This window comes from Zea mays, chromosome 8 (genome assembly GCF_902167145.1).
Source record: "Zea mays cultivar B73 chromosome 8, Zm-B73-REFERENCE-NAM-5.0, whole genome shotgun sequence".
Taxonomy (NCBI): domain Eukaryota; kingdom Viridiplantae; phylum Streptophyta; class Magnoliopsida; order Poales; family Poaceae; genus Zea; species Zea mays.
In genome coordinates this window covers 175,530,466-175,601,442 of record NC_050103.1, presented here as the reverse complement: position 1 = coordinate 175,601,442, position 70,977 = coordinate 175,530,466, and the positions used below count along the sequence as shown (strand labels likewise).

General features: G+C 45.2%; 5 protein-coding genes across 8 annotated transcripts; 3 read left to right on the top strand and 2 right to left on the bottom strand.

The window, feature by feature from the left end:
• Window positions 1-16,389: 16,389 nt before the first annotated feature.
• LOC100191158 (uncharacterized) lies at window positions 16,390-20,266 on the top strand. The gene is made up of 4 exons (NM_001136594.1): window positions 16,390-16,483; window positions 18,429-18,573; window positions 18,669-18,995; window positions 19,275-20,266. The coding sequence occupies exons 2-4, from the start codon at window positions 18,430-18,432 to the stop codon at window positions 19,914-19,916; spliced, it is 1,113 nt and encodes a 370-aa protein (NP_001130066.1). The 5' UTR covers window positions 16,390-16,483; window position 18,429; the 3' UTR covers window positions 19,917-20,266.
• A 15,902-nt stretch (window positions 20,267-36,168) lies between these two features.
• Window positions 36,169-37,198, top strand: LOC103637538 (zinc finger protein ZAT8). Its single transcript, XM_008659704.4, has one exon. The coding sequence runs from the start codon at window positions 36,377-36,379 to the stop codon at window positions 36,929-36,931; it is 555 nt and encodes a 184-aa protein (XP_008657926.1). The 5' UTR covers window positions 36,169-36,376; the 3' UTR covers window positions 36,932-37,198.
• Window positions 37,199-40,142: 2,944 nt separating this feature from the next.
• On the bottom strand, window positions 40,143-43,401 carry LOC103636515 (protein UPSTREAM OF FLC). 3 transcript variants are annotated; one of them, XM_020542859.3, is made up of 4 exons: window positions 43,057-43,401; window positions 42,875-42,944; window positions 41,998-42,747; window positions 40,143-40,796 (listed from the first exon to the last, which is right to left on the bottom strand). In XM_020542859.3, exons 1-4 carry the CDS (start codon window positions 43,283-43,285, stop codon window positions 40,703-40,705), a joined length of 1,143 nt encoding a protein of 380 aa, XP_020398448.1. In that variant the 5' UTR covers window positions 43,286-43,401; the 3' UTR covers window positions 40,143-40,702. The 3 variants fall into 3 exon arrangements, with proteins under 3 accessions (XP_020398448.1, XP_020398449.1, XP_020398447.1); XM_020542860.3 differs by having other exon boundaries at window positions 40,143-40,793; XM_020542858.3 differs by having other exon boundaries at window positions 40,143-40,698.
• A 2,485-nt stretch (window positions 43,402-45,886) lies between these two features.
• On the top strand, window positions 45,887-49,581 carry LOC100284384 (50S ribosomal protein L17-like). 2 transcript variants are annotated; one of them, XM_008656837.2, is made up of 6 exons: window positions 45,887-46,028; window positions 46,169-46,223; window positions 46,354-46,404; window positions 48,186-48,277; window positions 48,593-48,670; window positions 49,126-49,580. In XM_008656837.2, exons 2-6 carry the CDS (start codon window positions 46,173-46,175, stop codon window positions 49,277-49,279), a joined length of 426 nt encoding a protein of 141 aa, XP_008655059.1. In that variant the 5' UTR covers window positions 45,887-46,028; window positions 46,169-46,172; the 3' UTR covers window positions 49,280-49,580. The 2 variants fall into 2 exon arrangements, with proteins under 2 accessions (XP_008655059.1, NP_001361308.1); NM_001374379.1 differs by having other exon boundaries at window positions 45,952-46,080; window positions 49,126-49,581.
• A 3,648-nt stretch (window positions 49,582-53,229) lies between these two features.
• LOC100273745 (Histone H2B) lies at window positions 53,230-53,841 on the bottom strand. The gene has a single exon (NM_001148154.1). It carries the CDS (start codon window positions 53,765-53,767, stop codon window positions 53,354-53,356), a length of 414 nt encoding a protein of 137 aa, NP_001141626.1. The 5' UTR covers window positions 53,768-53,841; the 3' UTR covers window positions 53,230-53,353.
• Between the last annotated feature and the right edge of the window lie 17,136 nt (window positions 53,842-70,977).

Sequence of the window (70,977 nt, the reverse complement as noted above, 5' to 3'; positions counted from 1 at the left end):
GCGGCCGTCGGAACATCTTCTTCATCTACATCATCACAATCAACAACTTGCTCTCTTGGAGAGCCATTAGTCTCATCAAATACAACGTCGCTAGAGACTTCAACCAAACCCGATGATTTGTTGAAGACTCTATACGCCTTTGTATTTGAGTCATAACCTAACAAAAACCCTTCTACAGCTTTGGGAGCAAACTTAGAATTTCTACCTTTCTTCACTAGAATGTAGCACTTGCTCCCAAATACACGAAAGTAAGATACATTGGGTTTGTTACCGGTTAGAAGCTCATACGACGTCTTCTTGAGGAGGCGATGAAGGTAGACCCTGTTGATGGCATGGCAAGCAGTGTTCACGGCTTCCGTCCAAAAGCACTCGGGGGTCTTGAATTCTCCTAGCATCGTCCTCGCCATGTCAATGAGCGTCCTGTTCTTCCTCTCTACCACACCATTTTGCTGTGGTGTGTAGGGAGCGGAGAACTCGTGCTTGATCCCTTCTTCTTCAAGGAACTCCTCCACTTGAAGGTTCTTGAATTCGGACCCGTTGTCGCTCCTTATCTTCTTCACTTTGAGCTCAAACTCATTTTGAGCCCTCCTGAGGAAGCGCTTGAGGGTCCCTTGGGTTTCAGACTTATCCTGCAAAAAGAACACCCAAGTGAAGCGGGAAAAGTCATCAACAATAACTAGACCATACTTACTTCCCCCTATGCTTAGATAGGCGACGGGTCCGAAGAGGTCCATATGCAGCAGCTCCAGGGGTCTTGAAGTGGTCATCACGTTCTTGCTGTGATGTGCTCCTCCCACTTGTTTACCTGCTTGACAAGCTGCACAAGGTCTATCTTTTTCGAAATGCACGTTAGTCAAACCTATCACGTGTTCTCCCTTTAGAAGCTTGTGAAGGTTCTTCATCCCCACATGTGCTAAGCGGCGATGCCACAGCCAGCCCATGCTAGTCTTAGCTATTAAGCATGCATCTAGACCGGCCTCTTCTTTTGCAAAATCAACTAAATAAAGTTTGCCGTCTAATACACCCTTAAAAGCTAATGAACCATCGCTTCTTCTAAAGACAGACACATCTATATTTGTAAATAGACAATTATATCCCATATGACATAATTGACTCATAGATAGCAGATTGTATCCAAGACTCTCTACTAAAAATACATTAGAGATAGAATGCTCATTAGAAATCGCAATTTTACCTAAACCTTTTACCTTGCCTTGATTCCCATCACCGAATACAATTGAATCTTGGGAATCTTTATTCTTGACGTAGGAGGTGAACATCTTCTTCTCCCCCGTCATATGGTTTGTGCATCCGCTGTCGATAATCCAGCTTGAACCCCCGGATGCATAAACCTGCAAGGCAAATTTAGGCTTGGGACTTAGGTACCCAACTCTTGTTGGGTCCTACAAGGTTAGTCACAATTTCCTTAGGGACCCAAATGCAAGTTTTATCACCTTTGCATTTTGCCCCTAACTTCCTAGCAATTACTTTTCTATCCTTTCTACAAATTGCAAATGAAGCATTCAAAGCACAATAAATTGTAGAGGGTTCATTCACTACTTTTCTATGAACATTTGCAACATTTCTTTTAGAAACAACATTTCTCCTAGTAACATTTCTATTATACACATAAGACGAACTAGGAGCACACATGGCATGAGAATCATAAACATATGAATCAAAAGCATCATAACTTCTATTTCTAGTTTGTCTTTTATCATGATACAAACAGGCATGGTTCCTTTTAGCACTAGTAGCCATAGGGGCCTTCCCTTTCTCCTTGGCGGGAATGGAAGCCTTATGACTTGTTAAGTTCTTGGCTTCCCTCTTGAAGCCAAGTCCATCCTTAATTGAGGGGTGTCTACCAACCGTGTAGGCATCCCTAGCAAATTTTAGTTTTTCAAAATCACTTTTGCTAGTCTTAAGTCGAGCATTAAGACTAGCTACTTCATCACTCAATTTTGAAATGGAAACTAAGTGTTCACTACAGGCATTAATATCAACATCCTTACACCTAGTGCAAATTTCAACATGTTCAACACAAGAGTTGGATTTATTTGCTACTTCTAATTTAGCATTTAAATCATTGTTGACACCTTTCAAAGTAGAAATGGTTTCATGACAAGTAGATAGTTCAAAAGAAAGCATTTCATTTCTTTTAACCTCTAAAGCATAGGATTTTTGTGCCTCAACAAATTTATCATGCTCTTCATACAACAAATCCTCTTGCTTTTCTAAAAGTATATTCTTTTCATTCAAGGCATCAATTAATTCATTAATTTTGTCTATCTTAGATCTATCTAAGCCCTTGAACAAACATGAATAATCTACTTCATCCTCATCACTAGATTCGTCCTCACTTGAAGAGGCATAGGTAGAGTTGCGAGTACATACCTTCTTCTCCCTTGCCATAAGGCATGTGTGACGCTCGTTGGGGAAGAGGGTTGATTTGTTAAAGGCGGTGGCGGCGAGTCCTTCATTGTCGGAGTCGGACGAGGAGCAATCCGAGTCCCACTCCTTGCCTAGATGCGCCTCGCCCTTTGCCTTCTTGTAATGCTTCTTCTTTTCCCTCTTGTTTCCCTTTTCCTGGTCACTATCATTATCGGGACAGTTAGCAATAAAATGACCAAGCTTACCGCATTTGAAGCATGATCGCTTCCCCTTGGTCTTAGTCTTGCTCGGCTGTCCATTGCGACCCTTTAGCACCGTCTTGAATCTCTTGATAATGAGGGCCATTTCTTCTTCATTAAGACCGGCCGCCTCAATTTGCGCCACCTTGCTGGGTAGCGCCTCCTTGTTCCCTGTGGCTTTGAGAGCAAAAGGTTGCGGCTCGTTGATCGGTCCATTCAAGGCGTCGTCCACATACCTTGCCTCCTTGATCATCATTCGCCCGCTGACGAATTTTCCTAGGACTTCTTCGGGCGACATTTTGGTGTACCTGGGATTCTCACGAATATTATTCACCAAATGAGGATCAAGAACGGTAAAGGACCTGAGCATTAGTCGGACGACGTCGTGGTCCGTCCATCGCGTGCTTCCGTAGCTCCTTATTTTGTTGATAAGGGTCTTGAGCCGGTTGTATGTCTGAGTTGGCTCCTCGCCCCTTATCATCGCGAACCGTCCAAGCTCGCCCTCCACCAACTCCATTTTGGTGAGCAAGGTAGCGTCATTTCCCTCATGAGAGATCTTGAGGGTATCCCAGATTTGCTTGGCGTTATCCAAGCCACTCACTTTATTATATTCATCCCTGCACAATGAGGCTAGAAGAACAGTAGTAGCTTGTGCATTCTTATGGATTTGCTCATTAATGAATATAGGACTATCCGAACTATTAAAGTGCATTCCACTATCTACAATCTCCCATATGCTAGGATGGAGAGAGAATAGGTGACTACGCATTTTGTGGCTCCAAAATCCGTAGTCCTCCCCATCAAAGTGTGGGGGCTTGCCGAGTGGAATAGAAAGCAAATGTGAATTTGAACTTTGCGGAATACGAGAGTAGTCAAAAGAAAAGTTAGAATTAACCGGTTTCCTTTGTCTGTCGTGGTCGTCGTCCTTTTGGGAAGAAGAGGACTCATCGCTGTCGTAGTAGACGATCTCCTTGATGCGTCTTGTCTTCTTCTTCTTCCCATCTCTTCGCTTGTGGCCCGAGCCCGAGTCATTGGACTTGTCATCCCTTGGCTCGTTGACGAAGGACTCCTTCTCCTTGTCGTTTATCACAATTCCCTTCCCCTTAGGATCCATCTCTTCGGGCGGTTAGTCCCTTTCTTGAAGAGAACGGCTCTGATACCAATTGAGAGCACCTAGAGGGGGGGTGAATAGGTGATCCTGTAAAACTTCAATACTTAAGCCACAAAAAACTTGTTAAGTGTTAGCACAAGTATGGCCAAGTGGCTAGAGAGGAGTCAAAACACAATAACCACAAGAAAGCAATCACAGAGTTGACACGGTGGTTATCCCGTGGTTCGGCCAAGTACAAAACTTGCCTACTCCACGTTGTGGCGTCCCAACGGACGAGAGTTGCACTCAACTCCTCTCAAGTGATCCAATGATCAACTTGAATACCACGGTGTTTTCCTTTCCTTTGATCTTTTCCCGTTTGCGAGGAACCTCCACAACTTGGAGTCTCTCGCCCTTACAATTGAGTTCACAAAGAAGTACAGAGTAAGGTGGGAATGAGCAACGCACACAAGACTCGAAAATCAGAGCAACAACACGCACACAAGTCGCAACAAGAGCTCGCAACGCAACACAAAGAGTTCACAACTCCACAAGAGCTCTATATGCTATCACAATGAAACGAATGCGTGAGATTGATGTCTTGGTGCTTAGAAGAGTTGTAGGAATGCTTGGTATACTCCTCCATGCGCCAAGGGGTCCCTTTTATAGCCCCAAGGCAGCTAGGAGCCGTTGGGAACAAATCTGGAAGGCCATCTTTGCCTTCTGTCTCGTGGCGCACCGGACAGTCCGGTGCACACCGGACACTGTCCGGTGCCCGATTTGTTTCCATAGAAAGCGAAGCCGACCGTTGCCGACCGTTGCAGATCTGGCGCACCGGACAGTCCGGTGCACACCGGACAGTCCGGTGCTCCCTTCCGACCGTTGGCTCGGCCACGTGTCGCGCGCCGATCGCGCGGCCGACCGTTGGCCCGGCCGACCGTTGGCTCACCGGACAGTCCGGTGCACACCGGACAGTCCGGTGAATTTTAGCCGAAGTCGCCGGAGAAAAACCCGAGAGCGGCTGGTTTGCGCTGCGCTGATCTGGCGCACCGGACACTGTCCGGTGCACACCGGACAGTCCGGTGCCCCAGCCCGAAGCAGCCTTTGGCTGTACACAGCCACTCTCCACTTCTTTTCTTTTCTTCTTTCTCCTGTTTCTAACACTTAGACAAGATGTTAGTACACAAAACTAATGTACTAAGGCTTAGAAACATACCTTTACTTGTGATTTACACTTTGTTCATCCATGAGTATATTTTCACATTTAGGCCCTTGTGTTTGCACTCAATCACCAAAATACTTAGAAATGGCCCAAGGGCACATTTCCCTTTCAGGAGCGTTCCGAGATAAGCTCGGAGTAAGCATGGTCCCTGAGGGGCAATCGTATCGGAAACCTTATGACAGCCGATTTGATCACCACCCATACCCACAGGGAACCAGGATACCCGAATTCGCAAAATTTTCGGGTGATCAAGGAAAGAACACGCGCGAACACATAGGCCAGTTTTTAGCACAATTAGGATAATTGGCCGACACAGAGGCATTTCGCGTACGTTTATTTTCATTATCTCTAACGGGAACTGCGTTTGCATGGTACGCCACTTTACCTTCTAATTCCATTTCATCATGGGGGGATCTAGAACAAAAAATTCATGATCATTTTTTCTCCGGTAACTATGAGTTGGATTTGGTAGATTTAGTGTCATTGCGACAAGCAAAAGATGAATCGATTAATGATTACATCCGGAGATTCCGAGATACAAGAAACCGATGCTTCCAAATTCATTTAGCAAAAAAACAGCTAGCGGGATTAGCCTTTAATGGTCTACGATATTATTTAAAAGAAAGATTAAAAGGCATCCAATTTTTTACACTAGCACAATTACACCAGAGAGCTTTGGCTTGTGAAAGCCGAAGCAAAGAAACTGCTAAAGCAATTCGTCACAACGTACATATAGTAGAGTGCGATCAAAGTAGCTCAGAGGATGAGTCAACAGAAATATATGCTGCTGAAATGGTTTGGCCAAAGCAGGTCAAATCTTCGGCTTGTGCTTCCTTACAGCCGATTCAAAAGAAACGGCAGGAGGAGGTAAAGTTTACATTTAATGTTGGTAAATGTGATAAAATATTTGATGAGTTACTTAAAAATGGCAATATTAAAATAAATCACATTGTTCCATCCGTCGACGAGCTAAAGCGTCGTGCATACTGCAAGTGGCATAACTCATTTTCTCATGCCACTAATGATTGTAATGTATTTCGTCGACAGATTCAATCGGCCATTAACGAAGGACGATTGAAATTTCAGGAAATGCAGGTGGACACGGAGCCCTTTCCGATGAACATGATCGACTTTGAGGGCAAGAAAGTCCTGACTCGGCCAAACACAGCCGATGAAGGCAAAGGCAAAAAGATAGTCATCGGCAATGCAGGAGAGGCCGGTGGGAATATTAAAATTTCTTGCAGGAAAGTGGTGGCCGAGAAGACTCCTGATGGAGGGGAGACTCTGAAGGTGACCATCACAGCCTCCGAGACTGGGGGGCAAACACAGACAGGGAGACAGGCGCAAGAACCCGTTCTGCACATCGCGGACGGTCCGCCATCCAGACGCGGACGGTCCGAAACTTCTCCGGACAGTCCGGAGGACACCAGCGGACGGTCCGGCCATGCTCAGGACTCACAACGGCCACGTACCTTCAAACCACGACGACCAGAGATAGGTACGTGGAAAACAAATACATTTAAAGCAGCTGGTCGGCTGGTCAAGTCCGGCCCAACTTTCGATCAATTGTTGTCTAAATACGTGAAAAAGAAGGCCAGCCCCAGGGACCGGCCAGCAAAGCGACCCCGCTCACCCATTCATGAGCAGCGTCAGGTCAGGCCGATTGGACCACCCCACCAATCGGAAGAAATGAAAGGTCATACTGTACAATTGAGACCTAACATACCTGCATGGACACCTCCACCTCCTTATCCGCATATGCCATATCCATACACATATTTACCTCCACCATATGTCCCAAATCAAATGTGGGGCATGCCACCATATCCATTTGGGATGCCACGGTACCCCGCCTGGGGGGCACCCCAAACATCTATTTTTGACAGGTTGACGCCACCAGTACAAGACCGATTGAGCACCGCTTAATCCGGTCATCAGGCACAGACCCAACAGGATTGCCGGACTACTCGGCCTCCAAGGCCGACCAATCCGGCAGGGGGCATGTACCTGCAGCAACCAAAAGGACAACAAAGAAGGACGTCATCAAAATAGGTACTGCAGACGTTATCATACAGGAAGATAATAAAGGGCCGATGATTTTTGGTGAATCGGCCAACATAACCAAAAAAGAAGATCCGGCTACCATCAAAACAGCCGATCCAAAATACTCCATGCCTCGATGGTGCCCAGCGGGATTGACACGGTCCCAAAAGCGGAAATTACAGCGCCTAAGAGCGAAGGAGAGCCATGAAAAGGAGGCGGAAAAGATATTCAATCACACACACCGACAGTACCCGCCATCGCAAAAGAAATGGAGACCAAAGACCGTTGAGGAAAATCAAATGGCCACAAAAATAGAAAATGAAACAACACCTGTACAGCACCCTACAGGTATGGCAGGGAGCCTGGCCAGCAAGACTGGGCAATCTGCACCAGGCGCGGACCGTCCGCCCCCGGAGTCCGGACCGTCCGCACCGCACCAGGAAGCCTCCAACAACACGCCAACATCAATGGAAAAAGACGACCTGCTGGGAGAAGACTTGGTCGACTACGAGGCTTCTCCAGAACGCCTAGGTATGGATGTAAATGTTATTACATTTTCTGTCGATTGTACTATTATCGACGACGATGAACCTGTTGTTGCCCAGTTCGATTTTGGTCCTAAAGAAGCCACCTTTACTAAACCAAAGGAATCGGTAAATCATTTAAAGCCGCTCTTCGTGCGCGGTCACATTGATGGAATACCGATTGCTAAGATGTTGGTAGATGGAGGGGCGGCTGTAAATATAATGCCTTATTCATTATACAGAAAATTAGGAAAACAAGATGACGAACTTGTCAAGACCAACATGACCCTCAGCGGTGTTGGGGATAGTTCGATTAAAGCCAGAGGAGTCACGTCCGTTGAATTAACCATCGGGACTAAGACCCTTGCTGCTGCATTCTTCGTCGCTGATGTAGAAGGAAATTACAGTTTAATTCTAGGCAGAGATTGGATTCATGCCAATCAAAGTATACCTTCTACGTTACATCAAATGTTAATACAATGGATAGGCGATGATATAGAACAAGTACATGCTGATGTATCGGCCTGCATCGCTGTGGCCAATGCCCCTGTACTCTGGACTTATGAGACTGCTACATGTCTCACAGGAGTAGATTTTTCTGATTATCAGTTCATAAGTATAGATAAGAAAGGTTCCATTCCGGTAATGCTAGAGCCGATGGAGAATCGGCTAAATCCTAAATAAAGTTTAAATGATGAATACACACAAAGTTCATGAGTCTTTGATCACAGACAGTTCGGCTCTCAAAGCCGGATGGTCTGGTCTGTCACAAAACAGTTCGGACTTTAAGACCAAACATCTAACGCAGCAAAAAGACAGTATTACGGATGATCCAGTCACCGAGACCGGAAAGTCCGCCATCAGACAAATATCATCTAATTCCTCTGTGGGGACATGATAGAGGAATTCAGAGATCTTGATAAACTAGGACAGGGGTTTACATCGGCCGATCCTTTGGAGGAGATTGACATAGGAGATGATAAAACTCCAAGGCCGACTTTTGTAAACAAGACCCTGGAGACCGATCCTAGAGATGAGATGATCGGTCTATTGAAGGAATATTCAGATTGCTTTGCTTGGAATTACACTGAGATGCCTGGATTAAGCCGAGAGATCGTAGAGCATCGGCTGCCTATTAAATCTGGTTTCAGACCTTTCAAGCAGAGAGCTAGAACATTTCGTCCAGATCTTCTCCCACGCATTAAGGACGAAATCCACCGGCTCCTAGAAGCTGATTTTATCAGACCGTGTAGATACGCAGAGTGGGTCTCCAATATTGTGCCGGTGGAGAAGAAAGAGTCAGGTAAGCTTAGAGTATGCATTGATTTTCGCAATTTAAATAAAGCAACTCCTAAAGACGAATATCCCATGCCCATAGCCGACACATTAATCAATAATGCATCAGGAAATAGAATTATTAGCTTCCTTGATGGTAATGCCGGATATAATCAGATTTTCATGGCTGAAGAAGATGCGTCTAAAACGGCCTTTATATGTCCAGGCTTCATTGGTTTATTTGAGTGGGTTGTCATGACATTTGGTCTAAAAAATGCTGATGCTACTTATCAGAGGGCTATGAATTTGATCTTCCATGAATTGTTAGGAAACACTGTGGAAGTTTACATTGATGATATTGTAGTCAAATCGGCTGAGTTTACTTCTCATATAGCTGATTTGCGCAAAGCCTTTGATAAAATGCGTCGGTATGGTTTGAAAATGAACCCACGTAAATGTGTTTTTGGAGTGCCGGCTGGTAAGTTTTTAGGATTTGTCATCCATGAACATGGTATAGAGATAGACCCTGACCGAATCAAGTCTATTCGGAATGTGGGACCTCCGACCTGTAAGGTCGAGGTACAGAAGTTTCTCGGTAAGGTGAATTATTTACGAAGGTTTATTTCTAACCTAGCCGGGAAGATTGATGCGTTCACCCCTATTCTTCGGCTTAAGAATGATGCCGAATTCGCTTGGGGGCAGAACAGCAAGAAGCATTTGATCTCATCAAAAAATATTTATCTTCGGCTCCCGTATTAAAAGCACCACGAGCAGGAGTACCATTCCGATTATACATTGCAGCTGAAGATAAGGTCATTGGGGCTGTTCTGACACAAGAAACTGAGGGGAAGGAGCATGTGGTGACATATCTAAGCCGAAGGTTGGTGGATGCTGAAACAAGGTACACTTTTATTGAGAGGTTATGCTTATGCTTGTTTTATGCATGCACCAAATGTAGATGTTATTTACTGTCTAGTCATTGCACTGTTTCCGGTCAAGCCGATGTGATCAAATACATGTTGCATAACCCAATTATGAGTGGTAGAATTGGTAAGTGGGCTTATGCACTCATAGAATATGACTTGGCCTATGAACCATTGAAATCTATGAAAGGCCAAGTCATAGCGGATTTCATTGTAGAACATCGGATTAATGATATTCATAAACTAGACATGTCATACCTCACTATTACTCCTTGGGCTTTATATTTTGATGGATCAGTTTGCAATGAAGGGCAAGGAATTGGCATTGTGCTTGTTTCACCAAGTAATGTCTCCTTTGACTTCTCTAGCCGATTGAAAACTTATTGCACTAATAATCAAGCTGAATATGAGGCCCTCCTATTCGGCTTAAAACTTTTAAATGGTATGGGAGTAAAACATGTGAAGGTATTTGGTGATTCTCAGCTAGTTGTCCAACAAGTGTTAGAAGAATATCAATGTTTTGATGGTACTCTAAATAGTTACCTTGAGAAATGTTGGAGCATAATCCATTCTTTTGACGAATTCAATATTCGACATATCTCTAGAGTTGAGAATCATAGAGCTAACGATTTGGCACAAGATGCATCAGGTTATCAGATAAAGAGAGGGAAATTTCACAAAACTGAAAATTTGATAACCAGTGCAGAGCCAAATTCCCAGGTCGCGGGCCGTCCGCGTGATGACGCCGGACCGTCCGGGGTTACCAGAAATGTTCTCTTAACCGATTCGGCTGACAATGAAGCCGATGCAAGTGATTGGAGGACACCTATAATTAATTATTTACGAAATCCCAATATCAGGACAGATAAGAACATTCGGCGAACAACTTTCAAGTATGTTTTGATGAGTGAAGAACTTTACCGCCGAACAGTCAATGACGTCCTGCTTAAGTGCTTGGGCCTAGACGATGCTATATTAGCCATGGCCGAAGTACATGAAGGAATTTGTGGTACTCATCAATCAGCTACAAAGATGAAGTGGTTGTTGTGAAGGTCTGATTTTTATTGGCCTAGTATGATAGCTAATTGTTTCAAGTACTACAAGGGTTGCCAAGTGTGTCAAAAATTCGGCGACCTACAGTTGGTCCCTGCAGCCGAATTACATCCTATCATCAAGCCTTGGCCGTTCAGAGGATGGGGATTAGACTTTATTGGAGAAATTCATCCTTCATCATCAAAGGGGCACCGGTTTGTGTTAGTTGCCACTGACTATTTCACCAAATGGACTGAAGCCGTTGCTCTAAAGAACATGACGCACAAGGAGGTAATTGAGTTCATAAATGAGCATATTATTCATAGATTCGGCATTCCCCAGACCTTGACTATAGATCAAGGTACTTCTTTTATGTCAAATGAGGTACGTGAATTTGCTGAATTATACAGAATTAAGCTGTTTAATTCATCTCCATATTATGCTCAGGCCAATGGACAGGCCGAGTCTAGTAACAGGACATTGATTAATTTGATAAAAAAAGAAGATATCTGATAATTCTAAACATTGGCATAAGATTTTGTCTGAATCTTTATGGGCTCATAGAATATCTAAACATAGGACTACTAAAGTATCTCCTTTTGAGCTTGTCTATGGGCAGGAAGCAGTGTTGCCTGTAGAAATAAGTTTGAATGCTGTCAGGTTCGCCAGACAAAATGATCTAACTGCTACTGATTATTATAATTCAATGATGGATAATATTGATGAGGTGACCGACAAGAGGATGATAGCTTTGGGAGCAATAGAAAAGGACAAGATCATGGTAGCCAGGGCCTACAACAAGAAGGTCAAAGCAAAATCATTTCAAGTAGGGGACCTGGTGTGGAAGACCATTCTGCCTCTAAGGAATAAAGACCGGAAGTTCGGGAAATGGTCGCCAAGCTGGGAGGGTCCTTATAAAGTAAAACAGGTGATGTCTGGCAACGCCTATTTGCTACAAACATTACAAGGCAAGGATTTGCCTAAGGCTTTGAATGGGCGTTTCCTCAAACAGTACCATCCTAGTGTGTGGCAAGATGCCTAAGAGAACCAATGTGATCACATTGAGTTAGTTGCTTTTGGTTTGCTCAGCTCCACCAAAAGGCATGGGGGCATATGTTGAGCACCGTTTTGAGTCTGGCGGACGGTCCGGCCCTGAGGCCGGACGGTCCGCGGTCCGGACAGTCCGCGCCTGTGGGCCGGACGGTCCGCGCATGCGCAGAGCAGTTTAGGGTTCCGAGTTTTGTGCTATGTTTGTTGGCTAGATTTGCGGAATTAGCTCGGAATCCAGTCGTGTAAAGGGTCCAGCCCCCCTCCTCTATAAAAAGAAAGGTCCACGGCCGATTTGTAATCAACAATTGAATCAATACAACTTCTATTTCGTATTTTATCCTAGGAGTAGTTCTAGTTTAGTTTAGGTTTAGCCCTTCGATCTCCAAATTCTCTGCCTCTCCTCGACTCTATGTCGATTAGAGGAGTCTAGGTCGGCCTGCCGAGCCTAGACATCACCTAGGATCTCTCCTCCCCGACGGGGTCCCTCCCGGGAGCGAGATTGAGGCCGCCGACGACGACTCCCGCCGCCTCCGCATACGCGCGGACCGTCCGGCCCCAGGGCGCGGACCGTCCGGCCGTCAGGCAGAGAAGCCCTAGCCTCGCACCAGGTCGCGGACCGTCCGGTCCCTGCACGTGGACCGTCCGCGCCTGTGCAGAGAGCACCGCCGCCTCGCACCATGTCGCGGACTGTCCGGCCCCTGCACGCTGACCGTCCGCCCCTGTGCAGAAGGCACCGCCACTGTTCTTGTTGAGTGTTTGGCGCTACGAAAAGGCGTCAACGCATAGCTGTTTGGATTTGAAAGGCTCTCGAAACCAAAGAAGAAAAAAAAAAACGCATGATTCAGGCAGTGTCATGTCGTTGGTCAGCACAAGCGAGCTATGTACTATCACGTCTTGAAATCCGGTGCCCCACCCAAAAGCTGGACTTCGTTCGCGCGCACTGCAGTCTGCAGATAGAAGTATAGAACGACGGAACCACCTTACTACCCGCCGTCGGCTGCAAGACTCATGCATGCATGCTGCGGCGGGTCCTAGCTAGTACGTCGTAGTTGCAATGTTGCATTGCATTGTGCCACCAACCACACTATTCCTGCCTAGTCTTCCGCACGAATAGTCTTCCTGCGGTGGATCTCCAAGGCGGGAGCAGCTAGCAGCACGTATATACTTTGCCGTTTGCTTTTGCTCTAGAGACACACGACGATCCACGGGATCCAAAGATGCATAGAGCTGTACTGGTGCTGGCAGTAGCAGTTAGTAAAATGAGACGTACACGTGTACATGCTGCAGACAGCGACCGCTGTTGTTCCGGCCGGCCGATCCATGGAAGTCAAGAGCTAGCTAGCGCAGGTGGAATGGAAAGCACATCCATCCATCCGGTGATTTGGACTAGGGGGGAAGCGATCGATGTGGAACGTGCGCAACACCCCTGAAGCTAGCTAGCTCACAGAAGCGGTTTCACACGGGTCAATGCATGCATGCCGTCTCTCGGCTCGATGGCTACGACGGGAACATTCACGGCCTCACTTTGCCTTTTATATACATGGAAACACGTCTCATGCAAACTAACCCCACTGTACAACTACGCAAACTTTTAATATGACTCACATAATGTTGATCTAAGGAGGCGCGAGGGAAGAATGAGAGGAGATATTTGCAAAAGTATAATTAGGAGCAGGTGGTTAAGTCCAAAATTATTCACTCTCACACGCTCTCTTGTATCAATATCATGTGGTTTAGATTATAAGTTTGCACGGTTACATGGAATGGTTGGTTTTTGTTAGATATATGTTTCCTTTATATATTACACATTTACACACTACTCTAGCTAGCCGTTTTCGTGGTGATCGACAGCGAGTTACCGAGACAGTCAACAGCATGTGTGTACGTATGTGCCTGCCGATGATCGACGATGACTCCTGATCCCTGATGGCGGAATGTTAACTTGACGAGAGAGACCTGAGAGCGCTTCTACCGCTACGTGCATGCACCTGTCGGCTGTCGTCGAGAGAGAGAGACCTGAGAGTTTCGTCAGAGTTTAGCTTCACTCCTTTTCACATTCATTCACCTTGCTCCCCACGTCGCTACTGTTTATTAGTGGAGAACGATAAGCATCCTTTTTCCATGATTGCCAGCTGTTCTCGCACGCGGCGTAACCCGTTGCAGCGGAAGCGTTTTCATCCCGGCCGGTGTTGCGAGCCGCGCAATTATCGCACTAATATCTTGACGGTAAGATCAAGCCCCGCCACTCGAGACGACCACCACTGTCATTAAGTAAGTCAAGAAGACGGAGGTTGTACGTACTAAATCCAGAGTATGCGACATGGGTCATACAAGACCATCATCAAGCGTTGGCTTACCTACTGAATTCCCTATCAAAGGAAGTCTTGGCAAATAATGCGACTAAGGAAACATCTGCCAAAGCCTACAAAGCCTCGTGGTACTGTTTATCTCTCTCTCTCTCTCTCTCTCTCTCTCTCTCTCTCTCTCTCTCTTCAGACCCCTAGAATTTTCGAGGCAGGGTGGCCACAAATTCTAAGGTGAGAGCGTGCATGCGCGCGATGGTCGTGTTGAACGACCATTGAGGTTGCTTTGAGCCGCTCTAGATTTTTTTGTGGACAGTGGGCCAAAATTCTGAGGTGTAGGTTAAAACACGCCCCCGCAACTAGTTTTACACTATATTGACGTTTAAACATCTAATGTGATACTGACTAAAGTTTAGTTACGAGAACACCTCTTTACTTGTGTATCTAGAGGTACTAATGGACCAGGATCCAAATATTTCTTCACGATTTATTTAAGCCTTTAATAAATTTTAGTTCAAGATTTAATTGAAATAGAGTCCAATCTCAGTTCGATCTGATCTTTAGATTTTTATAGTGTAAAGTTTAGAGCCCATTCCCACACCTATGTACATATATGTATCAAGTATAAACACATGTGTTTATGTCGCATTTATCTTGTCGTAGTTGTATAAAAAAATAGTGGAACAATGGTCAAATTATGGGAAAATAAAATGATGGATTTTTATCTTTTTTTACTTCTCCTGGTATTGAATCAAGTAGAACTTAAAATTCAACATAACGGTGGTGTAAAATTTATAACTTGTAATAATTTAATTGTACCATAATTACATGAGAAACCTAATTGTACAATGACTTTTGTCTAAATTGTATGGCCTTTCGTGTCGTGTTCAGGGTTTACAAAACCGTTTCCTATGCAAAAAACGCTGCCCACCGGTAATGGCTTACCAACGGTAAACCGGTAAAAACCAACCGGTTTGACCAATTCAAATCATTTTGAATTCGAACCGGTTTACCGGCGAAAAACCGCTCTAAACCGTTGGTTAATCGCGAAACGAACCGGTTTTTGCTGTTTTTTACAGAAAAAATGAAAATTTTTGACAAGATTTATTTGTAGTTTGCTCAATTCACATTGCACAGTAAATATTAATTGATCCACACGACATGTGTTCACCAAAATAACATATAACATACATATACAACCACAAACTTCAATTCTCATGCAACAAACAACCATTGAACTTCGCAATACTCAAATACAAGTTTTTTTACAACTCTCCAACAAGGCAACGACACATAGGTCGACTTATTTCACAATACTCACATGTTTTATCTCGAGTCATAGTGATAGTACTCAAGCATGTTGGAAGGATCGTGATATTGTTCCAATCTGTTATAGTGATTGTGATCTATACAAAATATATGAGATACATTAGCGAGAATACAAAAAGGACAAATAAATATCTATCCACAAAGCAAAAAAATATAGGTATATGTGTTCGTTGTTTGTGTATTGCATGTGCACCTCACCAAGTGTTGATTTTCTCATGATCAGCAAATCTTAGGGAGACATATAGAAGAACTAGAGCTAAGGGTTCTAGATTGAGTCTTGTCTAGATGGATAGTTATTAGAAGAACCGAAGCTACTTGATCTACGGATTCCATCTTGGTCAGGAAATGAAACCGAAATTGACCACTAAATGCATAAACTGGACTTGAGCTACGGATTTATCTTCACATATAATATATAACATCTTCACATATAACATATAACAGTAAACAAGACTAATATGTCTAAACTGACCACAAAATACTCAGTTTTGGCATTAAGATTTTTCGGCAAAAATTAGTGGTTTACCGGTCTCAAATAACGATTTACCGGTTACAGAAAACGGTTTACCAACGGTTTTCAGTTTTTTTTTATTTTTTTGAATTTATAATGAATTTTGAAAAAAAAAATCGGTGGTTTATCGAAACTATACCCTGACGGTTTCGGTAAACCGACCGGTTTACCGACGGTTTTTACTAGTTTTGTAAACCGACTCAGTGTCGTCCAGTGCGCAAAGCAAGCTCGAATCTGAGTTGGTGCTGGGTAGGCAGGTCCAATGGCCTTTTTTTTTTGTTGCCAATTACAAGCCCGGCCCGGCAGCGAGACGCTTTCATGGAATAGTCGTGGACTCGTGGTAGGTTAGGTGTGACGGCGGCGTGGACGCGTCACCGTCACGTCGCGTGGCGCAGAGCGAGAGCGGTATATGCGTATGCCGGCCGCACGACGCCCGAATGCTGACCACACGACACAACAAGTACCCAACCACTCCTTGATTCCCCTTTCCTCCCTCTCGCATTCGTCTCCACCAGCCGGTCGGACTTCTTGCGCTCCAAGAACTCGGCGAGGTAACTGCTCTCCACACGCCCTCCCTCTTCCCTTTTTTCCTGATCTTTTCTCTCGCCTTAGCTCCTCTCGTCGCTGTGAATTAGACCCTCCCCCCCCCCCCCCCCCCCCCCCCCCCCCCCCAACATCCACGATGCTCCTCGTGGCGGTTTCCCTGATTGATTGATCCGTGGGGATCCAGAAGGCCTGAATTGATATGATCTGGGATCGATTGGCGTATTTGGCAAGCGGGCTCCGATTGTCTCGATTTCGCACGGGGCAGATCTAGTTGTTTTTTCGTACCGAATTTATTGGGGGAATTGCTGGTTCGCGAGATGCTAAGCAATTGAGAGATCTGCTTGACTCCGGGGTGGGACTTGGAGCATGTGGAATGGGGTTAGCTATGCGATTGCGTTTTTTTCCCGATCAATATTGGACAAGGGCACGGGCACGCCTTGTTATCCTTACACGAGTCTGAAGGTAACCTGTTGCGCGTGGTTTGTCATGTTTAGCTTCGGGGTTCTAGCTCCTGATTTGTCAGGATGGCATGCTGACACTGCGGAGAATGCTCATACAAGACATCTCTTGCTGCAAAATTGACGAGGATCAACAGATTAGGGATAAGGCGCCAAAGAGAAGGATTAGAAGGGAGATAGAATACATTGGCTTGAAGCATCACAATGATACAGCAAATGTATCAGCATAATCTGTATCAAACTCCTGTGTAGGACTGCGTGCATTTTGCACTGTCTAAATAAGACCATCCATGCAGGAACTGAAATAGCAAATAAATCCATGGTTACACTTTTGTGGCTCATCATGCCTAAAGCATACATCAATTCTGTCATATTATATGGTAACACTAGGTGCTTCACAAACTGTTACGGACTTAGGGCCCATTTAGCATAGCTCTAGCTCTGAGATCTATGCTGGGTTTGTCGTTTATAGACTAAATTGAAGTGATTTAAATTTATTTATTTTAATCTATAATATACATGAAATTAGTATGAGTCAAGATTCACTTAGCATGTCTACATCTCTAGATCTAGGATTTCTTAGAGCTATAAGTGACCAGCTCTAGGAAATCCTCTTAGCACGAACATGGACTTATTCCCTTTACTACCAAGTGGCAGCATGTATTCACTTCGCAGTAACAGCTCCAGGGCTTTCGTTGGTGCTGATTTATTTGTTTGTAGATAATAGTAGCGTGCCTGTTCATGAAATTGCATTGAAGTGTTTAAATCACAATGCCATAATGTGTTTGCAAAATAGCATTGCATTGTTTAAAATTACACTATGATAGGCTGTCTTTATATCCTATCAGATTTATTTATATGCATAAAAAGGTTTATGTGTCGTCTGTCCATCTAGATAATGACCTTAAGTTCCAGGAAGTTATTAATGCATATCGTGCAGATCTGTGTGTATTCATCTAGCATGCCTCTGACTGAGTGTTCCTAGGACATTTCACGTTATATGGCCAGTACCACAAAATGTGGTTACAACCAGTTCTATCGTGATGTTTCTCGTGTTCTTGACAAAATTGTTATATAGTTAATATAAAATACTTAAGAATCAAAGTTAATGATAAAACAAGGGTGTTTTCTTTTTTTTCTTGAACATCTCTGTATTTCCTTTTCTACTATCTAGAGTAAAACTAATGTATGCTACTTGCATGCACACCTACAAACCTTTATTAAATACTAATTAATTTTCCAGTTCTTCGTATTTCATTTGTTTGTGTGTTGCGAAGCGGTTGGAGTTCTTTCAATTATCAGGTGACAAAATGGTTATGTTTAATCATGCATGTTATCTTCCTGGCCCTCTATGTTTCTTTGAGGCATTCAACTACTTGTAGTATCAGGGCATCACAGATATGTATATATGTGTTGATGTTCGTCATTCAAGATCAAATACATCCTGCTAGGTCATTACTTGCTAATGTGCATCTGATTTTGCTGTTGCCAGGATGGAAATGTTTTTTGGCAGCTTTCTCAGTGAATCAGTATCACCGCAGAACCTTTTCGGACACCCGGATGTTGAGAAATGCCCATTCCTGAGGAATATCAATGGAGCTACAACCTTTTCCCTCGCTTCTGCTTTGCCAGTAGCTGTAAGATCTGCTTCCTATGACCTTTTGTTCTAGGCGTCTAGCAGCGACTAATGTCATCAGTTCATTGTTCCTTGACAATACGTGCTTTTGTGCAGGCTCAAGGAGGCAAGGGTCCAATTTTTGAGGAAGGGTCAGGCTTTGAGTCTGCATTCAAGCTTTTCCATGGCCGAGATGGAATAGTTCCCCTTTCAGAAAGATCATATGTATCTGATGAAAACCACAATGAGAGCATTGATGTCAGGACTGAACCTGCTCTGCCGTTTAATCCATTGGCTGCTAGAGCAGCCACAATAAGTCTATCAGCATTTGGACCATTTGGTTTTGGCTTTTTCAACGGCAAGGGCAAAAGGCAGAACAAGAAACCCAACAATCTAGATCAGTCCCACCAGAAGCCCAAGACACCAGATCAGTCTTCCATGAAAGTGTGTCCCGACACTGCTTTTCTTCATTATATGTCTCATTCCATTTGCATCTGCCGATACTTTATGACCATGTTATTTGATTCTTGCCATCCTATTATCAACCCAAGTTTCAATGTGTAATGTTAATTATTTTACATTCCATCCAACTCAGAACATTGCTAGCTATCCATTACATTGCTATATCCAAAGGCGAGTGTTGTTGATCAGAAAACCATAGCTATCTCATTCTGCTTGCTTTAACTTATTGACTCAGTGTTCTCTTCCATGGTTTTTTCCCAGCAAAAAGGAGTCAACCCACCATCACATGAGGCATTCAGCGATGAGTGGTTGGAAAATGGCCAGTGCCCACTTGCGCGGTCTTACCGGGCAATGAGTGGTGTTTTGCCCCTCGTTGCCAAGGCCTTACAGCCACCAGCTGGTATGAAGCTGAAGTGCCCACCTGCTGTGGTTGCTGTCCGAGCTGCCCTTGCGCGAACTGCGCTTGTGAAATCCCTCCGACCACAGCCCCTGCCCTCAAAGATGGTAGCCATTGCACTACTGGGGATGGCAGCAAACATCCCTCTTGGGGTGTGGCGGGAGCACACCAAGAAGTTCTCTCCTCAGTGGTTTGCAGCTGTCCATGCCGCTGTTCCGTTCATTGCAATGCTGAGGAAGTCTGTTGTGATGCCCAGGACTGCGATGGCATTCACCATAGCAGCCTCCATTGTTGGCCAGACAATTGGGTCAAGGGCTGAGCGCATCCGTCTAAGGAATCAGGCGGCAAATGGTACTGGTGATTCTTCAACGCACACTGCTATGTATCCAAACAAGAATGGGCATTGCAGCGACACTGAAGGCAAGGCATGGGACCCTCTTGCGACGAAGATAACAGGCTCAACTGCTAGGGGTTCTCCTGCACCAACCCCAAGCGTGTGCTTCTGATTGTGTTAAGCATGTGATTCACGCACACCTGTGAAGAGATTATACATGAACCAGTTTATCTTATAGTGCCATGTAATTGCCTTGTGTGTCCCAGAAAACTGAGCTGCCCGTGTGCGATAAGTAGAATAAGAGGTGCTACCCCACTGTTTGCTGTGTTGCTATGGTCGAGATTGATGTATTGATGCTGCTGCATTTCTTTCTTTTTGTTAATGTGTGGTGGCGTTTCTCGCTTCTGTAAAGCAGCTGAAGCTGTCACATCATTTGATCAGTTGAAGCTGTATGTTACCATGTGTGTGCCATTTAATGTTTGGAGTTATGAAATGAGGCACATGTCTCGACCCTGAAATAACATATAGTTCTTCTGCACTGTGAGAATGCTGCCCTCTGTTCATGTCTATATTTTAGTTCAAGGCATCACGTTCACGTGTAGGCAGTGAAATACCTGATCATTTGCTTGCGACTGGCCAATACTGGTATATACTAAACACTCAAACTTGAGAAAGCAAGATGCAAAGAATGGTGCAACCAGAGCAGCGCTGTCGTTCTGCTGCACTTCTGAATTTCCTTCCATTATCATGGGGCTCTTTCTTCTGTCTGTTGCGTGCTCAGGTCTCCTCTGAATCTTTCCTGTGTTATTTTGTAACAGGTGGATTACGCTTATACCTTGGAAATATGGGTTGCGTTGTGTCTGAACCTTTCTTTCCTCCTCCTCGATGTGACGGTGACACTTTGCTCCGGTAACCCTCCCTCCCTCCCTCCAATCGCAACATACAGGGAACTACTCCCATGACCATGAGCAGCTACACTTGTCTTACCAGTACTGTATATGTGACTACCAGTACCACCAGCTGTTGGCGTCAGGCCCGTCCGGATGCATACTCGCGTCTGCATAAGAGCAACTCGAAAAGGATGTTAAAAATTTTACCCCAAAAACTGATTATTAAGAGTAGGCTAAAAAGTTTTAAGAGTGAATCATGATGGATACTCTCTGAATATGACATGTGACGTAATCTGTACAGTCGTCAGTAGTCTATAAATGATCCGATACGTTGAAAAATAGATTGGAGAGTAATGCAACCTATCAAATTGTTGGTGCCTTTTTTGTCACCAAACACTATAATGAACCGCTTGGCGGAACTTGGCACCTTTAGATGATGTAGGGTCAAATAAAGTGGTTATCCTAAATGTGGGGCAACACCACTATGATGGTCACCACCTATTTGGGACCAAATAGCAACGAACCCTAGGACCTTCTCGTGATGAGCAATACCTTGGGTTCGGCTCTGCAAGGTGAACAGTAGTGGCGGCCTGCGACAGGTCGCCGGATCGCCTGGTAGTGCCCTCTGCGACGGCGCGGACGGTCCGCGGCCTTGGGCCGGACGGTCCGCGACCTGGGCGCAGGAGCGGTGTCTTCCCTGCGTCACACCGGACGGTCCGCAGCTCTGGGTCGGACGGTCCGCGACCTGGCGACAAGGTCGTCTTCCTCCTCCTTGCTGGAATCTAGATCTCGTCCCCTGGGGGGAAAAGATCTTAAGGTGCTCCGGGTCGACAGGTCACCCGGGGCGTCCCAGACGACGTGGAGTCGCCTAGGAATTAAGAGATCAAATCGAGGAAGAGGTCTTGGATGGACAACTAGATCTTGCCCCCGAGAGGGTGAGATCCTAGGGTCGTCTTGGGATCGGCAGGCCACCTAAGACGGATCTAGACGACGTAGAGTCGACTAGGGGTGGAGGCGGATATGCGGAAGGCTACAACTAGAACTATGCTACATCTACTCCTAGGGCAGGAAAAGTAAATAAGGTAATTGGTTCGATTGGAATGTGTTCGGGGGTTCTCAATCGGTCGTACCCCTTTATATTTATAGGGGAGGAGGTCTGGACCTTTTCCTAAGAGATAGCCAACAAACTCCCACGTGATTAGATGGATAACCACGCACGAGATAAGGATAAACATCCGGGTTAATCTAATCTCGGGACACGTGGACCGTCCGGGCCCATGGGCCGGACCGTCCGCTCATTTTGGTGTCCAACATATGCCCCCCTGCCTTTTGGTGGAGCATGGCGAACCAAAAGCATCAGCGAAAACTTCGGAAACAATTGACCTCATGAGGTTTTGTTCCCGAAGTAAGGACTCTGTTCGATGCAAGTCATCGGCTCTTGCGATCAGATAATATAAATACTTGATGGGACTTTAATGCACAGAGGCCGTTTCGGATCGCATCCTCTTCGGCCATGTCTACTTGATCAACCTGTCAATAGGCAAAAACTTGTGGTGCCCCCCAGCCCAAATAAGTAAACGGATTGGGCCAGTAATACGAATTCATCGTCGTACCACCCCACACATGAGCAGGACAACACATCGACGATGGATAGAACGGGACGCACCATGCTATCCCTGGAGGAGGATGACAAGGCGATCTTGGTTGTGCTACCCTTTGGGTCCGTTTAGTCGGCTTTTGCTTTCGCACAGGTCGCCCTTTTGACTTCGTTTGTTTTATTGGCCGGTTGTGTGGAACGGCCTTCTTCATATATTTGGCAAGCAACTGACCAAAAGTAGGGCCGACTCTTCTGAGTCGTCCAGACGTCTTAGTAGTGTTTTGTTTCCTAACACTTGTGTTGGAACGTTGTGGTCCGATGGTCTGAGGTTGCTGCTTCTGACCATCTGCGAACCGTCCGGCCATCATAGCCGGACTGTCCGCGCCTGTCTCGGACTGTTCGACCTTAGTACCCGGATCGTCCGGCGTACGCAGGACAGGTGACCGTGATCGGATGTCCGATCGTGCTTGCCCCCCGGTGCCTCCGGTCTTTCTTTTGTCCGGAGCCTTCAGAGTAACCATTCTGCGTGACATATTTGGTATGTGAGGATCACCAATGACGATATTTTTATTTTTACTTTTATCGGCCGCACAAGGCCGAATTATGGCCTTTTTGCTCGTTGGCTCTAATGTGGTGACAGGAACAGGTGGTCTGTCAATTTTCACCTCTTTTTGAAACCTCAACCGGCCTTCGTTTATAGCCGATTGTATTTGCCGACGGAAGACGGCACAATCATTGGTGTTATGGAGAAAGGAGCCATGCCATTTGCAATAAACACGCCCTTTTAATTGTTCAACCGGAGGAATTACATGTGACAATTTAATATTACCATGTTTAAGCAACTCATCAAATATTTTATCACATTTAGTAATATTAAATGTGAACTTAACCTTTTCCTTCTGTGTCGAGTGCGGGTGAGAGCGAACAGAAGGTTTGGCCTTAGTGGGCCAAACAAGCTTAGGGACGTGTGGCTTTTTTGGTTCTTGGGGCTTGGGTGGCCGGTTATATTTATGCCGGCCTTCCGCACTAGGTGGATCACAGGTGACTTCTGGTGCTCCGGACGGTCCGACCTGCGTAGTCAGACGGTCTGCGAGTGGACCGGACGGTCCGGTACTATCCCCGGACTGTCCGGTCACGTCAGGCAACACCTGTGACCCTTGTGGTGGGCTCTGTGTAACTCCGGACCGTCCGGCGTAGGGTGTCGGACGGTCTGACAGAGGGCCGGACGGTCCGCGATTGTGTGCGGACGGTCCGGCCGTGCTCAGAGTTGACTCACCATTTAGCGAAGATGGTGGTGACGGTCGTCCTGGATATGAGTCCATCGGCATACCAAAATATGGTTGGGACTGAGAAGCCTCATTTGTCGCCGATGTTTTTGACGCAGTTATTTTAGTGCCCAATTTATGCGACAAAAAATCAGGTGTATGAGTATTTTCTAATGCATGCGTCATATTCTCTATATCCTCCATTATAATTTTAATCTGATTATCAAAAGAAATTTTAACAGATTGAATATCGGCTAATGGCGTGGTGTTACTTACAATGGGGAGTTGATGCAGCAAGGCTGACAGTGAATCGTACTTTACTTCCCTCTTCTTGACGACCTTCTGGTGGTGATCTACCTTGAAGTGCGAGAGGTACCACTTTTTTGCCACCTTGCTTATCTGAGCCTGTTGTCGTTGGAATTCCTCGTCCAGCCTTTTCATGTGGTCTTCTAATTTCTCATCCTCATTGGCCGGCGAGTTAGTCAGCCTTGTGTTAATGTCTAGGACGACATTGTTGTGATCTTTGGGATTGGCCATTGCGACCGATCTGATAGGTCTAATTTAATAGATCTGATCTAATGGATCGGATTTGATAGATCCGATTTTTCGTCCCCAGCGGAGTCGCCAAAAGTATGTTGGTGCCTTTTTGGTCACCAAACACTATAATGAACCGCTTGGCGGTACTTGACACCTTTAGATGATGTAGGGTCAAATAAAGTGGTTATCCTAAATGTGGGGCAACACCACTATGATGGTCACCACCTATTTGGGACCAAATAGCAACGAACCCTAGGACCTTCTCGTGATGAGCAATACCTTGGGTTCGGCTCTGCAAGGTGAACAGTAGTGGCGGCCTGCGACAGGTCGCCGGATCGCCTGGTAGTGCCCTCTGCGACGGCGCGGACGGTCCGCGGCCTTGGGCCGGACGGTCCGCGGCCTTGGGCCGGACGGTCCGCGACCTGGGCGCAGGAGCGGTGTCTTCCCTGCGTCACACCGGACGGTCCGCAGCTCTGGGTCGGACGGTCCGCGACCTGGCGACAGGGTCGTCTTCCTCCTCCTTGCTGGAATCTAGATCTCGTCCCCTGGGGGGAAAAGATCTTAAGGTGCTCCGGGTCGACAGGTCACCCGGGGCGTCCCAGACGACGTGGAGTCGCCTAGGAATTAAGAGATCAAATCGAGGAAGAGGTATTGGATGGACAACTAGATCTTGCCCCCGAGAGGGTGAGATCCTAGGGTCGTCTTGGGATCGGCAGGCCACCCAAGACGGATCTAGACGACGTAGAGTCGACTAGGGGTGGAGGCGGATATGCGGAAGGCTACAACTAGAACTATGCTACATCTACTCCTAGGGCAGGAAAAGTAAATAAGGTAATTGGTTCGATTGGAATGTGTTCGGGGGTTCTCAATCGGCCGTACCCCTTTATATTTATAGGGGAGGAGGTCTGGACCTTTTCCTAAGAGATAGCCAACAAACTCCCACGTGATTAGATGGATAACCACGCACGAGATAAGGATAAACATCCGGGTTAATCTAATCTCGGGACACGCGGACCGTCCGGGCCCATGGGCCGGACCGTCCGCTCATTTTGGTGTCCAACACAAATATGAGGGAGAGGAGTATAGGTGTACATTTGGGCCGGGCCTGATGGGCCGGTGAAAGGGAAATAGGCTTTAAACCTTTTCCTAAATGATTTTGGTGATTGAATGTCCAACACAAACAATTGGACTAATTAGTTTGCTCTAGATTATATGTTCTACAGGTGCCCAAGACTCAACATAAAACCAATAAAAAGAACAAGACAAAAGTCAAAAGAAAGGAGCAAAGGGGCAACCGAAGGCACCCCTGGTCTGGCGCACCGGACTGTCCGGTGTGCCACCGGACAGTGAACAGTACCTGTCCGGTGCACCAGGGAACTCAGACTCAAACTCGCCACCTTCGGGAAAGTCTGGGGCCGGCGCGCTATAATTCACCGGACTGTCCGGTGTACACCGGACAGTGTCCGGTGCTCCAACGGAACGCGGCCTCAGGAACTCGGCAGCCTCGGGATTTCACGAAGACTGCTCCGCTAAAATTCACCGGACTGTCCGGTGTGCACCGGACTGTCCGGTGTGCCAGCGGAGCAACGGTCATCTGTGCCCAACGGTCGACTCTGACAGTAAACAGTGCAGAACAGTACACGCGGCAGGAGTCAGAGCAGAGGATCAGAGAGGCACCGGACTGTCCGGTGTGCACCGGACTGTCCGGTGCCACATGAGGACAAAGCCTCCAACGGTCGACCAGCTCCAACCCCAACGGATAGGATGACGTGGCTGGGGCACCGGACATGTCCGGTGTGCACCGGACTGTCCGGTGCGCCCATCGCCAGCAGACTTCATCAACGGCTAGTTTTTGGATGGTGGCTATAAATACCACCCCAACCGGCCACTTCAAGGGGTGGGAGTCCAAGCAACATTCCAAGTCATCTAGTTGACATACTCAAGCCCTCCCAACCACATATATTCATTGATACATCCTATACACAAGATCTAGCCCACTACAACCAACACAAGTGCCACAAAAGAGAGAGCGAGCAATTGAGAGCTACTCAATTGAGTTTAGCCCTAGTGCCTTGTGAGATTCATTGAGAGATAGTGTATGCTTCATCTTTGTGTTCATTTGCGCGTGGAGTTTTGACTCCCATTCAAACTTCCTCCAAAGTGTTGGAGGCTTGTAAAAGCTAGCAAGAGACACCAAAGATTGTGGTGGTCCTTGTGGGATCGAGAGTGATCCTTGAGAAGAAGAAGAGCTCGCCGATCCTTGTGTGATCGGGAGAGAGGGAAAGGGTTGAAAAAGACCCGTCCTTAAGTGGACTCCTCAACGGGGACTAGGCCTTCGAGGGCCGAACCTCGGTAAAACAAATCACCCGTGTTCATTGTGCTTTTGCTTGTGATTTGTTTGCTTTCCCTTACTCTAAGTTCTCTTGCACTATTCTTTGCTCATATCATTTGGTGTTGCTTCAAGTTAAAATCTCATTTAAGTGAAGCAACACTCCGCAAGAAAAGAACTTGAGTTAGTGCTCTTTTTCATCTAAGCTTTCTTGCTTTGTTATCATAGAATTATTAGTTGTATTGATTTATCACTTCCGCTTTATTTGAAAGCTATACTCTTTACCAGCAAGAACTTAGTTTTTATACTCCGATAATTGTTCATCTTGTTCTAACCACTAATCAAAGGATCTAGTTGGGGGATAAAGTTTTAATTTTCAGGTTTCGCCTATCCACCCCCCCTCTAGGCGACTTTCAATTGGTATCAGAGCTAGGCACTTCATCTTGAGTCTAACAACTCGAAGTGATGGCTCGTAGAAGATCCCAAAAGAACAAGAAGACTCCTCCAACGAACGCAACTCAAAAGGAGGTAACTCTTGAGATATTATTTGATGATTGTTCTAATTATGATTCATGGTCTACTAATGTGATAAATGCCTTTAGAACCATACATCCTCAATTAGAACAAATTATTGACAAGAGTATTTTCCCCTCTAGTTTTAATGGAAAAATTAATTCCGAGGAGGATCAAAGATGTTATCGCTTAAACTACCTAGCTTTTGACATCTTAAACAATTCTCTTAGCAAAGAAGATTATCGTGCCTTCATATCAAACTATGACGAATCCATTCCCGATGCGCATGATATTTGGACTAGAATTAAAATCAAGTTTGATGAGTCCAAACATAATAGTTCATTTAATGCCTCAACTTCCTTTAGTTTTTGTGATACTAACCCTTGCAAGGAAGAAGGAGAAAATGAACGATGGAGACCAAACGATGAATCCACCTCTCCAAAAGGTTTGTCTTCCCATTTCGATTCCCACATGTGTTGTGTAGCTAATGAAAATGATAGCGGAAGCACAAACGAGGATGAGGAGGAAGAAAGAAGCTTTGTGCATCTCTACGCTCGCCTAAGCCAAGAAGATAAGGCGGTCATGCTCAAACTTCTAGAAAGAGCGAGAGAACAAAGCGAAGCTCGTCAAAGGCTAGAAGATATTCTCTCCATAAAGATGCAACACTTTGACGAGTTGACTAAAGAACATGAGGAGCTAAAGTGCTCTCATGTTGATTTGGTCCAAAGGTATGAAACTATTTCAATTGAGCAAGATAACGCTTTACATTGTATCGCTCAATTAGTAAATAGGAATACCTTGCTTAAGGACCAAATAGAAAAGCTAAAAGTTGAAAATCTAGCTTTTCAAAATAAATATGATATGCTTCTATGTTCTCATGAAAATCTTATAGATGATCATATCATATTAAACATTGCTCATGAGGTTGTGATAGAAAATTTAAAATCCCAACAACCTCACTCATGCACATGTATTCAAATTGATACTATATTACCATGTGCTAATGCTTGTTGTTTGTCAACAAGCAAATCTTCCTTTGAGCAAGAATTTGCAGGAACAAATGATGATTCATATCAAAAGCTCAAAGAAGAAAATGAGAGGCTAAAGAAGAGCTTGACACAACTAAAAGGGAAATGCATTGCCCAACCTTCTCAAGATAACCGTGATCACATGGTGAAGAAGCTTGAGACGGGAACAACCGTGGCATGCACTACATCCCTTGAAGAAAATGTCAAGGATTTGAGGATTGCCATGAGGAGGAAACAAAAAATGAAATTCAACACCTCCTCCAAAAGCCTCAACCACGCCTCCACAAAAGGTAACATTCAAGGTAATGATCAAGCCACACTTCACATTAAGAGGTGTAGTGAATGCTTTGAAATGGGGCACTTGATTAGGTCATGTCCCTATATTAATGGCTTGATTATTAACAAGGATGATAGACTTTGTTTTAAATGCTCTAAGAAAGGACACTTGCTTAGATCTTGTCCCCATTTAAAACAAAAAGGCATAGGGTTAGAAAAGAAAGTTTTTACTAACCATGTAGCAGGCAACAAGCAAGGAAAGAAGAAAACTTCAAAACTTGAAAAACGCCTATGCTACACATGCCGAAGAAAGGGACATCAATGCAAGGATTGTCCCATTGGTAACAATTCCACTCCTAGCTTGTCAATTAATTTTCATGTAACTAGGCAACCCAAAATTGCAACTTGTGCTAGAAAGGTAACAAGTTTACCAAACGCTAGCACAAAGGACACTTGGGTTCCTAGATCTTTGTTTACTAACCTTAACGGACCCATCAAGCGATGGGTACCAAAATGTGCTTGACAAGATTTGTAGGAGAAGGAGATGATATGAACCTTTGGGGTGTTTGAGGAAGTTAATTCAATTCTTATCAACTCAAGCTATCAATCTTCAAATGATCTACATATTCAAGATTGACCCAAGGTTGTTTCAATATGTTATTCAAAACCCATATCATCTCGGGGAAGATATTGATGTTGTAGGAATTAAAGAATTATCATGTGCGGAATTTCAAAGCCTACAACATGGAGGAAAGTCAAAGGATGGTAACATTTATATTCTTAAGTGCAATTATCTTAATTTGTCATGTGTCTTGTGTAGTCACATAGAAATAGAAAGCACTTAAGGATGTTTTAAAATTATGTCATCATTCTTTGAAGAAATTCCTTTCATATGGTAGATTGTGTATTTATCAATTCTATATTATGACAATCTACATGTTTTAAATTGTTGCAATTTTTCATGGCATGTTTTTACATTAATTATTATTGCCATGTTCTAGATATAGAGAGATATTTCATGTTCTTAAAAGAATAAGGTGTCATGTAAGGAATTCAAATACTTAGGACACTTATAAAAGGAAAGTTCTCTCTATAACTAGAAAAGTGAGACTGATGTTTTTATCTAAAGTAATTTAAGTAGTCTCACTTGTAGAGAATAAGTTTCTCTATGGAAATGCGTATCTCATCATGTCTAGGAAATTCTATCCAATAATTCATGTTGTATCTCTTATTGCTTAATTGGATATGATTCTTCTACATTTATCGCTCTCCATGTCATGAATTAGATTTATTCCCTTAAGTCTCAAGAATTTAACCATGCTTGTTTTATGAGTTAAAACTAGGCATACTTCATGGAATAATCTAGTTCATATTATAAAGTTTCCATGCTTTAGTAATTCACCTTTTCATTCCCTATCAAAATGATTACTAAAAGGAAACTAGTGCTTGTGTTGCTACTAACATTTCTCTTAAGTTCAAATTATGAAAATCTACAAGAAAGAAAGTGCACAAGCCTCATGGGTTGATCTTCACCCAAAGGAAGAAAGGTAAAAGCAAAGGTATGGGAACTCATTCTCTTAAGTTTGGTTCCCATCTCAATGGGTATTTAATCTAAATTATCATATTCTACCCTTGTGAGGAATAGATTCGCTATTGGACCGAAATTAACTAAGTGTGCTTTCAAATATCATTTTCTTAATGCTCATGTCCATTAGAATCTATTTAATGCCTTTGCGATATCTATATATATGTTATCATATTGTTTTACTTCCAAGTAATGATTAACTAAATTCAATATGATAAAGTAAAATCTCCAATGATTATTAAAAAGCTTAAAAGGTGCTCTCTCATATTTCTCAAATGAAATGCACTAATGTTAAGGATTTTACTTCATGTCTGTGTGACTTGTGGATGATGAATTATGTATGCTAATCATCTAAAGCAATCATCTTTCATCATACACTCCCTTGCGCTATTGACATCTCTCTCAAGTATTTTCAATAAGTTTGGAAGGAAAAAGAGACAACTACAAAGGGAGGACACTCAAATGAAAAAGGAAGAACATCAAGAACAACAACACCTACTTGGACAATAAGGTCTTCACAACAATCAATGGTGTAGTTGTAAGCATTCTAAATCTTTTTCATTGTGAGAATACAAAGCTTAAGTTATTTGTTGCAAAATTTATGAGCCTTGATCAAAATGTATAATGCTTCCCCCTTTATGTCCTTAAAAGTGAATGCATCGAAATCAATTCTTTCAACTACCTGATGCATATCTTTAGGGGGAGTCCATTCTTATATTTTGATTATGTTGAGACTATTGCTTTATCTTAATAATTTCATATAGTCTCTTGCATGAGAATAATGTTTCTCATATAGTATGCTTCTTCACATCAATCCAACTTGTTAAAATAATGTCGCTTTTATCAAAGATTGTTGCTTTCATTTCTAAAGTAGCTTGCTTATTGGATTCTCCTACTTTTAAGCTTGATTGAAAGTTTAATGTCCTTGTTGCTCTCTTGATCGCATATTGGTTGATCATTAAACAACTTCGAGTATCACTTATGTTTCTTAGTGCCTCATGTAATTTCAATTTGATCTCAATTGATAATTTTAATTGACATCTATCTTGATATGCACTAAGGAAAAAGGAGAATTCATGATTCATTTATGCAACTTGTGATCCATTTGATATATGCTAACAATAACTTGAAAAAGATCACTAGTTGTAGAACTCTCTCTTGTGCAAAGTATTTCCACACATTGTCATTGAGCATAGGTCTTAAGCAAACAAGACTAAGGACAAAAGCACAATGAAGAGAGCGTCTACAAGTAAAGGTACAAAACGGGTAAAACTTATTCCTATCATTTACATATGTACCTAAAATCTTCCTCTTATATACACTCTTTGCATATCTTGCATAAAAGGAAGAGAAAGCATGTCCATGCATTTTATCCCTGCTTCATACCTAGTTTAACCTCTTAAAATTTCACTCATGCATTATTGCATCTTTGCTAAAACTAGATGAAGTGATTCTATTGTCAAAGAGCTTAAAGCTTAACCTTGTAACGAGGATAAGCTGCCTTTGTTCCAAAGGTGGATGGTCCTTAAGTCTCTTTGAAATCCTTAAAGGAAAATGCTTAAAATATCTGCAACATGCTTTCATAAGTGCATAAACTGTCTTGAGCATCACTCATATACTATGACACAATGCACTTCACTTTCTCTATGATATAGACTTGTTCTCATTAACCTAATTATGTGCACTTGGCATTTAAGGCCAAAATATGTATTCCTCTCAAGGCACATATTTAGGGGGAGAAATCTATATTATATAGAACTTTGATCATACTTAATTGACATATCTCTTGATCATATCTCTTTCATTTTGGTACAAATGCATATATCCTATTATTCCCGTACCATGACTACGACTAATATGTTTCCAAATATATTACTATGCTAAGTCGTAGATTGAAAGGGAAATGGAGTCTTCGGCGAAAACAAAGGCTTCCACTCCGTAAATCATACTTCGCCATCACTCCAAGCAACTCTCTATTCTTTGGGGGAGAAATGAGCATCAAAGAAAAGGACTTCGTCTCTGGAAGAGAGTAAGAGCCCAAAGCTAAAAGACCGAACCTCGCCTTTAGTATAATCTTAACTCATTTATTTATGCCCAAAGGGGAAGATAGCACTTCAAGGGCTCTAATGATTCCGTTTTTGGCGATTCATGCCAAAAAGGGGGAGAAATGAGCCCAAAGCAAAAGGACCGCACCACCACCACCAAATTCAAAAACTTAGTGCTTTCCAAAAGTATTTATCATTTGGTATCCTATTATGTTCAAAAAAAGGGAAAAAGTAGTATTTCAAAAATGGTATATCAAAACCCTCTTGAACACTAAGAGGTGGATCTCTTTTAGGGGGAGTTTTGTTAAGTCAAAGGAAAAGCATTTGAAACAGGGGGAGAATATTTCAAATCTTGAAAATGCTTTACAAACTCTTATTCATTTACCCTTGACTATTTGCAAAAGATCTTTGAAATGGATTTACAAAAAGAATTTGCAAAAACAAAACATGTGGTGCAATCGTGGTCCAAAATACTAAATAAGAAAGAACCATTCATGCATATCTTATGAAATCAATATTGGTTTAAATTCCAAGCAATCTTTGCACTTACCGTAGGCAAACTAGTTCAATTATGCTCTTATATTTCTGCTTTGGTTTGTGTTGGCATCAATCACCAAAAAGGGGGAGATTGAAAGGGAAATAGGCTTTAAACCTTTTCCTAAATGATTTTGGTGATTGAATGTCCAACACAAACAATTGGACTAATTAGTTTGCTCTAGATTATATGTTCTACAGGTGCCCAAGACTCAACATAAAACCAATAAAAAGAACAAGACAAAAGTCAAAAGAAAGGAGCAAAGGGGCAACCGAAGGCACCCCTGGTCTGGCGCACCGGACTGTCCGGTGTGCCACCGGACAGTGAACAGTACCTGTCCGGTGCACCAGGGAACTCAGACTCAAACTCGCCACCTTCGGGAAAGTCTGGGGCCGGCGCGCTATAATTCACCGGACTGTCCGGTGTACACCGGACAGTGTCCGGTGCTCCAACGGAACGCGGCCTCAGGAACTCGGCAGCCTCGGGATTTCACGAAGACTGCTCCGCTAAAATTCACCGGACTGTCCGGTGTGCACCGGACTGTCCGGTGTGCACCGGACTGTCCGGTGTGCCAGCGGAGCAACGGTCATCTGTGCCCAACGGTCGACTCTGACAGTAAACAGTGCAGAACAGTACACGCGGCAGGAGTCAGAGCAGAGGATCAGAGAGGCACCGGACTGTCCGGTGTGCACCGGACTGTCCGGTGCCACATGAGGACAAAGCCTCCAACGGTCGACCGCTCCAACCCCAACGGATAGGATGACGTGGCTGGGGCACCGGACATGTCCGGTGTGCACCGGACTGTCCGGTGCGCCCATCGCCAGCAGACTTCATCAACGGCTAGTTTTTGGATGGTGGCTATAAATACCACCCCAACCGGCCACTTCAAGGGGTGGGAGTCCAAGCAACATTCCAAGTCATCTAGTTGACATACTCAAGCCCTCCCAACCACATATATTCATTGATACATCCTATACACAAGATCTAGCCCACTACAACCAACACAAGTGCCACAAAAGAGAGAGCGAGCAATTGAGAGCTACTCAATTGAGTTTAGCCCTAGTGCCTTGTGAGATTCATTGAGAGATAGTGTATGCTTCATCTTTGTGTTCATTTGCGCGTGGAGTTTTGACTCCCATTCAAACTTCCTCCAAAGTGTTGGAGGCTTGTAAAAGCTAGCAAGAGACACCAAAGATTGTGGTGGTCCTTGTGGGATCGAGAGTGATCCTTGAGAAGAAGAAGAGCTCGCCGATCCTTGTGTGATCGGGAGAGAGGGAAAGGGTTGAAAAAGACCCGTCCTTAAGTGGACTCCTCAACGGGGACTAGGCCTTCGAGGGCCGAACCTCGGTAAAACAAATCACCCGTGTTCATTGTGCTTTTGCTTGTGATTTGTTTGCTTTCCCTTACTCTAAGTTCTCTTGCACTATTCTTTGCTCATATCATTTGGTGTTGCTTCAAGTTAAAATCTCATTTAAGTGAAGCAACACTCCGCAAGAAAAGAACTTGAGTTAGTGCTCTTTTTCATCTAAGCTTTCTTGCTTTGTTATCATAGAATTATTAGTTGTATTGATTTATCACTTCCGCTTTATTTGAAAGCTATACTCTTTACCAGCAAGAACTTAGTTTTTATACTCCGATAATTGTTCATCTTGTTCTAACCACTAATCAAAGGATCTAGTTGGGGGATAAAGTTTTAATTTTCAGGTTTCGCCTATCCACCCCCCCTCTAGGCGACTTTCAGCCGGCCCGAAGCACGGAAAAAAAGCATGGTCCAGGCACGGCACGACCCGAAATAATTTAGTGCCGGGCCGGCACGGCCCGTTATATCGGGCCGGGTTTGGGCCGAGGTCACGGCCCATGGGCGGGCACGGACACGGCCCGTTTAAGGCAGGCACGAAATGGCCCATATAGAGGCACGAAAAGGCTCATATATTTATTAAAACCACACTTAATTTCACACTTTCATATACTTGATAAAGAACATAAAGCTAGAGATAATGCTAGTTAGATATTTTTTGTAGCTTTGAATTAGAGTGTGTGATGTAATTTTTGCTTTTGTTATGAACATTAGACAATAAACTGAACTTACGAACTTTGTATAGAGCTGATTATACTCTTTTTCCTTCTAACAAATGATTTATAAATGAGGTAGTCATTGCATAGCTGTGGTAACTTTAATTAATACAAATATTAAGTTTGATTTTGTTCAAATTTATTTGTCTTATCTTTTATTTGTTTTATTATTTTTTGAATTTAGGGCTCTAATGTGAATTGTGGGCTAAAAACTGAATTTCGGGCCAAAAATTGAATTTCGGGCCCTAATGTGAATTTCGGGCCAAAAATTGAATTTCGGGCTTTTATAATTTCGGGCCGCCCGAAATGAGCCCGGCAAGTTTAAGCAATTACGGGCCGGGCCGTGGGCCGAAGGCTAGGCCCATGGGCCGGCCCGGCACGGCCCGAAATTCAAACGGGTCGGATCGGCCCGAAATTCAAACAATACGGGCCTTTTTGGGCTTGGGCCGGGCCGGGCCGGGCGGCCCGAATGTACACCTATAGAGAGGAGGCTGTAGATGCGGAACGCGAATTTTTTAGGAGAAAATTGAGGAAGCTGTTGGAATAAGAAAAAACACTAATTTTTACTAATATTTGTTTTAGGGTTAGTTTACACATTCATTTGGACATGCTCTAATGAGGACGTGTACAAGTCCACATCAAAAATCTACTGTACAGACGAAAGCCCAAGTTGACTCGCGTACCAGTGCCTGGCTCTGCTATCGTCCAGAATCCAGATTCTGTGCGTTCTGAGTTCTGACCAAGAAACCTCTCGGACCAGCCAGAGAGGACACTCCCTCCAAGAAATCGCTGCGGGGAATTGTACTCAGCTTCCAGCCCAAGAAAAGCGCACACGACGGTAACCCAGCGAGAAAAAAAACGTCAGCCACACGAAGCTTAAGCTTAAGCTAGCCGAGACCGAGACAGAGACCGAGACCGAGAGGCGAAGGCGAGCCCGGAATTCCGCGTCGACGGCGTCGGCTTTTACAAGTCTATCTGTCAGCTGCCGCGCGCACAGGCCAAGCAAGCGACGGCTCGTCGGCGGCGCCTGTTGCTTGGCCTCTCGCCTGCTTCGCGCATCCGTGCATCACAGCTCACGTCACGTCCGCCGCCGGCCTTTGGATTATTCGTCAAGATATGCACGTGTTACGCGCACGGAATAATGAGTAGTAGTCAATTAGAATGGATAAGCATGTGTACAGGCTTCGTACGAATGTACGCGTGGGTCGCGATGACTCTCGATGATGAACACGCACCCGATCGATCATCTACTAAATTTTACACTATAATTTTTGAATCAAAATCAATTTAAGAGCTTAATCGAATCGTGCGTGCAGAAATTACCACCCCTGTCTATATCTATACGCGAGTGTGCGGAGTGGTATACATGTTGCCTACTACTTCACCAAACTACCAGGGTAAGGAGACGTCACATGCATGAAACGTTCCCGCCCGTGTCCGTTCGCGCAGGATGATCGTCATGGAGAGCCGTCTGAACGAGCGAGTTGTCCGCCGAAAAGCGCCTAATTAACCACGTGTTCCGATCCGATCCGATCCGATCCGATGCGCGCGCGGCGCTGCGGGTGGCGACCAAGTGTGGTGGTATGCACGACGAGTGCGACCGCGTCACGTTTCTTCGTGTCCAAGCCTCTCGTCACCTCCATCCAAGCAGAGCTCAGCTCAGCTGATGGCCTGGCCGACCGGTTCGCAGACGTGAACGCCTCTTCCATTCCCATCACAGTTGAGATACGCCTGCCCCAGTCAGCGCACTGCGCACACACACAAACTCCCACCCACAGGCCACAACCACAAGCAAGCGCGCTCGGCCCGGTTTATACTATTATATTTGAACACGTACGTGCGCGTGAGTGTGGAATTTCAGCTCGCTGCTTAATGATATACTCCTAGCTATATATACACAGTAGTATAATAATATTATAAAGGAGAGGAGAGTCAGCAAACTTCCGTCGATCTCTCTCGATGGTCATGACGCTTACGAGACACGACTCGGGAGAGAGCAAGGAGATGGAGGGCCTCCGTGCGCACTCCGAGGCCGCGCTGCTCACGCTGTCGTCGACGACGACGGGCGGCACCGGCACCGGCACCGGCACCGGCACGGCCGCGGCGGCGGAGGGCGCGTTCGAGTGCAAGACGTGCAGCAAGCGGTTCCCGTCGTTCCAGGCGCTGGGCGGGCACCGCACCAGCCACACGCGGCTGCAGGCGCGGACGCTCGTCGGCGACCCGGCCGAGCGGTACGACGACAGGCCGGCGGCGCGGGTGCACGAGTGCGCCGTCTGCGGCCTCGAGTTCTCCATGGGCCAGGCGCTCGGCGGCCACATGCGCCGCCACAGGGGCGAGGGCCCGCCGCCACCGGCCGCGCACGACGACGACGGCGACGGCCCCGCCCAGCCGGACCGGGACATGCCCGACCTCAACCTGCCGCCGTTGGACGACGACGATGGCAGCCAAGCAGGTTCACGGCAGTCGGGCGGTGGTCGCGGCTCCGGGCCTCAGCTGCTCAACCTGCTCGTATAGCGTGCGTGGCGTGCACAGATTGTGGTTCGGATCGAGATGTAAATGAATCGTGGCTTAGATTTTGGAACCTACTACACGTGAGATGGAATTCTTCGATGACGAGCTTATTTAGTTCCATAGGTTGTTCCTGGTTTTAGTTGGTTTGCTCCTTCGTGTAATGCCTATTGTTCGGTTCAATTCATTTGTTGTGAGTAAAATATACTCTCACATTAGACATTTTAACTCTTGTTTTTTATATATACGTTTAAATGGATGGTAATAAATCTAGTCACATATTTACAATAAATACTCTCTCTGTTTCAATTTATAATTTATTTAACTTTTTATCATAAATTTGACCGACTCTTCTTATTAAAAAATCATAATTATTATAATTTTTTACCGTAGTATTGTTTAGCATATAATATATACTTTAATTTTGACTTTGATTTTTTTATAAAAATTTAAATAAGATGAGTATATTATTTATTGTATGAAACAACTAAAAAGATAAAACGAATTTTGTTCTAGGATGGAGGTATTTGTCAACATGTTATCTAACTGCTTGTTGCGTTAATCACTCGATTGGTTGGTCAACGAAATAAAACTAGAACACCGAATTTTATCCAAAATGAAAGAAGATTATAGCCGTCAGTGCAAACTAGTTGCTCGTGGGGACCATATAGCAAGACAAGAATTCCAATTGGTGGATGGGGACGAAGCTCTCAACTATCTATTATAAATATTTATTCGTACACTCAGAGGGAGTCAATAATTAACTTTGATCCAATCACTAATGACACTATACATGTCCAAAACGGGCCGGCCCTAGGTGCAGCTCGGCGCCCGGCATGCCCAAGCACGCGAAAGGCACGACCCGGCACGACGGCCGGCGTGCCCGTGCCAGCCCGGCCCGGCCCGGTGCACGTGCCGTGCTTGGGCTGCCAAGTGGGCCCGTGGTGCAGGCACGAGCACGGCCCACGTAAGCCGCGGCACGACGCCGGCCCGTTAACCGCGTAAGTAAGGCGTCGTAAGAAAGGAAGCAGCACCACAGAGTTCAAGAAGGACTGAACTATGAACTTATTATCTCTGTTTCTACCTATTTATGTTCTCTATTTCTCTTATCTGTAATATGTTGGACTGTGGACTCAACATTGAACTATGAACTTGTAAATACTTTAAGGAGATGGTTGTACTCTTTTCCTTTCTAGGGTTTTCTCATGAAGTGTGAGTTTTTAACTAGGAAGGTTTTTAATGAGGCAGCATTGCACTAAAACTCCAAACCATTTAAAGACTATTCTGTAGCCTATTTGCCTTGTTTTCTGTTAACTTTGATGAATTATGTGTATTATGTAACTGGGCCCGAGCCCGGCACTGCACCAACCATGCCCCCGGCCCGATTAGCATTAGGTGTGCCGTGCCTGGGCAGGGATTTGGGCCCACGTGCCAGCCCGGCCCGGCCCGTGACACTGTCGTGCCGTGCCTGAGCACGCCACTGTCGTGTCGTGCCCAGCTGTGTCCGTGCCGGGCTGCATGTATAAATGGCACACTCCAACTAAGTTATACCAACAATCAGTTGCTTGCACACCTCTTTACGGGAGAAGACGTGATACATGGGATGCGATGGAACATGACAAAGCACTTCAATATATCCGACGATTTGCTGAAATTCCATCAAAAAAATTGGTAGGGAACTAGGGGGTGATAATAAAAGATGATTATAAGCGTTGTTTGAAGAATTATCCCCTTTTAGCTTCGACTTCGGCTTTATAACTTCGTTACCAAAAGGCAAGGGAACCAAAACATATGAAGTAGCTGCCGCCTGCCGGATTCATATGTCGTAAGCTTTTAAAGCTTCACAAGCCGGATTCATATGTTAGGTAGATATATTACAGAAGTAGCTGCCATTCACCACGGAAAACTTACGTGAATTGTATAGCGAGCAATTGACCGGCGTTATCCTCGTATTAAAATTTGAGATGGCGTACAACAAATTAAGGGAAATGGTCCCTCTGTGCAACAATCCATGCGAATGAAATTTGTTTAGACAAAAAAAAGGGTGCAGATCGATTGCAAAAAGGCAAGGGAACCAAAACATATGAAGTAGCTGCCGCCTGCCGGATTCATATGTCGTAAGCTTTTAAAGCTTCACAAGCCGGATTCATATGTTAGGTAGATATATTACAGAAGTAGCTGCCATTCACCACGGAAAACTTACGTGAATTGTATAGCGAGCAATTGATCGGCGTTATCCTCGTATTAAAATTTGAGATGGCGTACAAAAAATTAAGGGAAATGGTCCCTCTGTGCAACAATCCATGCGAATGAAATTTGTTTAGACAAAAAAAGGGTGCAGATCGATTGCAAAAAAAAAAAGTCTATAGAAATTGTAGGTATGGGTCTTGCCCCACTGTCTCCGACTCTCCGCCACTGACCACTGAGCCAGAGTTGAGAAGGTAGTTGTACTAGTTCCTCAACTGATGTGATGTGATAGTTCGTCCAGACTTGAAGAGAGCCCAAATGCCCAAACCACCTGAAAAGTGGGCCGTTGCAGGTTTCAGGGAATCTGTTCCGGCCCAACTACTGCTACTGGCATTAGCTAACCCTGAGTTTTGCCGTAGGAACTTGTTGCAAGCTGGAACATGGAACCATAAGCTCTTTGTTTGAATGGCACAGCATGCCGCCACGCCGTGCTTCCTCGAGGCTCAGGCGTTGGTGACGGTCTCAACTCGTCACTCAATTTGCCACATCTTCCCCGAGATTGCCACCTTTGCAAGCTAAAAAAAAACACTGTACAGTAGTCGCTAACATCAGTCTGGAAAGAGACTGGTGTGAGAGAAATTGGATCAGGCTTCAGGTTCAGGAGGAGGGAGCTGATCCCATCGTTGGGGACCGTGCTGGTTTGGAGGCAGACAAATTGTAAGGTGAAGCAGTAATAGTAGGGACCGAACTGTCTGGTCAGGCTTCATTTTTTATTTTATTTTTACACTCGATCAAGAACCTCACCTCAGATCAGAGGGGAATGAACTGACGCAATCGAGCATCCAGATTCTACGTATCAAAGAACTGGGGACTGCTGGGAGGAATCTGAGGACGGGAGGTAAGTAATGATAGCATAACGCGTCGGCGCCGTGCTACCATTGCAGATTGCACTACATCCATCACGGTCACGGATTCACGCAGCAGCACGGCCTGGGCGGGCTCATCACGCACGCCTGTACGGTACAGTCCGTGAACACGTGAAGAATAGCCTTTTGAAACCCAGTAGCACAAAAAGAGAGAATGAGATGATGACTAGGCAGTAGGCACTAAACAGCTCAGACCACGAACGAGCACGAGGCAGACACGCAGTAACACGTATCGACATGAAGGTGCTAGCTCACACGTAAAATCACAGGCATTTCACCAATCGCTATCAGAGCATCTAAAGAAAGCAGACGACACCAAACTGGAGTAGCAGTGGTGGACACTCATCTACTTACTGTTCCCGACGCAAGAAAGAAAGGCACACATGCACGCTCGCCAGGTCGCCGTTCTCGCCGGCCGCCGGGGGACCAGCTAGCTAGCCTAAGCTCGTCGCCGCGCCGCATGATGATGGCCATGCGCTAGCTACCAACGAACCAAGACGGCCCCGCGTCATCCCTTGTTATTCCCCTGCGCGCTGCAGGAGATGACCAGGTATCCGTCGTCGTCCTTGCGCTTGGGCCTTCCGCGGGATGCAGCGGCCGTGCATGTCCCCGGCCTCCTTCGCCAGCTCCAGCTTTATCATCCTGCTGCTGCCATGTCGTCTGCTCAGCATTCAGCACGGATCAGATTAGGCGCAGCTAGCGCAGGCGGCGTCTGGACCACTGCTTCAAAGCAAAGGTCCTGCTGCTGACAAAGCCTGCTGTTATTACAGGCTCACGTCAATCATCAGGTTACTCTTTTCAAACAACTGACCAGTTTATGAGTACGTACTCCCTCGGTTTCACTTTATTTGTCGCCCAATAGTTCAAATTTGTACTAACGGACAACATATATTAAGAAACGGAGGGAGTAGTAGTCTTTCTGGAAAAAAAAAGAGTGTAGGCGCGCCAAAAATCGGCTCGGGGATTTGGCGCTCCCCAGCCTGCCCAGCTCGCACGGAACGGGTCCCGGCCAAGAATTGAAGCCCCGGCCGTTCCTAAACTGACGAAATTATCTAACCCGTCCCCTCCCCGGCCGGCGGCCGCGATCAGTGATAGAGATGTCAATGGGGAATTCCCCACCGGGTTATAGCATCCCATACCCATCCCCATCATGTTTGATCCATCCCCATACCCATCCCCATACCCATCATAGGTGCAAAACTCATCCGATACCCATCCTCATTCGGGTTTCGGGTCCCCAATGGGTCCCCATCCCCAATTAAGAGATAACTAGGTACTAACAGGTAGCACAAATAATCTAGATTTCAGACATCACCACATCAGCAAACACTCATCCATGAACCATGACTTGCCATGTTGCCTTATTGGGCTAGGACCTGGGCCTGGTGCGCTGCCGTGCTAGGCTTGATGGTCGGCTCGGCCTCAACTCATTCATACAAACACAACAGGTGTACACGTATGAAATACCCATGAGTAATCGGGTTCGGATTATTGCTTCCCAAACCCATACCCGTTTATCCAATGGGTGTAGATTTTGTCCCATATCCATACCCATGGGTACAATTTTTGTCCCATACTCGTATCCTAATAGGGAAATTCCCCACGGGTTGGCGGGTATCGGGTCCCCATTGACATCTCTAATCAGTGACGTCTGGTGCGCGACAGCTCCGCGAGACCTACTTCTATTTATGGAGATGGAGGGCGTAGCGTATGGCGTATCTTGCGCGTACGGCAATGGCGTGGTGGGTTCAGCTGCGGCCACGGGCGAGCCAGAGCCTTTAACTCCCGACTAGGACAGCCTGGCTCAATGTAACAGTGGCAGCAGCTCATCCTTCCTGCTGGCATACTAGGAGCGAGAGCGAGCGACAGAGGGCGTCCCGCGTAAGCGACGGGTCAGTTTCCGGCGCCTGCCGCTCGCGTCAATGATTGCGAGAGGGACGGGTTGTTTTGTTCCTTTACCTTTCCGCGTTGTACGACGCCGACCGCCGGAGAACGGCCAGGTCGTCCCGGGACGTCACACCGTCGGCCGGCGAGCGCTTCGTCGCGGTCTCCACGATGCTCCCGCTGAAGTACTCCTTGTCCTCCACCACGAGCTTGGCGCGGCGGTACGACGGTGCCTCCACGGCCGGCGGCCGGGGTGGGCGGTGGTGGTGGTGCGCGCGCGGCATCACCGGGGAGGCGCGCGCGTCCCGCACGGATACGGACCCGCACGAGATGAGCTGCATCAGCACGGAGGACGCCCTGGCCCGGCCGCTTCCGCTGACGGCGCCCTCCAGCACGGCGCGCCCGTCCGCCTTGGCCAGCGCCTCGGGGCTCGTCGACGCCGTCGGCGGCGACGTCTCCGCCCTGCTCAGCTCCTCCTGCGCGGCGGGGGACTGGACGCGCCTCTGGCGGCCGCGGCCGTCGTCCTCGGTCTGCGTCGCGGCGTCCGCGCCGCGCTCCTCGCCCATGTACGCCGCCACGTACTCGCCAAGGTCAGCCCCGCCGCACGCGCCCTTCATCGTCATCCGGTGCGCCTCCCACCTGGCGGAGGACGACGTGGTGGGCGTCTCCTGCGAGCCGGCGGAGGACGAGGAGGACGCGGCCGCCGCGTCGAGCAGCGCCGGGTGCAGGCGCTCGGTGCCCTTGAGCACGTACTCCCGGGCGACCACCGGGTGGATGTAATCGTCCTCCGCCAGGTCGTGCCACACGAAGCCGTTCCGGTAGCTCCTGCATCGCGGCGAAATCGATCGCGAGGAACACGCATGTCATCTTTCACGGCGTACGTGTTGCACCGCACTAGTTTGCAGCATTGACCAGAACGAGAGAGAAGGCGTTCTTCCAAAGCCCCAACAACCTCTTGGACGCCCACGAGTACATGCGCGCCATCCCTTTGCCTCTCAGCGCGTCGAGCCGATCCATCACATCTAATTAATACGCGCACAAAAGCAACGGCATCAGAACGCTCAGCGCCATTACAGCGGAAGGCAAAATGCGGCGTGATCGTGAAGCTGCTGGCGCAAGGAAAGCGAAAAGTACCTCGGAGGTGGAGGCCGTCGGGGCAGGAAAGCGCGACCTCCATGAAGTGCGGGTGCTCGAGGTGCCCGTTCCTGGCCAGGTAGTAGACGACCGCCGCCGCCCTCGCCGGCCGCGGCATGGTCGACCTTGGCGGTGGCGCGGCCATCTCGGGGCTTCTGGGCTCCTGCTCCCGCCACTGCCGCCTCGCCTGCTCCGCTCTCGCCCTGCTGCCCGCCACCACCACCGCCATGCTTGCCAAAACGGCTGCCGCGCTCTTTGGCACTGGACTGGACTAGTTGGCGAGGTGTCGTTTCTGGAGTACTACCAGCTAGTGAGCTCGTAGTAGCGTTTAAATGGCGCGAGTGCGACACAAGGAAAGGAAGGTGCAAAAGAGGCGCAGGCAGCGCACACTGCAATGCAGGCATTGAAATCGTGCTAGGACGCACCAGCTGCACTGCAACCGTAGCGACGTGTCACTGTGTGTGGCTTGGTGTACACTAACCGAAATGTGAAACTGTGGATGGAGCCTGTGAAAGGCAACTGGAGGAAAAAAAAAAAGATTGGTACAGAACTCTGCATGATCTTGTTGTTTTCCTCTTTGGTTACTGAGGTCAACTAGCTGCAGGAGCAGTTCATTTTTGTATGGCAGTGGTGGTTTAGTGCTGCGCTATGATAGGAGGTGCTGCCGCTAGAACTTAACACTTTAACAGGAGCTTAATTACTGTCGGTGTTGACTGGCTAACATGTGGCTTGCCGCGTTGCAAAGGCTTCTAGGATGGTGAAAATGGCAGCTGGTTTAACGCAGCCAGTTACTACAGAGCAACATGTTTTAGCTTGCGCCGTTGACTCACGAGGCCCACGGCCACACCACACTAATAAAATGGCAGCAGGATCCATTCGGTTTGTGACACGTATTCAACCCACCAATATCAAAACAAGAGAACAACGGTCTCAAAGCATGAGTTAACATGGTGGTTTTTCAGCTACTTTAAGATCAGTGAGATGAACACATATAGGGCCTGATTGGTTGTCCGTATGTAGGCAGCCATTTTGTCGAGTGAGACAGGCCGACGGGAGCTTGGCTATGTATCACGCGAGCTTGGTTTTTGAGATGCGAAGATTTTGGCCGCATCTCCATAGCATAGTCTGAGGTTTTTTTTTTTTTTTTTGCATCGACAGACACAAGCTCAGCTGCATATGTGATGAACCAAACAACGGATAAAGTAACACGAGCATGGTTACATAGATACGACCTACAACCAAACGCATTGCGGATGCATACCGTGAGTCCGGTTGGTCTGTACGTGGACAACCAATTAGGCCCATAATAAATCAAACGAAGCTTATATTGTTGCTAGAGGTGTAATAGGATCGGAGCGAACAGATATTATTTGTACTATATTTGTTTTATTATTACGAGAAACAAACAAACAACACAACTTATTATTAGATAGATTATATAATCCAGATACTTATATTATGGTAATCCATAATCAGATCATCAGGTGCTTTATATAATTCATAAGTTGTATTACATAATTCTGGAAGGAGGCAAAGGAGACATGTAGTATAATCTAACTTATTTCAAGCTAATTATCAGTTTAAAATAAGTTAAATTATAAAATTCGGACGGATTATAATACCGAACAAACAGGCTAAATATTTGATTTTGGATGATACAAATTCACGTGTGCGTGTCTAGTTAAGACCCTCTCCCGACGACGACCCGACCGCTCCAAGTTACCAACGATTTGTTTACGGGCTCTATGTTTGTGCTTTGATGTCTGGTGCCTGTCTGTGCACACAAAATAATCTGCGCTGTGTATTCATGTGAGTGGATCGAGCACGGGTATGCATGCCGCGCTTGATGTTGGTAACATTTGGAAGCATTTGCGTGCAGGGGAAGGCTGCAATCCCTGTCCTGCCCACTTGGAGCCTCCGAGTTGCAACCCAAGCGGTGAGGAGAGGCTGCGGGATGAGACCGCATTGCCGCGCCAGGTGCGGAAAGCGAGAGTGCACGACGGGCGGGCTGGGCGGTGGCACCGGAGAGGAAAGCGAGACTGCGTTTGACCCACGGAGACGGAGACGGACGAGCCACCGCGTTTGGGCGTCGAGATCCGCGCGCGGTTCGTCTCCCTGCTGCTCTCCCGAGTCCCGCATGTGGTGTGCGCTTGTTTTCGCCTTTTCACGGAATCCCTCGTCTTTACCGCGCCCCGGTAAGCGTAGCGCAGTGATTAACCCTCCGTGGCCAGGCCCAGGCGAGCAATCGATGGTACGCACTGGACGCCGACGCAAAGCAGGAGTCATGTATCGTCATGGAGCTCGATCGAATCGCCAAGGCCATGGAGACTGTACTCTTGCCACTGAATCCGTTTGCTTCCTGCTGCTGCACTCCTTTTCTTCACGTACCGCATCGGACTCCAGCGCACGCCGCCGTGAAGAGAGAGGACGGGACGGCAACGGGATCGATTTTCTTCGACGCGATCCAGTACAGAAGTTCCAGAGCACATGCCCGTCAGCCGCACACCGTCGTGGGTGGCAGAACAGCAGGAGATCATAGTGGACGATCGTACGAGATAAACTGGTACCATGTTGAGATCATCACCCAATGATTTTTTTTAAGTAACATGTATCAACGCTCCTCCTCAAACTTGGATCGTGTTATTTAGGTTCCCGATCAAGTTAGAGAATCCGCTTTTCTGGTTATCTAAGTTTAACCGAGTTTAAGGACGGATACTACATTTTACTCAATTTTCTGCTTATCCAACTTGGGCCAACTGGCCTACCCAAACCGCGTCTAGCCCCACGAAGGCCCATCAAACACCGGTCCTCAGGCCGGGTCGACCGGTCGACCCATGACTCGAACGGCCGTCGAGCCCAAACCTAGCGATCGCAGAGAGTTGCGCCCGGACCCCGGACCGCGCCGACCCGGCTCGCAAACTCCTCCACAACCCTCGTCGCCGCCGGCTGCTCCACCCCCGCCACCGCCATGGGTAAATTCCGCAAGCTTGGCCGCGATTACTCCCAACGCATCTGCATGCTCAGGTCTCGCTTTTTAACCCGCACCGACGCCTGTATCCTGTTGCTCTGCGTCGCCTTGCCGTTGATCTCACTGGATTTGTCTCCCCGGCAGGACGATGGTGTCGCAGCTGGTGAAGCACGAGCGCATCGAGACCACCGTTGCCAAGGTATTTTTTCTCTCTCTCTCGTATACCGGTGTTTTCCATCGACCAGGGGGCTTGTGGTGGGCGGGCAGGATTTGGGCTCCAGGAGGGGGGTAATTGTTAACTGCGTTTCCTTTGCCGTGCTTCGTTTCAGGCGAAGGAGGTTCGGCGGAAGGCGGATCAGATGGTGCAGCTAGGGAAGGAGGTAATTGGAACGCAAGTCTCCTGATGCTAATTAAATACCAACTTGAAATATCCGGCCATTTCGTGGTATCCTTGAATCTATGCAGGGCACTGACTGTAAACAACCTAGCACTCAATTTTTTTTTTTTTGCGTAGTATCCGCATAGGTTAGAAGTATTTCTAAGAAAGAAACCAGTGTCCTGTATGCATTGCTGCCTGAATTGGAGTTGGACACTATTGGCCGCTGATCGTCTGATTAGAACTTTAGAATAATGCTATCTGTCTATTTGTTTGCCAGTCTGATCCATTGATTTCTCAGTGAACACTTATTATTAGTTTCTTTTTCAGCTCTTTTTAAGCATAGCAATGTTTTAAGCAATCAGACCAACACCGTTGTTTTTGTCGAGTGCGCAGGCCAGCATCTTTGTTTCTGGCATAGAACTTAACATCTTTTGTTGTCTATGCTAATTTGTATCGTATGATTCAATAACCCTAACATCCTAGGACCCATTTGGCATGGCTACAGATTCTGATTTACTTTGGAAGTTATTCAATTTCACCCTGAAAGTGTTTCTTTGATGAGTTAATCGTTTGAATAGCTGGTTGGGTTCTAGTTCTTAAAAGAGAGGATAAATCAACTGCGTTCGTTCTCCATCTGTGTGAAGGATAACTGCGTTCGTTCTCCATCTGTGTGAAGGGTGGCAACAAATTGAATTGATTCACTGGCTGCGTGGAAGACCTCAGTGGGCAGCAGGGTACCTCATTGTTAATGGCAAGCTGGGCGTGGAATGGAACTCAGTGCAGAGGGCAAGCTTGTCATGTGTGGGTGCTCAACGTGTAGGGCAAGCTGACCATGGAGAAGACATCAATATGGAGGGAGAGGGAAGCTGGCTGTGAAAGAGAGCCCAACACGGAGGGCAAGCTTGCCATCAAGGAGGAGCTTGGAACGAAGCGGAGATGCGCCAGGAGCTCAGCACGAAAGGCAAGCTTGAGTGCTTGACCCCATCAGGGAGCTCACATCCGTAGTGGCAGGGGATAATGCTGTCGGTGAAACAGGTGGGTTAGTTGCACATGAAATGAGGTTTTGGCTCACTAGCCTCATGTGCAATATGGCGAATCAATTCACTGTGATTCCCACATGGAGCCAAATAGCCAATGGAAGAAAAGGCATCTGATGGGGATTTGCTAGTTTCTCAAAGGAATCAGCGGCAAGAATCTGTTTCAAAAGAGCCCTTAGTCGTGGATAGGGGTGGAGGTGGCCACCAAGGCATGGCACATGAGTCCTGACTCCTTAGGGTTTCTTTCACCTAATTGCTTTTGCTCTTTCTAGGCTATGGGCTGACCGACCAAGTCGATTGGGCAGTGGGCCAATTATAGTGGTCGTGGGTTACTGAAATCTAGGTTTAATGTCTTGGTTTGCCTGGCTCGCAAGCTGGCTCATTAGCAAACCAAGCTGAGTGCTGACTTGGCTTGTTGCAAAATACGATCGAGTCGAGCCACTAACGAGCCAAGCTGACCCAGTTACCGAGTTTCACGTTTTATTTCAGCCTTAGTTATGGATTAAACTTTTTTATAGACATACAGTAGTCGTAGATTTGTTGTTGTTCTGTCAGAATCAGGAAAAAAATTGTCCCTGAGGTGTATGCAATAGACATGATTTAGAGCCATATGCCCTTCTTTAGAAGCTTATTTGCAGCTCAAACTTATTTTTATCTGGCGTGGATCTTGTTCCTATTTTTGATGACTTGATATCTTGAAGCAAACAATGCAGAAACTTATATCATATATTGACACGATATGTAGGGTACTCAGCATGCAGCAAGACGTGCTGCTGCCTTTGTTCGGGGTGATGATGTCGTTCATAAGCTATTTACTGAGCTGGCCTTTCGCTACAGGTAATCTGTTTTACCTACACATGGATTCACTCAGTGTACTGTATCTGCATTCGCGCTATTTCAGAATTGGTGTGATGTTGTCATTTTGATGTCTGAAATAGGCAATGAGGCATAAACAGAACTGTAGTACAATATTTAATGTATGTTCCAGAACCTTAGTTCTTAATATGAAGAATCTGGCATAAAAAACTTTTAATATTCATCTGAAGTTTGTATAATGGTTTGTATGATAACACAAATGTGAAAAGTAGAATAGAATGCCATGTATTTGGAAGCAGAGTGGATTGGAACTAATTGTATATTTTTATATTCCAGAGATCGAGCTGGGGGCTACACAAGAATGTTAAGAACCAGGATACGTGTTGGTGATGCTGCTCCAATGGCATACATCGAGTAACATTCTTTATCTATATTTCTTGGAGATAAAATTTACCGTCATATATTTAAAACTTGGAGGGAGTAATTGGCTTTTCTTGGCATTGTTACATCCAAATCTATATCTATACTTAATATATTAAGAACCTAACGTGGGCACCTGGTGATACCACGGCTTCACCTTACACGCTGACACTCTAGACCCACCCACCACCACAAAAAATAGTGCAGAGCGAGCACTCAAATCCACTCCCCCTTGCTTCAGAAATTTGGGGTTAACCACCAGACCACATATAACTTAGTATTTAGAAATAAAGAAAAGTTATATTTGAGTATATAACAACCGTAGCAAAGTACGGTCAACTGGCCAGTAGTTCATTATGAATCAGACTGCAGTAAACCCTTGAAATGACATATACTAGGATATAGCAGATTCTGGGTAGACAAGTACTTATCCGTCATGTCATATGCAGGTTCGTGGATAGGGAGAATGAGCTTCGAGAGGCCAAACCTGCAACGCCGCCGCCTCCTCAACGAGTCCCTCTTGATCCATGGGCCAAGTCACGTGCTAGCCAACAGTGGGCAGGACCTAAAATCACCAAGAGCTCGGAAACGGACGGCTTATGAGCTAGTATACCTATGTTCCATAGAAAGTTTCAGTTATTTTGCTTAAGAGATTTTTTTATCTAGAGATATCTGCCGATAGAATAATTCAAACTTTATTGTCATTTTGTATGCTTCTAATTCACCGAGTGAAGATTGCAAGGCTGTGTCCAAACAGGAGGAAGTTTGGAACGAGAGAGATGTATCTCTGCTTTGCTTATTGGAGTTGTAACAGATCCAACTACATGATCAAATTCGTGTATGCATCAGTCTGCCAGTCCTGTGTGGCTGTGTCCGTGGATCGTTATGTCAGATTAGTTTCTGATGATGTGTCTTTTCACCGTTTGCCTGTTCTGAACCAAAAGAATGTTATAGCAATCAGTTCCACAGAAAAAAAAAACGCACAAGAACAAGGTAATATTCCCGCGTTCGGAATAGGGCCTAATAAACCTCATTTGTTGTGTTTTTATTATTTTTTCTGTGCTATGGATTGCAGTCTAAACGGAAGTGAGGAAATCCTAAGAGGACGTGAGAGTAAATCGTAAGAGAGGAACTCCAGGAACATTTTTGCCTTCTTTTATGTGTTCCAATTTTATCAGATGTCTCTGAAGAGACCTTTTCTAACCCATGAGATCCTAGATAGTGTATCAGGCCCTAAAAGCATGTACAAAGCCTTTATATCGGTTTTCAAATATAAGAGGTAGTTAAGAGATCATAATAGTTACATAAAAATATAGTTGAGACAATATGGATGGAGAGTCTTGTAGAAATAGACTCTTTGTAAAGAGATCATCTTTTATATTTTTTTATTTAACTTTCTAAAGATGTCTCAAACAATCTTATATATTAAATAAATGAGGACATGACCTAACCAATTGAGTCCCTAGGCCAGTCGCGGTAGCCTGGAGGACAGTGTTTTGTCTTCAAAAAGATGAATCAGAAATGTGGGTATGCACAGAATGCGAAGGGGGAGGAGGCTTTGTATGCTTACAGGATGATGAGAGCAACGGGCCTCATGCCAGATAACACCACTGTTCTTGGCTTGCTTTTTGGTTGCAAACATGCTGGTCTGGTTGATGAAGGAAATGCACTATTCAAGACCGCAGGGATGGAGCAACCTGGCATACTGAAAGCTGAACATTATGCTTGTGTGGTTGATCTATCACTATCCCATGCCAAGTGGTTTGACGATTGCAAGGGGTTTCTTGAGGAGCTCCTGCTGGAAAGCTTTGGTAGGGGGCTGTCAGATTCGCTGGAACACAGGGAGCTGGCTGAGTTTAGTGAACAGCATTCATGCATTGGATCCAAAGGACATGTCTTCCTACATTTTTCTGTCAAATGTTTACTCTGCATCAGGAAGTTGGCAAGGTGTGTCTATGATCAGGAGGGAGATTAAGGTGAAAGGGCTGAAGAGGATCACCGGCTGCAGTTGGATTGAGGTGCAGGACAAGGTCCATGTCTTCTTCAATGGAGATTGTAGGCGTCACCAGAGTGATGAAATTTATACGATGCTTGAAGCGTGTTTTTATTCCATGGAAGATGCACATGAACACTCAATCGTTTGATAATGACAAATGAGTATCCAAGAGAGGCTATTGGTAAATTTGTTTGCTTGACATCGTCTTTCTAACCTTACAGGAGGAACACACCAGACCAGACTACACTTCAGTGTTGCATGCTGGAAGAATGAACAATCAGATTTCAGGCTTCATCAATGCATTCGCGGTAGCAGCAATAAAAGTCCCTCCCTCAATCCCAACAGCAAAGGAAAGTGCATGAATGAAGTACTAAAGCATGGAACAGCAAAGGAAAGTGCATGAATGATGTTAAAGAAACAGTCAAATTGTCATCCAGTTATGTGCTGATGGGGTGTGATTCAAGTATTCAACGAGTGTTGCAGCTAGAGACCACGAGGAAGCCTAAAGCCATGTACCATGTTTCCTCAATAAAACCAAAAGTGTGGAAGTAATGCATATACCTGAATAAATGAAACAGCATAATTAAAAATAAGTTGATGCAACTGAGAATTCAGTAAAGGTTCTGCCCAACTGAGGCCAGAAAGCCAGCAATTGCTATGCTTCCAGCATGTGATTTGTTGGGATTGTATGGAAGCCTTTCTTTACCTAGGTGTTTCCCAACAACATCAGCTATACCTGGGAACACATAAATCAACATCAGCAGAGCAGGGGCAGTTAAATAATTCTCAGGTTTGTAGTATAAAACTATTTGGAATATGCAGAAATAGAACGATTTTTTCCTTTTATAAAGGAAAGAGGAGCAAATTAATGGCATACAGTTTCCAGTAGCTATGTCAAGGAATTAAGGGATGTTTGAATGCACTAGAGCTAATAGTTAGCTGCTAAAAAGTAGTTGAAGACATTCAAACAGTTTAGCTAATAGTTCAGCTATTAACTACTTCTAGCAAATGAGCTAATAGTTAGTTAGCTATTTGATAGTTAGCTAATTTCACTAACAATTTTTTTAGCCGACTAACTATTAGATTTAGTGCATTCAAACACCTCTAAAATATTAGGATTTATTCTAAGATCAAAATATATATGAACATATCATCCCCAATACATAAGTTGTAAAGTGCTATAGCAACTAGTGATGTTCTCCATAATACAGAAGAGACAAAAGTTATAGTAGCACAATACGGTGGGACCTTTGGAAGTTCCCTATGTTCTAAAGAAAATTCAGTTAGCAGAGTGCCATGACCTGAAGTATCAAAGTGTGAGCACTTGAGCATAAGCAGTATCAAATGACCAAATATTGGTATATGTAAGTGATTAAGTGAACCTGTAATCTCCAGAGCGGTTCATAACCATAGCCTTATTTTTCGTAAGTCCCAGCCCCAGTAAAAGCATCTTTAGGCCTCCTTTGGAAAAGCAGGAATTTCACAGGATTTATACAGAAATTTCATAGAAAAATTTTCTACATTCTAAGGGAAGGAGCATACCATCCAGTGCTGCAATAAATGTCAATATCTGGCACAAAAATGATGATAGACAATGACGGGGGCGTTTCAGAATGTTCTTACATAAAAAAAGTTGAAAAGGCAAGAACACCAGCCCAACGCTTATCTGAACAAGTTTCCTGCTGAGTTTCTGCACAAAAATGAAGTGCATTTTTCAAAACAGTCAGCCGTTTGACTTCAGCCTAGAATTGCTCGTATTGTTCACATTTTTGCTACAGTTATTTGGCATAGACCTAAACTCATCACTTGGCACCAAGCAATTTAAGTTATTTGTGCAGGATTTGGATACTAGTTCATCAACCATCAACAATCCCACCTAAAATATCCTATCTCGCAGTAGTATTGAAAAAAAAACACATCAGAAAGGCACAGCTACTTAGAATTTGGCACCAAATAGCCCCTCTTTCGTGTCACTTGAACAATGGTATAGTGCAAATATGCGATAATACCTCATTGCAATGATCTCTAAACTTCTGCAGGAGCAAGGATCACTTTTGAAACACTTCATCCAAAACCATCGATACACTTTTGGCAGTTCACATGATAATACCGACTCACAACACATTCGGCTATAATATACACATCAACTTGATGCAACAGTGGCGTCGGGTGAAGGCAGCCATAAATCGTCCAAACACATAAAACAGCACAGATTTATATCGCTCGACAAGTTCATGAGTACTAATTTGTCCAGGTTAAAATGAAACTGGCCGCGAGGCAAAAATTGCCATAAATGAGGGGATCGGATTTTCCATAGCAATGACAGCTGATTTATTAACTGTACCTTCTCAAGCATTTTTGTGATAGGCATTGTTTACCCGTCATCAGTTTATAAAACCGTGAGGGCAATATATGATACAAGGCAATTTATCTCCAGGCAATCATAATTCACAAGTAGGTTCGACGGGTAAAAGATTGGTGCATGTCGCAATTTTAAACGACGAATGGAAACCCCATCAAGATTTGAAGCAAGTTATACTAGCAAGATTAATATATTAGAAAACTTCAACAGGGGTAACTGATTCATTCAGCAATTATAACAAATTCTACATTGTTGCACGAACAACCTAGCACAGTCCTAAATATGAGAAAATTTAGCAACGTGCGGCGGCGGCGGCACCCTAAGAGGATGTAAACTTGGTAACCGCCTTGGTCCCTTCGGAGACGGCGTGCTTGGCGAGCTCGCCGGGGAGGACGAGGCGCACCGAGGTCTGGATCTCCCGGGAGGTGATGGTGGGCTTCTTGTTGTAGCGGGCGAGCTTGGCTGCCTCGGCGGCGAGCTTCTCGAAGATGTCGTTGATGAAGGAGTTCATGATGGACATGGCCTTGGACGAGATGCCAATGTCCGGGTGCACCTGCTTGAGCACCTTGAAGATGTAGATCTTGTACGTCTCGACGCTCTTCTTCGCCTTCTTCTTTCCCTTCTTCTCGCCGCCCTCCTTGCTCGGCACGCGCTTCTCCGCCCTTGGCTTCTTCTCGGCCTTCTCCTCCGCCGGCTTCTTCTCCGCGGGCTTCTTCTCGGCCTTGGGCGCCATCAGGAATCGATCAAATGGGGCGCGAAAGAGATGGGGGAAGGGGCGGCTTGGGAATTTGCTGGTGAGTGGCGGCGAGTGCTCGTAGCTTTCGACTATGTGCTATGAATGGGGATGCGGTGGGATTTTATAGAAAGGCGAGGCGTGACGTGATTGGTGGAACGGGTGGCGGCGCGGATCGCTGAGATGTCGGTATCTGAAGCGTTGGAAGCGCGGGACGGCTGGGATTTCAGCGCGCGGAGGCGATTCGGCGTGGGGACGCGTGATGCCGCGGACCTGGGTTGGTTTCCTTGCGGAAGGATGCGGGAGCCGAAAATGCGAACGGGATGGCATGGCGCCAAGTAGGGCTGGGCAAAAAACCCGTAACCCGAAACCCGAACCCAGAATATCCGAACCCGAACCCGAAATACCCGAAACTCGAATTTTGTTCGGGAATTTCGGGTAGCAACTTGCAAAACCCGAATTTAGTTCGGGTAATTCGGGTATCACAATCGGGTACCCGAAATACCCGAATTACCCGAACTTTCATGTGTCATGTACTCATTTCATGCTTAATTATTAATTTGTACATTTATAATTATGTGTATGTGTGCATAACTTGTGATTGTAGATTGCTTGTGTTTTATATATACATGTATATCATTATTAAAACTATATTTTTATATTAATTTAATAGGGTGTATATGTTTTTTTGAAGCCAACACAATAGTTCGGGTAGTTCGGGAATACCCGAACCCGAACCCGAAATTTCGGGTACCCGAAATTTCGGGTATTGCAAAACCCGTTGTAATTTCGGGTATCGATTCTCAAAACCCGAAATTTTAAAAACCCGAATTACCCGACCCGAAATTTTCGGGTAACCCGAACGCCCACCCCTAGCGCCAAGCCATATGAAATCGTGCAATGAAAGTACCGCTTGTTGAAGCGACCGCGTTGGCGTAGCTGTAGCCACTGTTTGTTTCGGCTTTTGGTAGCTTATGGTCACTAAAAGCTGCTGCGGACTGCTAAATACTTAGCTTTTCAGCCAGCTTCTATAAAATTTGTTTGGTTAAAAACTATTCAAAATCAACATAAACATATAATCGGTTGAGTCGTCGCAATAGTATTAATCTGTTATTTTATAGATCCTAAGCCAATGGACAACTTTATCTTCCTCCGCACGTAATCCTAATGATACTCAGATTCTCTACACAGTCAGATTCTCTCCACAGCTAGATTTTCGGAAAAGCTGGTCAGAAAAAAGCTGAACCAAACAGCCCGTAGTCACCGCATATTTTAGCCTCCTACCAAATGGTATACAAAATTTACAAATATTGATTCGAAAACACAGAAAAAGCGTGGGATTCAGAAAATAATCATTTTGAGTTTGGAATGCCTCGAGACCCACATCTTTACGTTGTGGAACCACCATTGGTCAACTTATGATTTATGAGAATGTGGAACCACCGCACATAAATGTATATTGTTTTTATGATTTATAAGTTTATGAGAATGTTGATGACCCAATGTGGTAAAAGCTTAGTTTATGTCTTGCATTGTACTGAATAATATAGGTATAATGTGGACCGGGATTAATCTACACTTAATTAAGAACCTAATGTGGGCTACCACATCTTCAACTCCGCTGGGGGGCCCACGCCAAGCGTCTGCACAACGCTCTCTTAACTACTATCATGTGAACCTCCACTCACCGCACAAAAAATAGTGCAGAGCGAACACTCGAACCCACGCCCCACTGCTTCATAAATTTGGGAGCTAACCACCAGACCATATGTATCTTAGTATTTACAAATTAAACAATTATTATATTTGAATAAATATCTCAATACCATGAGATGCATTCCTAGGGTCGAGTGAAAATAAATAACTACGCATCTTATGACTCCACCATGGATAGTCTTTCCCATCAAAGTGATGAGGCTTGCCAAGCAGAATAGGTAGTAAATGAGCATTTGAACCATAAGTATCGCGAGAGTAATTAAAATAGACTTTGGAGTAATTTTGTTTGACCGTTTTTTCTTGGAGTCGTTGTCGTCATCCTCCTTTGGTGAATGCGAATAAGCATCATTGTCGTAGTATACTAACTTCTTGATGCGCTTCTTCTTTTCGTCCTTCTTGGTCTTGCTAGACTCGGAATCGATAGTATCTCCTTCCTTGTCGCCAGAGAGGACCCCTTCTCCTTCTCGTCAATCACCTTCCCATTGCCTTTAGGATCCATCTCTTCGAGCGGTTAATCCCTCGATGAAGAGAACAACTTCAATACCAATTGAGAGCATCTAGAGGTGGTGAATATGTGATCATGCAAAACTTAACTCAAACAACACAAAATTGGTCCAACTTATGCGTTAGAGTGACTAAAAACCAAGTTCGGCTGAGAAGAGGAGGGAAAGAAACATTCTTCACTTGATTGATCACTTGAGATGTGTATTAAACTAGAAGCAACATGTAAGCGAAGCTTATGCTTAAGGAAGAGAGAAATCGTAGTAAAGTAAATAGACAAGAGACAATGATTTTTTGTGGTTCAGCTAATGCCTACCCCACGTTGTGATGACCCCCTTCTGTCAGGGCTGATTTGGTGACAAGGGGATAATGGGAGGGTTGGAGGGGATTGAGGGGGGAAATAAACTAATTTTCCCCTCAATCCCCTCCAATCCCCCCGTGATCCCTAGTCACCAAATAAAAGTCACCCAGAGGGGGGTGAATAGGGCGAATCTGAAATTTACAAAGTTTAAGCACAACTACAAGCCGGGGTTAGCGTTAGAATTAAAATCGAGTCCGAGAGAGGGTGGAAAACAAATCACAAGCAAATAAAGAGTGAGACACAAGGATTTGTTTTACCGAGGTTCGGTTCTTGCAAACCTACTCCCCGTTGAGGTGGTCACAAAGACCGAGTCTCTTTCAACCCTTTCCCTCTCTCAAACGGTCACTTAGACCGAGTGAGCTTCTCTTCTCAATCACACGGGACACTAAGTCCCCACAAGGACCACCACACAATTGGTGTCTCTTGCCTCGGTTACAATTGAGTTGGTCACAAGAAGAATGAGAAAGAAAAGAAGCAATCCAAGCGCAAGAGCTCAAATGAACACAAATGTCACTCTCTCTAGTCACTATTTGATTTGGAATGATTCCGGACTTGGGAGAGGATTTGATCTCTTTGGTTGTGTCTAGAATTGAATGCTATAGCTCTTGTAAGGGGTTGGAAGGTGGAAAACTTGGATGCAATGAATGGTGGGGTGGTTGGGGTATTTATAGCCCCAACTACCAAACTAGCCGTTTGGTGGAGGCTACTGTCGCATGGCGCACCGGACAGTCCGGTGCGCCAGCCACGTCACCCGGCCGTTAGGGTTCGACCGTTGGAGCTCTGACAGGTGGGGTCTTCTGTGTCACACCCGGCTTTAAGGAACAAAGCCAGGTGCATCTCATACATGCGCCAAGAAGATAACATATATAGTAACAGAGTGTATAGAGATAAATGTCATAAAACATTAGAGTACTTATTACATAGCGAAAGTCTTATTACAAAATAAAGGAATAACCATAAAACGAACTAAGGATCGTCGGCGCCAATGTCAACTGAGAAACGCCACCTAGATCAGATCATACTCCTCGCCTTGTGGCTCCTCCTGAACCACCTGCTCTTCTCCTATGGGGGGTGTGAGACAGCAAGGGTGAGCTCACACATGATCATAGCTCAACAAGTTGTGGGGAACCAGTGGACATAAACTCACAAAGGTGTGAGTTCATGTTATGTGTAAGGCTAATCAATGATAGGGGTTAAAGCTGAGCATTGCTTTTAAGTAGTTGGTCAAAATTTTATTAGCAGTTACTAAGTATAAGTAAATACCAAACCATAGGTAAAGTAATAGAACAAAATTAATAATAAACCCATGCATATGCGAATGACAAATTAAATTTAAGTTCCATAATTTAAACATCAGAGAGTCCTGAGCCGCTCATGACCGTGAGCTCGGCTAGTATACCAGTTTTACACTCTGCAGAGGTTGTACCCTTTACCCACAAGTCATGTTACCCATCTGCCAAGGGGTCGCGAATCCCATACACCTCTACCTAGGAAGCGCGGCAGGGCAACACTACGAGGCCTTTACAAAGTTCCACTAGCTTCCGAAAACCCGCTACAGTTTATGGGAAGAGCACTTGCAAGAATCCCCCGTCTGACCGCCATCGCAGCAAAATCAACCCGAGAACCTCCTTGCATGCAACTCCCCTACTGCCCTTGCCCCTTTCGGGTAAGGTAGTCTTCCACTAGCTTTCCTAATTAGTCAGCCAAGGGCGTCCCATTAAACCCTTGTGGTGGCACGTGTTACTCAAGTTAAGCTCTATGTTCCAATTAACATTAATGATCTCAACATGAACATAAATAGAATAACAAAAAGAATTGGAACATAGAGGTAATAAATGATTATCCCAAAACCATATAAAGCAATAGCAAACTACTCAAGTGATTCAGGGGTAAACAAGGTAATGAGATAAACAATCTAGGGCGACCTATTGGGTCCCATCAAAATTAACCTATGCATGGATAAGTGATATTAAAGAACATTATTGGGTAAAAAGTGGTCAAGGACACAACTTGCCTTCAATGAGCTCCTGCTCAGCTACTTCTATCTGCTGCTCACCAGGATCCTCGGTCACGGGCTCTTCTACTCGCCACAATACAAACAAGCACAGTGCATATAGAGAAATTAACATTACACCAAATATATAAACAAAATACACAGTAATAATCTACACATTAAAATAAAATTCTAGGAACATGAATCATAATTTTTGGAGTTATAGATTTTAAGTTATGGATTTTCAAATGTTTTATGTGTTTAGAATAGGATTAAGTGAGAGATTAAATTTCTTATTGTTTTCATGACAAAACAGAGACTCTAATGATAGAGAATAAAATTATAAAATTTTAGGAACTGGAATGGAGTAATTTGGAGCTCATATGAATTTTCTATGAATTATCAAAGTTCTAGCAATTATTTAAGCCTTAAAATCAATTTCTATATTTAATTATTGAATTTCCTGTGTCTCTGGACTTCGCATCAAATACTGCAAAGTGCAGGGGCTATGGCGCAATTAAACCTAAGACTCAGGGAACAGGGTCCCTAGACGGCGGGTTGATTCCAGAAATCCCCAGGGTCTCTTTAGAAAGAATGGCGCCCGAAGGGGTATTCTCTGTTTCTGGCCGCCCGATCTCCTATCGACCGCTAGGATTAGATGTATCCCAGGCCGAATCGGTACGTAACGCTGCCCATCGGATTCGAGATCGACGGTGGTTATCTAATGTTGCACGATCTATTCTAGGCCGCGAGATCTCGATCAGACGTTCCTCAGCACTCCCATCCAATCGGTAACCTATACTCTAATCTGAGCCGTTGCTGTGGATCGGACGGTGCCCAACCGTCCGCCCCAATCCATCCCGAGGCACGGCGGCGCACAGGATTTACCCGCGGCGGCGCCATTGCCGGCGCTAGTCGATTCTGCCATCCACGCCCCATTCACAAATCGAACCTGAGCTACAGCATTACTAGCCCATGGCGGAGCTATAGGAGAAGTTCTCACCGGCTGTTGAGGAGGTTGCGAGCTCGCCCACGGAGGAGAGCGGATCCGCGGCTGCACAGAGACTCCGGCGAGCAATCCCGAGTCCTCTATGGGTCCCTTCTTCCTTCCGCTCCCGCGAACACGTCCGCAACACCCAGCTGCATTCACCCACGCTGGCAATTGGTCGGTCGGTGACTAGGGAGGGAGATTGGCCGTAGGGCTCGCGGAGGACTTCCCTCTTCTTTCTCACTACGGCGGCGGCCAACCTCTAGACTAGGGCTTTTCTCCATGGGCTCCGAGCGGCGTTCTTATGTACGGCAAAGGACGTCCGAGTGAGCATGGAGGCCGTTGAACCAGCTCGGCCAACGCCGGGGAAATCGCGACGGTGGTTGCACGCGGTTTCGGTAGAGGGGACGAGCCCGACAGCTTGGGCCCACGAGTCGGCGAGGCACGCGCGAGCAGAGCGAAGGGATGGAGCGGCTGACAGCGGGTCTCGCGGACCTGAGTTCACCCAGCGCGCGCGGTGTCCGGTTGCCTGACCGATCGGGCCCGCATGACAGAGGCGTGGTGCGGAGAACTGGCCGACCCACGGGTCCCACCAGTCTGGGCCTGCGTGCGATGGATAGATCGACGTGGGCCGCGCAGTGCATTTTGGTTACTGGGTCGAAATGAAGAATTCTGGGCCCAGGCGCTGCAGTTTCTGTTTTCCTTTTCAGATTTTTATTTTCCTTTCATTTCCCATTCAAATTAGCTCCAAATTCAAATGTTTTGTGATAAATTTTATCCTCAGATTATGTTATGTCATGACAAGCTCTAGCTTGGGCATATATACTTATACATACTATTTATATCTTTATTTCACATGATATTTGTTTGTTTCTCTTTCCTAAATTTTTGAATCTCTTTTAAGTTTTAAATTCCCTTTTTGGTCTTTAATATTTTCTTGTCAGAAAATGCACACAGAATAAAATCGAGCATGATGCATAATTTGGTAGTATATATTTTTATTAATTGTTTTTTTTGGGCATGGTGTTCACATATGATGATGCATAAAGATCAAACTCACATAAAGAGAAATTGTTTCTCTATTGGTATTATTTCTAGCAAATTACAAAGTGGGTGTTACAAATCCTACCCCCTTAAAAATAATCTCGTCCTCGAGATTTAAGAAGAACGAGGGAAAAGGTGGGGAAATCTATGTGAAGCTCTTCTTCTCTTTCCCAGGTCGCTTCATCTTCGCCATGGTGACTCCATTGCACTTTGCACATCTTTATCACCTTATTCCTTGTAACTCGAGTCAATGTATCCAAAATCTTGATCGGGTACTCCGTGTAAGTCAAATCACCCTGAACACTAAGCTCTTCCATTGGTAACTGTTCCTCAGGGACACGGAGACACTTCTTCAGTTGGGATACGTGGAACACATTATGCACATCCGATAGAGTAGCAGGTAACTCGAGTTGGTATGCCATCTCCCCAACTCGCCTAAAGATCAAGAATGGTCCAATATAGCGAGGGGACAATTTGCCCTTGACTTTGAATCTCCTCATTCCACGAAGTGGTGACACCTTGAGATACACATAGTATCCTTCTTCAAATTCCAGTGGCCTCCTTCTATTATCAGCATAACTCTTTTGCCTGGTTTGAGCCACCCTCAAATTCTCTCGAATTACACGGACTTGTTCTTCTGCTTCTTGAATCAGTTCAGGCCCAAAGAACTGTCTCTCTCCAGTCTGATCCCAATATAGAGGAGTCCCGCACTTTCTCCCATATAAAGCTTCAAAAGGTGACATCTTCAGACTGGCCTGATAGCTATTATTGTATGAGAATTCAGCATAAGGTAGACTTTTATCCCAACTTCCTCCATGCTGAAGGGCACATGCTCTCAACATAACTTCCAATACTTGATTGGTCCTTTCAATTTGTCCATCAGTCTGAAGGTGATAAGCTGTACTAAAATTCAACTTCGTACTCATATTCTCATGAAAGTTTCTCCAAAATCTTGAGGTAAACTGCGAACCTCGATCAGACACGATCTTCTTTGGTACTCCATGCAAACACACAATCCGAGCCATATATAACTCTGTTAGCTGAGAACCTTTATATGTAGTCTTTACAGGAATAAAGTGAGCCACTTTAGTCAATCTATCCACAATCACCCATATAGCATCATATCCTTTCTGGGTGCGAGGCAATCCAGTAATGAAATCCATACCAATCTCTTCCCACTTCCACTCGGGTATCTTTAGTGGATGCAGTAGTCCAGCTGGCCTCTGGTGTTCAGCCTTAACTCTTTGACATACATCGCACATAGCCACATGTGCAGCCACATCTCTTTTCAATCCATACCACCAATACTTCCGTTTCAAATCCTGATACATCTTAGTACTACCAGGATGAATAGAATAATCTGAATCATGGGCCTCCTTTAAAATAGTCTCTTGAAGGCTTTCAATATCAGGAACACACATCCTGTCCTTGAACCATACAGTGCCTTGCTCATCTTCCGTAAATTCCGGAACTCGACCTTCAGTAATCAGATCCTTAATCTCTTTTATTTTAGCATCGTCAAGTTGACCTTTGCGGATTTCTTGCTCCAAAGTAGGTTCCACATCAATAGTAACTCCTTCAGTATGAGCAACTATCCCCAGGTTAAGTCTCCTGAAATCCTCAACAATCTCATCGGGTAGCTGGGCAACAATAGCTGAATGAACATGCTCCTTTCGACTCAAGGCATCTGCAACCAAATTGGCCTTGCCCGGGTGATAGTGAATCTCCAAATCATAATCCTTAATAAGCTCCAACCAACGGTGTTGCCTAAGGTTGAGATCCTTCTGAGTGAATATATACTTCAGACTCTTATGATCCGTATATACTTGGCACTTGGTCCCCATGATATAATGTCTCTAAATCTTAAGCGCATGCACAACGGCTGCCAATTCCAAGTCATGAGTGGGGTAGTTCAATTCATGTTTGCGTAACTAACGAGAAGCATAGGCAATCACATGTCCTTCTTGCATGAGCACACATCCTAAGCCTTGGCCACATGCATCACAATAAATATCAAATCCTTTCTGTAGGTCTAGCATAACCAATACTGGTGGCGACATCAACCTCTTCTTCAATAGATCAAAGCTGTCTTGACACTTCTCGTCCCACTTAAATTCTTTTCCTTTCTCCAAAAGCGAAGTCATAGGTTTGGCAATCTTAGAAAATCCTTCAATAAATCTCCGATAGTAGCCTACTAATCCCAAGAAACTCTGAATCTCAGTAACTGTAGTGGGTACTCTCCACTCCATTATCTCCTTAACCTTAGCAGGATCCACTGATATTCCTCCATTAGAAATAATATGACCAAGAAATGGCACCTCGCCAATCCAAAACTCGCACTTGCTGAACTTGGCATATAGCTAGTTATCTCGTAGCTTCTGTAGCACCAACCTCAGATGTCCCTCGTGATCGCTATCACTCTTGGAATAGATAAGAATGTCGTCGATGAACACCACGACGAATCTATCCAAATACTCCATAAACACCTTGTTCATCAAATTCATAAAATAATCTGGTGCATTGGTTAATCCAAACGACATAACGGTAAACTCATATAGTCCATATCGAGTCGAGAAAGCCGTCTTGGGAATATCCGATGGTCTAATCCTCATCTGATGGTAACCCGACCGGAGATCAATCTTCGAGAATACTCTAGCACCTCTCATCTGATCAAATAAATCCTCAATACGGGGCAACGGATACTTGTTCTTCACAGTAACATCATTAAGGGATCTATAATCCACACACATCCGCTGTGATCCATCCTTCTTCTGTACAAACAGAACCGGCGCTCCCCAAGGTGAGGAACTCAGACGAATTTCCAGCCTCTTGTAACTCAGTTAACTGCTTCTTAAGTTCCTTCAACTCCTCTACGCACATCCTATATGGCTGTTTAGAAATAGGGGCGGTTCCAGGTAAGAGATCAATAACAAACTCAACTTCTCTATCAGGTGGCATCCCTGGTAACTCCTCTGGAAAGACATCCGGAAAATCTCTAACCACCTGGATGTTGTCACCAACAAACTCCTCAGGTATAAAGAACATTGCACGCATGGATGAGGAGGTTACTGCAATATTAACTTGAAATCTTTCTCCTTTAGTGGTAGTTAGTTCTACGGTACCTCTACCACATGCTATAACGACCTTTACCTTTCTTAGCCATGACATACCAAGGATCAAATCTATACTGCTTGACTCTAATATTATAGCAGTAGCTCCAAATTCTCTACCCGTAATGGTCAATGTCAATCTACGTGTCATTTGATTCGCCTCAACAGGCCCTTTAGGTGTAATTACTATCATGGGTTTTCTCATATTTAGCAGTGGTATTTCATTTGTGTTGGCATATCTAGCAGACATGAATGAATGTGTAGCACCAGAATCAAATAATATGGTCGCAGGAATTGCATTAACATAAAACATACCAAGTACGATGTCCCCACCATCCGGAGTAGCATCAACGCTGACTTGATTAACCTTGGCAATAGAATATCCCTTGCCAGATCCTGGAGTTTGCTGCCTGTTCTGAACTGGAGTAGTAGCAATCCTCTATGGGCAGACATTTGCATAATGACCAGTCTTCCCACACTTGAAACAAGTAGTGCCTGGACTCTGTCCTGAAAACTTCGTCGGGGTGCCAGTAGGGGTAGCCTGTCGAGGAGGTGGAGTCCTCACTGGTGATTGCTGAACTGGGTGCTGGCCTCCGCCAGTGCGAACTGGTGTATCATGAGGTGAACTGTAGCGAGGACGAACACTGCTGCTTCCTTGTCCTTGAGATATAGCCTTTCTCTTCAAATCTCCCAGCTGAACACGCTTGTGTTCAATAGCCAGGGCCTTATCAAGCAGCCTCTGAAATGATGGAAATGTGTGTGCCACTAGAGCATACTGCAGGGGTCCATTAAGTCCTTCAATAAAATGCTCCTGCTTCCTCTCATCTTCAGCAACTTCATCAGGGGCATATCTGGATAACTGGATAAACTTGTCGCGGTACTCGCTGACTGTCATGCTTCCTTGCTTCAGCGATAGAAATTCCTTCTTCTTAATCTTCATCAATCCAGCTGGTATATGATAATTCCTGATCTGTGTACTGAACTCTGCTCAAGTAATAGTATCCGCAGCATCATGGGCAGCAGTATATGAATCCCACCAGTCAGCAGCAGGACCTGCCAGTCGTCCAGAAGCATATAAAACCTTCTCCCGATCAGTGCACTGTGCAATATTCAACATCTTCTCAACAGACTTCAGCCAATCATCCGCGTCCAGTGGATCAGGTGAGCTAGCGAATGTAGGTGGCTTATGACTCATGAACTCCCTATGCTTATCACGTGGTGGAACTGGTGGTGGTGGAGGAGGCAGTGGTACTTGTTGCTGTTGCTGCTGCTGCTGCTGTTGTTGTTGCATTTGCTGTTGCAGCTGTTGTTGTTGCGCCCTCCTTTCCTGGCGTATCTCCTCTCGTTCCTGGTGCAACTCCTGTCGTATCTCTTCTCTTTCTTGGCGCATCTCCCGGCGTTCTTGCTGCATCTGTGCACGCATATCTGCCATGGTGTCCGCCATTTGCTGCATCATATTCATCTGAGCAGCAACCAGTGGGTCAACTCCGCCTGGTGGAGGATTAGGAGGATTCATCTCTGCAGGTTGTGGCTGGGGTTGTCTATATATCCACCGAGTGTGTCGATTAGGAGGCAAATCAATTCCACCACCCCGCCTGGTATTGACCATCTGAGTTAGATACATATGGTAAGAAAATAGTAGACAAGGCAGATATTTACAAATCAGGTTACTTTGGGGAATTTTATTAGCTAAGCAGATTAATATTTTACCTACCATAGCTAATTCAATACCTTATGGTGGTACATGCTAAGATGTCCACATATAATATATCAATCAATCAAAGAAGCAAATCAGACATTTAACATCAGAACAATCAAACAACATTTTTAAAAAGAATAGTTTTAAATTTTGTCTTGGGTTCCCTATCTCTTAAAAAGATCATAGTGGTAAGATTCCAAGGTGTGAAATCCATCTTGTCTTAGAGTAGAAAAGATAAGATTAATCAGAGTAGAATAGCAAAAGGTGAGACAAGATCAAGATGAGATAAGTATAGAATGATTCAGAGTAAGGTAAGTAGGTAAGGGTTTTGTCCGTTTCTATCTAGGTCTCGTCCTACAGTCAACATTTCCTTTGATACCACTTCTGTCACACCCGGCTTTAAGGAACAAAGCCAGGTGCATCTCATACATGCGCCAAGAAGACAACATATATAGTAACAGAGTGTATAGAGATAAATGTCATAAAACATTAGAGTACTTATTACATAGTGGAAGTCTTATTACAAAATAAAGGAATAACCATAAAACGAACTAAGGATCGTCGACGCCAATGTCAACTGAGAAACGCCACCTAGATCAGATCATACTCCTCGCCTTGTGGCTCCTCCTGAACCACCTGCTCTTCTCCTGTGTGGGGGGTGTGAGACAGCAAGGGTGAGCTCACACATGATCATAGCTCAACAAGTTGTGGGGAACCAGTGGACATAAACTCACAAAGGTGTGAGTTCATGTTATGTGTAAGGCTAATCAATGATAGGGGTTAAAGCTGAGCATTGCTTTTAAGTAGTTGGTCAAAATTTTATTAGCGGTTACTAAGTATAAGTAAATACCAAACCATAAGCAAAGTAATAGAACAAAATTAATAATAACCCATGCATATGCGAATGACAAATTAAATTTAAGTTCCATAATTTAAACATCAGAGAGTCCTGAGCCGCTCATGACCGTGAGCTCGGCTAGTATACCAGTTTTACACTCTGCAGAGGTTGTACCCTTTACCCACAAGTCATGTTACCCATCTGCCAAGGGGTCGCGAATCCCATACACCTCTACCTAGGAAGCGCGGCAGGGCAACACTACGAGGCATTTACAAAGTTCCACTAGCTTCCGAAAACTCGCTACAGTTTATGGGAAGAGCACTTGCAAGAATCCCCCGTCTGACCGCCATCGCAGCAAAATCAACCCGAGAACCTCCTTGCATGCAACTCCCCTACTGCCCTTGCCCCTTTCGGGTAAGGTAGTCTCCCACTAGCTTTCCTAATTAGTCAGCCAAGGGCGTCCCATTAAACCCTTGTGGTGGCACGTGTTACTCAAGTTAAGCTCTATGTTCCAATTAACATTAATGATCTCAACATGAACATAAATAGAATAACAAAAAGAATTGGAACATAGAGGTAATAAATGATTATCCCAAAACCATATAAAGCAATAGCAAACTACCCAAGTGATTCAGGGGTAAACAAGGTAATGAGATAAACAATCTAGGGTGACCTATTGGGTCCCATCAAAATTAACCTATGCATGGATAAGTGATATTAAAGAACATTATTGGGTAAAAAGTGGTCAAGGGCACAACTTGCCTTCAATGAGCTCCTGCTCAGCTACTTCTATCTGCTGCTCACCAGGATCCTCGGTCACGGGCTCTTCTACTCGCCACAATACAAACAAGCACAGCGCATATAGAGAAATTAACATTACACCAAACATATAAACAAAATACACAGTAATAATCTACACATTAAAATAAAATTCTAGGAACATGAATCATAATTTTTGGAGTTATAGATTTTAAGTTATGGATTTTCAAATGTTTTATGTGTTTAGAATAGGATTAAGTGAGAGATTAAATTTCTTATTGTTTTCATGACAAAACAGAGACTCTAAGTGATAGAGAATAAAAGTATAAAAATTTAGGAACTGGAATGGAGTAATTTGGAGCTCATATGAATTTTCTATGAATTATCAAAGTTCTAGCAATTATTTAAGCCTTAAAATCAATTTCTATATTTAATTATTGAATTTCCTGTGTCTCTGGACTTCGCATCAAATACTGCAAAGTGCAGGGGCTATGGCGCAATTAAACCTAAGACTCAAGGAACAGGGTCCCTGGACGGCGGGTTGATTCCAGAAATCCCCAGGGTCTCTTTAGAAAGAATGGCGCCCGAAGGGGTATTCTCTATTTCTGGCCGCCCGATCTCCTATCGACCGCTAGGATTAGATGTATCCCAGGCCGAATCGGTATGTAACGCTGCCCATCGGATTCGAGATCGACGGCGGTTATCTAATGTTGCACGATCTATTCTAGGCTGCGAGATCTCGATCAGACGATCCTCAGCACTCCCATCCAATCAGTAACCTATACTCTAATCTGAGCCGTTGCTGTGGATCGGACGGTGCCCAACCGTTCGCCCCAATCCATCCCGAGGCGCGGCGACGCACAGGATTTACCCGCGGCGGCGCCATTGCCGGCGCTAGTCGATTCCGCCATCCACGCCCCCATTCACAAATCGAACCCGAGCTACAACATTACTAGCCCATGGCGGAGCTATAAGAGAAGTTCTCACCGGCTATCGAGGAGGTTGCGAGCTCGCCCACGGAGGAGAGCGGATCCGCGGCTGCGCAGAGACTCCGGCGAGCAATCTCGAGTCCTCTATGGGTCCCTTCTTCCTTCCGCTCCCGCGAACACGTCCGCAACACCCAGCTGCACTCACCCACGCTGGCAATTGGTCGTCGGTGACTAGGGAGGGAGAACGGTCGTAGGGCTCGCGAAGGACTTCCCTCTTCTTTCTCACTACGGCGGCGACCAACCTCTAGACTAGGGCTTTTCTCCATGGGCTCCGAGCGGCGTTCTTATGTGCGGCAAAGGACGTCCGAGTGAGCAGGGAGGCCGTTGAACCAGCTCGGCCAACGCCGAGGAAATCGCGACGGTGGTTGCGCGCGGTTTCGGTAGAGGGGACGAGCCCGACAGCTTGGGCCCACAAGTCGGCGAGGCACGCACGAGCAGAGCGAAGGGATGGAGCGGCTAATAGCGGGTCCCGCGGACCAGAGAGTTCACCCAGCGCGCGCGGTGTCCGGTTGCCTGACCGATCGGGCCCGCACGACAGAGGCGTGGTGCGGAGAACTGGCCGACCCGCGGGTCCCACCAGTCAGGGCGTGCGTGCGATGGATAGATCGACGTGGGCCGCGCAGTGCATTTTAGTTACTGGGCCGAAATGAAGAATTCTGGGCCCAGGCGCTGCAGTTTATGTTTTCCTTTTCAGATTTTTATTTTCCTTTCATTTCCCATTCAAATTAGCTCCAAATTCAAATGTTTTGTGACAAATTTTATCCTCAGATTATGTTATGTCATGACAAGCTCTAGCTTGGGCATATATACTTATACATACTATTTATATCTTTATTTCACATGATATTTGTTTGTTTCTCTTTCCTAAATTTTTGAATCTCTTTTAAGTTTTAAATTCCCTTTTTGGTCTTTAATATTTTCTTGTCACAAAATGCACACAGAATAAAATCGAGCATGATGCATAATTTGGTAGTATATAATTTTATTAATTGTTTTTTTGGGCATGGTGTTCACATATGATGATGCATAAAGATCAAACTCACATAAAGAGAAATTGTTTCTCTATTGGTATTATTTCTAGCAAATTACAAAGTGGGTGTTACATTCTGGCCGTCCGGTGGTGCACCGGACAAGTACTATAGACCGTCCGGTGCGCCTTCTGACGCTGCTCTGACTCTGGCGCGCACTGTAGCGCATTGAATGCGGTTGCAGTCGACCGTTGGCGCTGAAGTAGCCGTTGCTCCGCTGGCACACCGGACAGTCCGGGGCGCCACCGGACAGTCCGGTGAATTATAGTGGAGCGCCCTCTGATTTTCCCGAAGGTGACGAGTTTGGAGCTGAGTTCCCTGGCACACCGGACACTGTCCGGTGGCACACCGGACAGTCCGGTGCGCCAGACCAGGGCACGCTTCGGTTGTCTTTTGCTCTCTTTGTTTGAACCATTTCTTGGTCATTTTATTGGTCAATTGTGAACCTTTGGCACCTGTAAAACTTATAATTTAGAGCAAACTAGTTAGTCCAATTATTTGTGTTGGGCAATTCAACCACCAAAATCAATTAGGAAAAGGTGTAAGCCTATTTCCCTTTCAATCTCCCCCTTTTTGGTGATTGATGCCAACACAAACCAAAGCAAATATGAAAGTGCAGAATTGAACCAATTTGCATAATGTAAGTGCAAAGGTTGCTTGGAATGAAACCAATAAATATTACTTACTAGATGCGCATGGATGGCTTTTCTTTTTATTAACATTTTGGACCACGATTGCACCACATGTTTTGTTTTGCAAAATGTTTTGGAAATTCTTTTCAAAGTTCTTTTGCAAATGGTCAAAGTTAAATGAATAAGATTTTGAGAAGCATTTTCAAGTTTTGAAATCTTTTCCCCCTGGTTCAAATGCTTTTCCTTTGACTAAACAAAACTCCCCCTTAATGAAATCCTCCTCTTAGTGTTCAAGAGAGTTTTAGATATTAATTTTGAAAAGGGTATACCAAGTTAAAATTATATCAAAATAAGATGCCAATTGAAAAACTTCTTTTAAATACCAATTAAAAGACTACATTTTTGAAATTGGTGGTGGTGCGGTCCTTTTGCTTTGGGCTAATACTCTCTCCCCCTTTGGCATGAATCGCCAAAAATGGATGCTTGAGTGAAATATAAGCCCTTTTAAACTACTCTCTCCCCCTTTGGACGGAAGTAAAGGAGTGAAGATTATACTAAAGTTGGAGAGTTAGTGCGGAGCGACGGCGAAGGATGAATGATTCGATGGAGCGGAGTGGAAGCCTTGTCTTCGCCGAAGACTCCTTTTCCCTTTCAATCTATGACTTAGCATGAAATGGACTTGAAAGAACACATTAGTCATATATATGATCAAAGGTATATATATGAGCTATGTGTGCAAAATATCATTCAAAATTCCTAGAATCAAGAATATTTAGCTCATGCCTAAGTTTGGTAAAAGTTTGTTCATCCAATGGCTTGGTAAAGATATCGGCTAATTGTTCTTTGGTGCTAACATATGCAATCTCGATATTCCCCTTTTGTTGGTGATCCCTTAGAAAATGATACCGAATGGCTATGTGTTTAGTGCGGCTATGCTCAACGGGATTATCCGCCATGCGGATTGCACTCTCATTATCACATAGAAGAGGAACTTTGGTTAATTTGTAACCATAGTCCCTAAGGGTTTGCCTCATCCAAAGCAATTGCGCGCAACAATGGCCTGCGGCAATATACTCGGCTTCGGCGGTTGAAAGAGCCACAAAATTTTGCTTCTTTGAAGCCCAAGATACCAGAGATCTTCCCAAGAACTGGCAAGTCCCTGATGTGCTCTTTCTATTAATTTTACACCCTGCCTAATCGGCATCAGAATAACCAATTAAATCAAATGTGGATCCCCTGGGGTACCAAAGGCCAAACTTAGGAGTATAAACTAAATATCTCAAGATTCGTTTTACGGCCCTAAGGTGAGTTTCCTTAGGATCGGCTTGGAATCTTGCACACATGCATTCGGAAAGCATAATATCCGGTCGTGAAACACATAAATAGAGTAAGGAACCTATCATCGACCGGTAATACCTTTTAATCTATGGATTTACCTCCCGTGTCGAGGTCGAGATGCCCATTAGTTCCCATGGGTGTCTTGATGGGCTTGGTGTCCTTCATCCCAAACTTGGTTAGAATGTCTTGAATGTACTTCGTTTGGCTAATGAAG

Excerpts from the sequence above, each read along its gene's own strand:
- LOC100273745 (NM_001148154.1), bottom strand. The coding sequence starts at position 53,767 with ATGGCGCCCAAGGCCGAGAAGAAGCCCGCGGAGAAGAAGCCGGCGGAG.
- LOC100191158 (NM_001136594.1), top strand. The coding sequence starts at position 18,430 with ATGGAAATGTTTTTTGGCAGCTTTCTCAGTGAATCAGTATCACCGCAG. Across the intron at positions 18,574-18,668 it reads CTTCTGCTTTGCCAGTAGCT|GCTCAAGGAGGCAAGGGTCC; the intron begins GTAAGATCTGCT and ends GCTTTTGTGCAG. Across the intron at positions 18,996-19,274 it reads CAGATCAGTCTTCCATGAAA|CAAAAAGGAGTCAACCCACC; the intron begins GTGTGTCCCGAC and ends GTTTTTTCCCAG.
- LOC100284384 (NM_001374379.1), top strand. The coding sequence starts at position 46,025 with ATGGGTAAATTCCGCAAGCTTGGCCGCGATTACTCCCAACGCATCTGC. Across the intron at positions 46,224-46,353 it reads TCGAGACCACCGTTGCCAAG|GCGAAGGAGGTTCGGCGGAA; the intron begins GTATTTTTTCTC and ends GCTTCGTTTCAG. Across the intron at positions 46,405-48,185 it reads TGGTGCAGCTAGGGAAGGAG|GGTACTCAGCATGCAGCAAG; the intron begins GTAATTGGAACG and ends CACGATATGTAG.
- LOC103637538 (XM_008659704.4), top strand. The coding sequence starts at position 36,377 with ATGGTCATGACGCTTACGAGACACGACTCGGGAGAGAGCAAGGAGATG.
- LOC103636515 (XM_020542858.3), bottom strand. The coding sequence starts at position 43,285 with ATGGCGGTGGTGGTGGCGGGCAGCAGGGCGAGAGCGGAGCAGGCGAGG. Across the intron at positions 42,945-43,056 it reads CGACGGCCTCCACCTCCGAG|ATGTGATGGATCGGCTCGAC; the intron begins GTACTTTTCGCT and ends CGTATTAATTAG. Across the intron at positions 40,699-41,997 it reads GCGTCGTACAACGCGGAAAG|ACGACATGGCAGCAGCAGGA; the intron begins GTAAAGGAACAA and ends AATGCTGAGCAG.